This window comes from Sesamum indicum, linkage group LG8, assembly GCF_026168435.1.
Source record: "Sesamum indicum cultivar Baizhima isolate 11 linkage group LG8, ASM2616843v1, whole genome shotgun sequence".
NCBI classification, from domain to species: Eukaryota; Viridiplantae; Streptophyta; class Magnoliopsida; order Lamiales; family Pedaliaceae; genus Sesamum; species Sesamum indicum.
In genome coordinates this window covers 4030763-4102851 of record NC_142664.1, presented here as the reverse complement: position 1 = coordinate 4102851, position 72089 = coordinate 4030763, and the positions used below count along the sequence as shown (strand labels likewise).

Here is a 72089-nt window from a genome sequence, read left to right as displayed (position 1 = left end):
ATGGCCTGAAATACCAAGAGGTAACGTAATATTTTATTATTGACATACAACATGTTTGTTGGCTTGTGTGTTTGTAATTTAACTGTGTTGTTAGATCTTTCATGATGGTAGGCATTTACTATTTGGTTGACAGTGGTTATAGTAATGGAGAAGGATTCTTATCGCCATATCGGGGGTGTTGGATACAACTTGAAAGAATGGAAAATTAGATGGAATGCCCCACAAAATCATGAAGAGTTTTTTAATATGAAGCATGCATTTGGAAGAAATGTTACTGAGTGTACATTTGGAATACTAAAAGCTCATTGGGCAATTCTAGAAGTCATGCTTTCTATTCGATAAAAGTTTAGAATCGAATTATCATGGCTTGTTGTCTTTTGCATAACTCAATCAACAGAAAATGGCTGATGATCCTATTGAACCATCATTGACAGACGAGGGCTCAGGAGATGAGCTAAATTCGGGAGTATTTAAGGACAGTTGATTTTAATACTGTTTGGAATACTTGGATGGATGAAATTGCATAGTCGATGTACAATGAGTGGTTTGGCATTCCTTGAATTAATTTTGATGTATTTGCATTTTCTTAGACTTGGTCAACTAGTAAATTTGTTTGTTATTTCTTTCAATGGTGTGTTTTAATTGGAACAATGCTTGATCAAATTTGTGTTGTTTTTCAATATTGATGTGTTTTTACAGTTACAAATCATTTTCCATGTCTTTATTGTGAATATTGTTTTATTTTCTAATCTCGTTTGTTAGTAGAACATGTTACAATGGTGGGAGTGTTGAAGAGTGTCGACGAGGGGCGAAAAATCATGGTAAGGTTTCACACCATATTTGGTCAACTTAATAAGAGGGAGGCTTTGTTAGAGTGTTTACGAGAGATTGTGCGATCGAGGTGGAAATGTGATAATGGGTTCCGAACAAGTTATTTAGGTATGTAAATGTCTACAAGTAATGTACATAGCCTTCCCAATGAAAAAAATAGTGCACATATTAATACCAAAATAAATAGCATCCATACTAACGTATAGTTCCACAATATTCTTTTAAAAATCAAAGGTCGAGACTTAAATTGAAATGTTCAAGTAGCATAATAGGTAATAATCGGTAGAATTTAAATAAGCACATCAACATCTCAATCAGGCATGTTTCCATTCAAAGAAAGTTCTTCCTCCTCATCTGTGGACTCATTGTCTGTTGGATGCTTAAACACGACAGTCATTTTATCTCAAGATGGGTCAGCAAGATTGACATGAAGTCGTACGCCACGATTCTTCTATGTATTTATGAATGAGGCAAGAGTTTGAAATCGAGAACATAGTGAATTATACCTCAATAGCCATATCCCAGACATGTTGATCAACAATAAGTTCTCTTGTATTGCGGGGTTGTATAAAACACCTGAAAGATTTAAAACGTACCAAAAAGACAAGAATTTTTTGTAAAGATGCCTTACCCTGTCTTCATAAAAAAATTGTAATTAAGAGAAAGTCCATATTTTATGTTAACTTCCTGCATGCCTTTGCGAATTGAGAATGAATTTGGATATCTAGGTCCGTCCAAGCCAAAAAAAAAATCTGATCTACAAGCACATCCATGAACGTATTTTCCATTTCGATAGTCTGGTTTGAGTTGAAGAAAAATCTCGCTGCATAGTAGAAGCACTGATAGTCATTTTCAATTCTGACTGTCAAAGAACTGCATGCTCTAAATTCACAATCTTAACTAACATTTATATAGATGAAACCAACAATATTATAATATCACAATTGCAATTTTTAGTCCCCAAAATCTGCCAACAAGATACGAAATAATATAAATTATCAAGTCACAAACTCAAAAGTGAGGCTCAAGCATGCTTTCACATGAACTTTGTCCAAACACGGCATTTAGATGGAGGATATATTCCATTCATGAATAGTAATTGAGTTAGACAACACATAATGATGCCAAAATATCACATACTATTTCAAATCTAAATTTTCAGTACGGTAAGTGCAACATTGAAGTAGGTTGCTTTACATTAACATTGAACAAGGTAATTATTAAGATAACACTAATAAAAGCAAACAAGTATGCCACAGTTACAAATATGTTCTTAATTTTCTTCTCTATCAATTTCAGCTAACTTCTTCTCGTATCCATTGATGTTTTTTAATAGTCCGGGAATTATAATTATACTTCGATCACACATTGGTGGTTCAATCCATTCAAATATGTCACAATAACCACCCTATCCAAAGGGAATATGTTAATAACATATTTAATAAACATAAGAACTTTTTTAAAAAAATAGATGAGAGGGGAAAAAAAAAAGATTCAAACATTAGAACCGGTGCAACCTCAAAAACTTCAACCGAGATTTAAGTTTGTCCAAGATAGTTTAGTAACAACTGAAGTCCCACAATTGCAAATTTCAGATGAAATTTCACCATTAGATGCATTTGGACGTCATCTACCATAGCTCCATCACCCAATACAGTATTTGTACTACAACGATTACTACGATTGAATGACATATTCAATGACTTGTTGAATAATCAAACACGGAATTGTAAGGAAGGTATATCAAAAATTACCCAGTTTAAAACAGGAAAAAAATTATAATTAACAAACCCAAAAACCTTAGCCTCACAGACCCAACTAAATTCAAATATATGTCACTTCTACTATGAGAAACTACATGAAAATTTATTACAGCATCAAGAACGAGAAATATAGTGATTTATAATCGATTAATTACCTTTTTTCATTAATGGTGAACTCGTCGGCTGATTGGCGATTTAAGAAGAAAATTCTAAGCAGCTCTATAGAATCACGAATTTAGGGCTTCTAAGTGTGATTAGAGGACTTTCATGTGGGCTTAAAATAAGCTGAGGGGCATAATGGTCATTTAACATATTATATAAGTTTATCATATAAAATAAATAACTTACTAATTGTTCACCTCAAATTATAATACAACAAAGCAAACATCTACTAAATAATCCCAATTTTTTAATCATTCATTTAATTAAAGATAGTCCTATCACGAAGTTAATCGAATACTCGAAGTAAATGGGGCCTAAAATTATTAGCAGTTTTGGTCTTTATCCATTTTCTCATCTACAATTTAATGGTGGTGTAGGTCACATGCTCAACAATATAGTTGTTAAGTATATTTGGTTGGAAGGAAATTGGCTTTTTTTGGCCAAATAGTATAAAATCCCCCTGTATTTTAAGAATAGGCCAACCCCCCCCCCCCTACTTTCTCAAACGTAGTTCAATTGCCCCTCTATGTTAAATATAACTGATGACGTTAATCTTTTTTAATAATATGACCATGATATCCTTATATATTATATATTATTCTTTATTTTAATGAGTATCGTTGAATCCTTATTGATTATATGAGAGCCGTCAAATCTAACCAATTAATCTTAACCGTTAGATCTTAAATTTATAAAACAAAAATCAAAAGTTTATATTTATTAATTTAAATATACATTATAAAAATAAAATTTTTATTTTAAAAATAAATTAAATAAATTGAATTATTATCTTGATTTCACCTTACAAAAATATAGGAAGAGTGGGATTTAATCTTTGTGAGAGAAGAGAGCAATGGACCTTTCTTTGTCCTAATTTTCTTCAACATTTATTTTTCTCCTTCAAATATAGTTATATTTTCCCTCGAAAATGGTCTCAAAATGAATAATACATCAATTTCTCCTCCAGCCAAAAATACTTAACAATCACATGCCAAGTCATTAAAACAATAGATGAAAAACTAGATGAAGCCCAAAAATGCAAATTTTTGTAAGTTATGGAACTAAAAATATTAATCTCATAACAGATGGGACCAAATAAAACGAATCTAATTTATGAGACTAAAATTATTATTTTCCCAAATATAGCATGAAAAATACTTGTATGTGGGATCTAAGGGTAAGACCCGTACCGGATCCACGTGGGTCCATCAAATTATACCTTAAATAGTTTTTTAGCGTATTTTGTACCAAACCCATCCAATCTAGAGTGGTTCTATGGTGTGACTTCAATTTACCTTGATTTATTACTTAAACTAAAATATGCTTGGTTTTATTTTTGGATTGTTTTTTTAGTGTTCTGTGAAGATATATATATATAGAGAGAGAAACATAAATAAATAATTATGAGTTTGAATATTTTAATTTATTTTTGAATTTATTTTAATTAATAATAGTTCGTCGCTCTTACTTTAAAAATAGATGTTGTATGTTCGGTTTTGTATCTTGGGATACAAAATTTACTGTTCATTATCAAATCACGTCTCTTTATTTGTATTTGTAATTCTAAATATATTTTTTGTTGGTATATGGCTTGAATTATATGTATTATGGTATATATAGTTAGATAAAATATGTTTGGAAGACAAAATTCACTATTTATTGTCAAATCATATTTTTTTATATATATTTATAGTGTGCAAAAACATCTTAAAACCCACAAACATGGAACCAAACATACATATTTTGGGAGAACTCCCTCTTTTGAGGGATATTCTTAAATAGCCACATCTTTATTCAAAAATAACGATTGAACTGTACGACTTAAATTTAGTCATGAAACAAGGTAGTTTTTTGTCCAAAGTCCAATGTCTATCCAATATATGCACAATTGATGTAGATAAAATAAATGGGGTCCAACATATCAAATCGAGCCCAAAATATTTTGAGAACAATATGGGCCTACAAGACTAAAGGCTCAAGAAAACCCACTAAGTACATAGGTCAGCAGAAAGTAAGGGATGAAGGACATCCGACAGCATCACCTCGGTAGCCCAATGTTGTCCATAGAATTTGTCCAAAATATAAAACTCCCGGGCATTTAAGATGGTCAAGCTAATTAATCCCTAAATTCTAATTCACTCTGATAAAGTAATTTAACTTGAGCATCAAAGTGTTCAAGTTGAGTCAAGTTTGCACGTACTTCTTTGTACAGGACCCAAGCTCGTTCCCCAAATTTTGAGCCCAGACACCAAACAATAGTCTATCTGTGGAGATCGAACCCCATCAATATAACTACGAATTGGATTTATTGTAAATTATATTTCACCTATTCCATTTAACATACACATGCTACGTATATAAAAATGATACATGTATTTTATTTAAAAAAAATATTATAACGTCACATATCTATATGGAATGAAATGGGAAAATGAAATACTTCCAAGAAAAAATCAAATACGATTGTGCACACATTCAAAATACAAAAAAACGTAAAATAAGTACTTAGGTAGCATGGAATTTCGCAAGAATCGCAAATGAAAGAGTTGTAATAAATTAAGAAACAAATACGATAATCATATACTGGATCTTTTCGCCTTTAGTTTATTCACCAAAAGTTTACACAGAAAATTTCCACTGAGCTAACCAATTTTTTTTTGTTCTTTTTATACAAAGACCTCAAAACTTCCAACACTCTTCATCCGTCACCATTACCGGGTACTGTAGCAAAGGAGGTTCAATAACCGTCACATTGTCTCTGTTCAGGTCGCTATCATCTTGGTTAATCAGCACATCCAGACCACTCATGAAATCATCGTACCACATATTACCGCCCATGATCTCGCTGTAATAATCATCGAAACTAGGTGAAAACTGCAGTTCTTCCAGCACGTTCGACGAGTACGAGGACGATGAGGAGGAGGACGACGATGACGGGGTCGACGAATTTTCGTCACAAGAAATCAGGATTTCGTGGGGTTCGATCACGGGGATTTCATCGATGCAGAAATCATTGTTGATGTTGACTAATTCCATGATGTTGTCATCGTCAAGATTCTTCTTGGCTGACTCTGAATTATTAATGGTTGACTCCAACGGGGTGGGCTTGGGCTGATCAGCCTCATGATCAGACATCGCCGGAATATTGACCAACTCCTCCATTTTGTTCTGATCCGCCACCGCAGCCTCAGGTTGTTCTTGGGCTGCTGGTGGTTCTTGCGGCGGTTGATCGGGTGCGGCCGGTGGCGGCAGAGGCTTGTGGGTTAGAGGGTCGATTCCCATTTTCCTTAGCTTCTTCTTAATGTGGGTGTTCCAGTGGTTCTTGATCTCGTTGTCTGTTCTTCCAGGGAGATGAGATGCAATCTTTGACCACCTGCGATATATTTGTCCAAAATTTAGACAGTCTACTCGTGTTTAATGAACTAGGCCTGATTTAATATATACACGCAATGTGTACAAAAATACCGACCTGTTGCCGAGCTGAGCATGAAGATCAATGACCATCTTCTCTTCATACTCTGAGAGAAGTCCCCTCTTCACATCTGGCCTCAGATAGTTTGTCCATCTCAACCTGCAGCTCTTTCCACATCTCAACAGCCCTGCAACATTGTCATCAAACTCTACATCAGCAGAAAAACACACACACAACACACACTAAAAGAACAAAAAAAAATACATTCAGCTGAATCACACCCTCAATTTGAAAAGATGACATTAAGCCCTCCAATCATATTTTATATCACAAATTTCTTTTTAAAATCAAATTGACCAGTAAAACTGAAATATATATGTACAAGAATATGTAATTCTTTAAAATCATATACATATTTTGTAATATGTTTAAATTTTAAGGGTATTTATACTTAAATGAGATTGTGTTTTTTTTATTTTCGCTATTCGAAAACTATATTTCAAAATTTTTTTATTTAAATCAGGTTTGGATGAATCAAATCAATTACAAAGAAAGTATGATACACTTGTTACGTCAATCACACCACAAGCATATTGTACTTGCCATGTAATGAATTCAAGTATAACCAAAGTTGATTTGAATTAGAATTTTCCCCCTCCGAATCCAAGAGAAAGGAAGAAAGAAGTGATGATGAGTAGGAAAGGAGTGGATGACCTGCAAGTTTAGGGACAGCACGCCAGCAGCATTGGCCATTGGTGAGAATGAAATTGATGAGTTTCTTGTCTTCATCGGCAGTCCATGGCCCTTTCTTCAGTCCCACTTTGTCGCAGCAAGGTTGTCTTCCCATCTTCTTTCAATTGATCACCACTTCTTCTCAAATTTTCACAGAATCCCGATTGTAATAAACCTCTGCAGGAATCAAAAGTGGTGTAGCAGGCTGATTGTAATGAAATGAATGAAGAGAGAAGAAAAGTAAGATGGATGATGTGTATTGTGTAATGCTGCAAAGGTATATTGAAGAAGCTGGCAAGAGAAGTAGACAGAGACTCGCCACGCCCAGACTGCCTACTTGTGTATATATATAACAATATCAACTACAAACACCTCAGGCCCACTCTATCATCAAAGTGGGGAATTAACAAATTAAATTGAAAATAAAGAGACAATTTTCAGCCACTTCTTTCAAACTAGAGAGAGACATAGAGAGAGTGGGTTTTTTTTTTCCTTTTTTCCTTTTTGAAGGTTGTAATAGAGTGTAGATTGGAGAGGGGCGCAGGTGTTGTTGGTCAGAGAAATAGGGCATAGCCCCCCCGGGTTCATGTCAACCTCTGGAAAGCGCTACCTCAACAACGTCTCTTCCTTTCTTTATCTTATTTGCTTCTGTTTCAAGAATTACATTTCTCATATATATTCATATATATATATATATATTGCAATTATCACTATATTGCAATTTAATGCAATTTACTCTTATAATATTGTAAATAATCAAATTATCACTATATAATACAAAATAGCAGTTTGTAGTTTTTAAAATGAGTCAATTTATCTCCCTATCTAACAAAGTAAATTGCTTTATTTTAAAAAATACAGAAGGATAAATTGTTGTATTTTGAAAAATATAGGAAGATAAATTATTTTTTTTCATAAAAAAAAATTACTTATTTACAATATTACAGTGGTTATTTGAATTTTTTTCTACATATATATACTCAACAATTACCCTCTAATTTGCTCAAAATAAAATCAGCAAAAATTATTGAAAAGATGGGATTTTAATAAGTTTTGGAAATGTTGATAGATTTAAAAATATAATTAAATTTATTTTGGGCATTTTATTTCTTTTTTGATTTTTTAAATAATTTTCAAATATCGTATTGGTGCTCGTTGGTTATCGTTTAAGTTGGTTAAATAATAACACTCTATTTATTTGAGAAATATTTTTATTTACGACATTTCAAAATAAAATTTATTGTAAAAATCCTTCTTTGTTTCTATATATCCAAAACTTATAAATAAAGATTTAGTTTCTAAATACTTAATTAAAATAAGAAAAAAAGGAAATTGGACTTATTTTTATGAAACGGAGGAAGTATTATACTAGCAAAATAATAGTACCCATACATAATCAAGTTATAAAATAGAATAATCAAAAATTAATTCATTCTTAATTAGTAAAAAGTAAAATACTAGTTCTTCATAATTGATATGGAGACATATACAGGGGCAGCAGAATCATTGTCATTATATATATATATATATACATGTATTTTTCTGACATTATCATTCTTCTACACTCCAAAATGGGACCCACATTCTTTTGTACAAAGCAAAAAATGTCCAAAATTCACTAAAACCAAAGATTTAAGGGTAAGAAAAATACAGCTGCAGTGAAGTAATAAATAACCCTCGTGATGGATAAGCCCTTCACCCCAACTTTGCTTTCTGTATTTCTTAGACTGCATGCCAAAGCTACTTCCCTATACATACATACATTCATATACGTCTATAAATAAAAATATATATATACATATATATCTTCTAAATTAGGTGATCAAATCAAACCAATTACAAAACAGTTATGATACATTTATTATGTGATTGGTTATTTTCTCTAAACTGTATATCACATGACAAATATATTACATTTGTCATGTAATTAGTTTAAATCCGTTCAAATTCAATTTGAATTAGAATTTTTTTATAATTATCGTAAGTTATAAATAACGTAATAAAGATGTTACAACCTGAAGGTTTAACGCAGTGGTATAAGACCCCAATGCAAGGCCAACGACAAATTAGTCTGGAATTAGTTTCTAGTCCAGTAAATAAATGACAACAGACTATTACATTTTTGCAATGAGTATCTACATTTATAGTGACAATGCAGTTTGTAATAAAAATGATCACCATAATTATCAGAAAATCTATGTTGTGGTTATGTGTGGATGCCGCAATATTGATTATGAATAATGATAATTTATCATTACTAATTCTTGTGATTATTAAATTTGCAAACGTCGTTGTTGCAACAAAAGGAGAAATCTTTGTCACTTGATTTATGCAATAACAAACAATATTTTCATATTATTTGATAGATGAAAAAAATCAGACAAAAATAAGGTAAGATGGAGGAAACAAATCAAGATAAATAAGATAAGAATGACATTTTCAAAAAAAAGTTTCAAGTTCAAACTTGTTACATCAACGTACCACAACAAATTACTGAAGTTACATAGAGCAGTAAATTTTAGCCGTGTAATAAGGATAAGTGAGAGAGATAAAGTAATACTTTATTCTTACCTACTTTAAATAACGCAAAATTTATATTAGTATAAATACCCAACCCCCCCCCCCCACCCCATATTTTTCTTTTGTAAAGGGTCATGAGAAGGTTTGTATTAAAATCATATAAAGTGTGCGGAGTCTCACCCAATCAATAAAAAATTTAGTTTATCTCACTTTTTTTAGACATGCGCCATCTATGGGAATGAGGTTATGTGCTTGTCCCAAGCCCCTCGTTTGGGTGGCTGATGATGTAAAAGAGTCCCCATATTGATTGCAAATGAAAAGTTTGAGTGATTTATAAGCCCAAGGCCTTCTCTATATAGCGTGCTTTTTCAGGACAAAAGCGTGAGGCTTATACAAAGACAAAATGGGTAATACTTCATACAACAGGACACTGATCGAATTGCAAGCCACATTACTATTTCTTAATATTTTGTTGATAATATTATTTTCATTATAGTGAAAAGAAAATTGCTAAATAGCAAGTTGTACACATTATAGTAGAATTAATATGATAATAATCACATGTAATTAAAAATAATGTACATAATCAGCTCACAAAGTAACTCCATTGTATATAGACCACACGAATCATGGGTGATTGAAAAAGAAAAATGATGCCACTTATAATTTGATCAATGCTCCGTTATATGAGTTATTGTCCATTTTAATTTCATATGAGCTTTAATTTTATCTTAAAAATACGTCTTGTTCAGTGTTTTATGACTTATAAGTTGCTCAAACTCCATAATTACAGTCAATGTGGGATGATGTTGACATCATCAACCCCTAAACAAAAGGCTTGGGAGGGGTCATGGCCTCATTTTTACAAACAGTGCTAAAATAATACAACTTGTTACTCAATTGGTGTCTCATTGCATGAGACATTTTTTATTTTAATTTTATATGAATTTTATAATTTTGTCCGAAAAAGATCTTTAGAGTATATATAAGTAACTTCTCATTGCAATTACATCAAAAATATAAAATTAACGGGACCCATACATATGCAGCTCCAAAATAATTAAGAAAACACCTCACCAATAAGGGTGTCTGATTAAAGTATTTCTCCACAATATACAAGTTCAAATTATTAAACGAAATAAAATACAGAAAATATCGAGAAAATGAATTCACGTGCCACATGATTAATTGGTTCCTAAGATTTAATTTGATTCGGACAGATAATTAATTCTTTTTTTAGATAAAAATATTTTATGAATTTAATTAGAATCAGTGATGCACATCTCCCACGCTAAACACCTCCCCCGTTAATACCGATTTAATGTTCATGGACATACCTGTCGTAGAATCTGTATGCATGTTGCAATAAATACGGCATATGTTAATGTTTCGACTACACATAATTATATAGATGGAAATTAGTTCATAACCACATCGACATAATTTTCTATAAATAATATTATAATTTAATAGTTAAGATAAAGATTGAGATCCCATAAATAAATTTGAATCACACTAGACGTAAATATTTATCTTATTTTATATAAATTACTGTAATTTAATTATAATTATATTAATATATTAATTAAATCGATATAATACCTAAAATTATCTAACATAATTCTCAACTAGTTCAAACGAGTTCAATCGCAAACATTGATGTTCCATTCCCCACTAAACATGTGTACTGTAGAAATAAAGAATTAATTTCAATTTCGAAAATTATTTTTTTAACTTCTACTGCAGTCACAAGGTTGACTTAAATTAATTGGAAATTGTGTTTATTTGTAATTTTTGTAAGATGGGCAATTTAATTACTTTTGGTCTCAATTCAATTAAATAATTGGATAATTACACCACCTTTTCTTAAGGTATGGTATAATTATACATAGACCTATATTTAGTATCCTAATATTTGTTGCCGTCTAACAAACAGATTACTTGTTATTAAAAATTCCAAAATTTGCTGATAATAGTAAAAGAATTATATAAAAATTTATATTTACCCCAATTGACTTATTACTGACTTGTTGCAGGTTAAATAAATTATTTTCTAACTAAACTACCTTTGTAAAAGCGAAAATGTACTTTCTTATATGCATTAGAGCATGTAAAAATATAGAAAGGTAGTTTGATCAGGAAAAAAAATATTTGACCTGCAATAAGTTAGTAGTAAGTCAATTAAGGTTAAATGTGGATTTTCATTCAATTTTTTTTATTAATATCAATAAATTTTATGAATTTTGACAAATAATTAATTTATTTATGACACACAAAAAAAAAATCAATGTACTTAAATATAATTTTTTAAATTATTAAATATATATATATATATAATTATACCAAAACCTCAAAGAAGAAGAGTAGCATAATTAATTATCCCTAAATAAAACTAGTACTTACATAAATGGTGTATTACATTGTCTGGTGCATTAGGGACAGATCCAGGAACGAAATTTAGGAGAGGCAACCACTCGAAAACATTGTTATCTTTTTTAAATAATTTTTTTAAACAAGAAAAGTTTTATTTCATTTTAATTTAATTGGAGGTCAAAATTTATAATTATATATTATAATATATCTTCTATAAGTTTTTTAAAATATTAACTAATTGAAAAGGATAAGAATTATTTTACTTAAATTAAAATTAATTTATAATCAAACAGTTTGCCCTCTACCAACTTCTGCAGCTTATTAGTAAAACTGTAAGTTATTTTTCAAAACCGTCAAACTTTAAGTTTTTTCCGCTTTTAACTTTCAATTTTTACGATGAAGCTCGTAAGATTCTTGATGAAATTAAATAACGAGATGTCTCAATTGAACTCAGGAACGGCACTGTCGTTCATGGAACCATTACAGGAGCTGATGTCAGCATGAATACACACTTGAAAACTGTTAAACTCATACCAAAAGGAAAGAACCAAATTACAATTAATCCATTTGAGCGTTACGGGAAATACAATTCACTACTATATTCTTCCTGATAGCTTAAATCTTGAAACTTTGCTTGTTGAATAGACCCAAAGAGTTAAGCCGAAAAAGCCAACTGCATGGAAACCTTTGGATCATGGTCGGAACCATGGTTGTTAGGTGAATTTTTTTTTTTTTTTGTTATTTCCAAATTCCAATATTTGGAATATCTGGAATCTAGCTCCATATGCAAAAATAAAAAAAATTGTGTTCAGAGTTCGGGATATGTAAGAGATGAATACTAATGGCACTTTCAACTGATTTTTTCATTAACAGCATATATCCCAGATTGATTCAAGTTCTCTCACCAGGAATGTTAGGTTTTTATATGCTTCTGTGTAACGCAGCGAGTGTGATTGTACCTATCTTCTAAGATGCAAGTGTATGAACCATCAAGCTTAAGTTTTTGTCCTTATGAAATATGTCACTCTTTGTATGGGGAAAGAAAAAATACTCTTTGTATATTTTATTATTACTCAACTTACAACTTTCTCTACAACTTATTTTCGAAAGAATCCATCCTTGTATATTACATTTAATATTAAGTCTACTCTTGCAACCATTAGTGTGGAACTTTTTCATACATATTATCTTTACCTATATATAATTGAAAAGTAACCTTTCGATGTTTTAAATATTTTTGGTCGGACCATTTTTGTTTATTTTTATTTATTTTATTAGTGTTTATTTTTGTCGCTTCTCAACTTTCATACCTCTTCCTCCCTCACCCTTTTTTCCCCAATAATTTCATATAATTTTCTTCTATTTTTTTATGGGTTTTATTCATCCAATTAATGTATATAATTTTTAAAATTTAAAATTAGTTGTACACGTGTGTTTAAATATGTCATATATACTTAGTATATCATAGGTATATATACAGGAGTAGAATATTTATATATATATATATAATTACATAAATTTTTGCCCCCAATCCGTCAACGAGCATAAAAATATCAAATTTGAAGTAATCATTAATATATTTTGAACTAAACCGTATACCTAAGTAACAAACCAAAAAATTAAAAATTACCATGAAAGAAATATGATATTCATACTTATGAGATTTTAGCTTTACCATTGAAACAAAACCTCTTTAACCTTATATTTTAAAAATTATAATTAACAAGAATTGAAAAATATTGTGCGCATTAAGTCATTAAAAATTAATTAGTGACACATGTATAGTGACAACTTAGCGATAATAATTAAGTACTGTTAGTATAAATGTGTTACTAATTATATATAGCGACAACTTTATATACAATTTTTGTCACTAATCATTATAGAAATAAAAGGCAAGCAACCCCCTGTAATATTACAAATGAGCGAATTACCCCCTTTGAAAAAAAATAGCAAATTACCTCTATGTGTTTTTAAGATACAGTAATTTACCTCCTGTATTTTTTAAAATAAAGCATTTTACCTCCCTATATATGAAGGTAAATCACTTCATTTAAAAAAATACAAATAAGTAAATTGCTATTATTTTATTATAAGGGGTAACTTACTCATTTGTAATACTATTTGGAGGTAAATTGCATTAAGCCTCATAATTATATAGTGATAAAAAATCAAAATTGTTGTCACTCAATATTTTTTTTGTGATAATTTTAAATGTATTACTCGATATCATATCGATAATATTATATTTCTTGTGTAGTGAAAGTTAAGGTAAAAATACTTGGTCAGTATATTACTACTCTTTTTTATCTTTCTGTACAGATGTCCCCCCCCCCCCCCCCCTTCTATTTCCTTATTTGTCTTTGACTCTACCAATTAGAAACAAATCCATTTTGGTACATGCCCAAAATCAGAAAATGACTCTTGCAAGTGGGACATTGACTCATCCACACCAGCCCAAATGTACATATTTTATTAGAAAAAAGAAGATTATTACAATTCGACATTCTAAGGTTTCAGCTACTTTTGGTAATAAGCTCTATTTATTTAATCAAAATCGACTTAACTACGTGTTGAATATTATGCATTTGCACTAATAGATTATTACAAATTAAACGAATTTGGAGTACGGAAACTTCTGTACCTTCTTTGACTATTTATTGCAAAACGATGGAGTCAATTCTTGCACCCGCGTCTTGTCAGAGTAACGAGGTGGATCTAAAGTGACTGAAATGGTTTAGAGGTTTTCATAACTAAAATATTTTAATTTAAATACAGGCTGAGAAATGGAGTTCAGAACTTTGGGAAAATATTAAAGAAATTAACTCCAAAAACAATAAATAAATAAATAAATGATTCTAAAATTTCAATCTTGTAATTTGAATATGTCTAATTTATCATACAGAAGGTGCATGTCACTTAATATTTAAATTATTGAACAACGATATCTTAGTCTGGTTGTTATGTAAAAGTGAAATTGTATGAATAAATTCAAAATTATGAGTTTGAGTTTCACCAAACATATAGGTATTATCTCATTTTGTATGAATTTATTGTATTTTATTTCGTTGTTCTATAGGATTGCGGGGAATGATTCTTGTCCAATGTGGATAATATCTTCATTTATTTATTTTATTTAAATAAATAAGTCATTTACGATTAATTCAACCGTGCTTGTCAAATTGGGGCCTAAAGATTATATAAAAATAAAATTTTTAAATTTAAATATCACCAAACATATGCATGATGGGGCTTCAATTAAAACCTATTTAAATAGGAATTCTTATTTAATTCTAGTTCATTAAACAACAATCGAAGTTATTAACTAATAATTATTCCCAAACATTCTAAAAATTAAAATAGATTTTCTTAAAGGGTTAACTGAGGATTAGTGTTGATGACATAGATTTGGACCTAATCAATATTGACAGTTGTTGCCAACCTCGTTTTACGTAAACATTGAATTGAAACATCAATCGACAATGATGAATTGCTCGAATTTAATTTATCCTTAATTCCCCCAACATATAGAGTTGACCGTATATCTACGTTAAATAATAATAACCAGTATATGAAGGTCATACTTTCCAATATATTATTAAATGAGAAAAAAAAATTAGATTAAGAATAATGGTAGACGTTATCTCAATTTTTTAATGTTATATCTGAATTGATAAATTTGAATTTAAAAAAAATATATACTTTTCTTTTAAGAAAAGAAATTGAATAACTACATGTGAATAGATTTTAAAATCCATTGACATATATAATAATCAGAAAAAATAAATATTTTACTGTGATTAATTACTATAGTTAAAAGAATAAAATTATAATAAATACGAATCTACAATGACTTCACAATGGCCACTAGCATATAAATATAGGTATAGTTTCTTATTAGTTTAGTTCCTTTTCAATGTACCATTTTATTTGAAAATATTAATGTATAGCAAATGATTTGATAGATTGTATATATAAAATACATACATTGACAGATATAAGCGTTTCGCATCGATTGCGTACGAGAAGTTTGAGCGGCTTATAACCTCTAAGATTTTTTCTCTTAAGCAACATGTATTTTTGCCCATATAGAGCAAAATACGTCATTGTATTTTTAGAATAAAACTATGAGACTTATATAAAATTATAACACAATACCTCACTCAATGAGATACTGATCAAATAAAAAGGATAGAACCAAATGGCAAGATCATATACTATATATTTTAGTTGCTCTCATTTCATCATTCCTTACGTAAACTCAATACCAAATTCGGGCAAAGGAAGAAATAGTCTTGGACATGCAATGCATGTTGTTTTCTTACCGAACGTGTGTCTCCTCTCCTCTCTGTCCTCGTACTACTCATTTTATCCGTTGTAAAGACGAGAGAGAGAGAGAGAGAGATTGGTGTTTGAAAGAAAGCGCGTTTTCCCACAAAGGATTTCATCATGCACTATCAACCAGCTATAGTGTGAGTTGAACTTTCATAAATTTCAGAGAAACGCGCTTACTCTCTACTCTGTGTGTGTGAAAACGTGAAATTGCATGCCCTCTTTGGTGGACCAGGACCAGCAGCATTTGTTAATGCGACTCTCCTGAGCTAACACGATTCCTTTCACACCTCTTTTTCCTTGGTCCGAACCTTTCATATGATTGACAAACTTAACCCACTTCAGAACAATCGTGGGGTCAACTAAGGTAAATTAACCACTAAGTTCATAATAATTATATCATAAATAAAGGGTTAATTATATTTTCACCCCAATATATTTACACTTTTTTTAAGAATTCTCCATTTATAATTATACATTTTTATTAGAATTCGAATGAAAAATGCCGACCTCCACATAAACTTTACTCAAAATGTTAAGTTTATACCTCTTTAGGTATCCTGTAAAATTTATTGAGAAAATTTCCTAGTATTATTTTTATTCATGGGGGTAAATGCGATATTATAAAATCAAAATGGTGTACTTATAATAAAATATTATTCTCCATTCTCGAATTAGTCATTAGATAAAAGTAATCATTGATGAATGAAAAAATTAGTCATATTATTAATAATTTATACAGAATATTGAATGAGGTGTGTAAAATTGAAAATTTATGTTTTTTTCTTTTGATATCAGCATTTTTCGTCCAAAGCGGTATAATTGTAAACAAAGAATCCTCATGGGTACTGGTACAAGAATAATTTCAAAAGTTTTTTAAAAAAATGTATAGGGTTAATTTACTCTTAGACCATCTTTGTAAATGCCAAATTACACTTTTCCCACAAAAAATTACATATTTTTTTTTATTTTGTCCCTGATTTAATATTTGTATGTTATTTTTATACTTATAAAGAGATAAATGTTATATATATATATATATGGAGGAATGTTAACATCATTATATATTTTTTTTCTTATAAGTACAAAATTATTACATGAGAATGCTAAATGAATGGTAAAAGTAAAAATTTATGAATTCATGTTCTGCTAACATCAGCATTTCTCGTTTAAATTCTAACAAAATGGGGTTAGGTATAAACAATGAATTTTCTAAGGGGAGGGTATATATATGTAATTTTTAATACTTTTTAGGAGAAAATATAATTTTATATTTTACAAAGGAAATTTTAGTATAATTAACCAAAAAGTATAATTTTATATCATTAAAGGGGCCTAAATAAAATTATATCCTTATTAATATTAATAAATATATTAAAATAATATATATAAAATAAAATGCCATATACAAAAAAATCTCAAGTAAAGATACTCCATAGTTCAACAAATGAAATCCATAATTTATAGAGTGACTGTGAAAAAACTAACAAAATAAAATAAGATTAGGACTTTGTGGTGTCAATTCAAACATTATTGTAAACTCAAATGCTTCACATAATCTGGACGTGTGGTACGTTTTTACTCAAGAAAATTAATTCATAATTTTATTTTCTATCTCTAGGCCTATATTTATTTTCTCTTTTTATCATTAGGAATATTATTACATTATACTATTAAAAAAATAATTGGTCCATTTCTGACATTATTACACTAGAAGAAATGTAATTTTTCACCGCGGTTAAAAGAGAAAACACGACAGATACTAATTAACTACGACTGTGCAACGATTATTATCCGTTATTTCTGCAAGCGATGCCAAAATATTTTCCACAATTTTTATTTTGGTCATATATAAATATCATAGCAAATATTGATTAACTGTGGTCAAAATTTAAATTTTTACACCTATTTTAATTACGATAGGTAGTGTTGATTTATTATATATAAGGAATAATCAATCTTTTTATAGTGATATTTTTAGATTAATTGTAAAAATACTAATAAGTAAAAGAATCTCTCTCAAAAACGAGCACCACTCGATTTCTGAACTTTTATAAAAGAAGGGCATTGCTTTCCACATCAGGGAGTCGTATTGCTAATTTGAATCCACGGAATATTCTGTGAAGCGATAATTAAAGTACGACTGAACCCTAAAATTGAAATACACCATTAATGATTCATATCCTTATTTATGAGTAACAAATAAACGAAATATTTTGAAAAATTAAAAGGTTGAAATTTCATAATTAAGAAGCTCTGGATTCAAGTCCCGTAAATTTAAATAAATAAATATATATACACACTTTTATGCTAACTTTTTTATTTATTTGTTTCTTTTGAATGAATCGGATTTTTTCTTTCGTTTGGAAATATTAATGTATTTCTGATTAACTTTTAATATTTAAATAAATTAAATAATATAATAAGTTGGACGTATTTATATATAATAAAAAAAACAATTCAAAAAAAATTAAGCAAAAGCCATATAACTGTGGGCTGCCGTCTGCCGACACCAGGTAGCTTTCCAAGTTTAATCATTTAAATGATGATGTTTATATATAGTTAGAAACTATAAATGGTGGGGTACTTAATTAATATGCATAAGCTTAATTAGTTCCCTATTAATTAATTGGTTTAAATATTTTAATTAATTATGCCTTAAAATGCACTCAAGAGGCTCTTATTGCGATGTATATATATAAATTAAAGGAATACATCAATATCATAATCATGATTAATATATATTATATAATAGCCAAGGAGACCTAATTCAATTGGCGACTGATGCCTATGATCTTAGAGGTCATGAATTCGAACTCCGCGTATATGGATGTTATTGAGTAGGATATGATTATTGTAATAGTCTTTGTTAAATATTGATGTCAACATGAGTGATTGTATTTGTAATCGATTTATTTCTATTAATAAAAAGTTTATAGCTCTTACCTCAAAAAAATATATATTATATTATATTAAATTAATGGGATTATTTTTTATGCTAATTAATTCTACTCGAATGATTTTTGAGTTTAATGTTCCATACATATTCAGCAGTGTTCGAAAATGGCATTATCTTGTTGGAGGCACACCCTACAAACAATCCATAATTAATTCATAATATATAACAACATTTATGAAAAAGTAATGAACTCGAATTTCATCTAATTATGTGTTAATTAACATTTATCTACCTCATAATAAATAATTACATATATTTATCTATTGGTGTAGTAGTAATTAGTAATTAATAATTATTTAAATTCGTATTTTAATCTTAAATTGTGTTTACGTCACTCGGTGAAATATGCTTTCAAATGGTATGCATACGCCTAAATTCCTCCTACCAGAAGACCTACAAGGCAAAAAATCATAAAAGCTCGTCGGGAAGGCCCTGATTGTAGTCCTTTGATGCCTAAATTAAATAGGTCTTAAAGAATAAATGCTTAAGCTCATAAGAAATATTAGGGTAGTAAAAGTTGTACCTGCTGGAGCATAGAGAGGCGCTATTTATAGATCTTTTTAGTTGTACAATTTTATGTGAATAATAAATCTAGGAATGATGAGTTACGGAATATTTGTGAGCACTTTAAAAAATCACTTTTCATCTTCTAGCTCCCAAAAACTACTTTTGAAGCGTTTGTGATGTCAACTTCTATTTTTGAAATGGTTAAAAAAAGCATTTTTAGGCCAAAAAGTTGCTTTGACTTTTTTATAAATAAATCTAATTTTATTTTGGGCAAAAGACAATTTTCGTCCCACAACTATAGGTCATTTTCGTTTTAGTCCTGTAAGTTTCTAGGGTTTCAATTTGGTCCACTAAAACTGAAAAATTCGCAATTTCAGTCCAAATTTGGCCGGAAAAATTTGTGGGTCGCCGGAAAAAGTCACATGCGATGCATGTGACTTTTAAAATTGGGGGCTCGATCCTGATTGGCTGGAGAAGTTGATGTGGCGCATACGTGGAAATTAAAAAAAAAAACCGACGGGAAATCAAAGTCGTGAAATCCCCGCCATTCGCCGCCACCTTCTCTCTTCAATTCCGCCGCCGTTACTTGGAATTTCTAGCCACCACATATACCATTCGATTACCCATAGTAAGGAGAACAAAACCCCTCAACCAATTTTGCGATCCGACCACGACATCGACTGGGTTTTGAAATTGACCGCCGCGGACAATTCCTGTCGATTCGCTGGCGACAGGACGACCCAAGATCGCAGATTGGTACCATCAGATTCGTCTCCTCACTGCGGTTCTAATGGGACTAGTCTCATCCATTTTCATCAACTAGTTGCAAAGATCCATCGTTTTGAAGATCTCAATCGTCGTCCGCCGCGACTGCACCTTCCGCCGGCATTTTCTCCGTCGTCTGAACGAACCACATGCTCGGAAGACCATCGTTGAACGCCTCTTGTTCTGGCGAAGTTTTTTAGACCAGTCCCATCAATTTTGGTCACCTCTGTGCAAAGATCCGACAAAAGCCGTCCACTGCCTTTGCCATTCTTTTAAGATCAGTCGTTTTTTTTTTTTTTAATTTCCACGTATGCGCCACATCAGCTTTTTCCGACCAAATTTGGACTGAAATTGCGAATTTTTCAGTTTTACGGGACCAAATTGAAACCCTAGAAACTTACGGGACTAAAACGAAAATGGCCTATAGCTGTGGGACGAAAATTGTCTTTTGCCCTTTTATTTTTTACTACTATACACTTATTATAATTATCTTAATTCAACTTTATTATTTTTAATTTATTTTTAAAATTATATATTTAAAATTGATATTGGAGTTTTTAAATAATTAAATAGTAGTCAAACTTACACTTTCACAATTTTAAAAAAATTATATTTTTTGTTTTGGTATATCATCTAATTATATTATTTCGTTTACATGTTATTTTTTTGATTAATTATTAATTGATTTTTTTTTTACAGTCATGCAAGTTTAATTATATTGTGTATGAATCAACAATAATATTACTTAGTTGGAGCTTTATTAAATTCACATATACTTTTCGATATTTTTAAAAACTAATCGATATAGAATTTATTATTTTTTATGAAAAAATAATTATTATTGACAGATAACAAGTGAAATAATAAGTAAAAACTAGCATTTTTTTTACACATAGGGACAAAATAATTTTTAAGCAATTAAGTTTATTTTAGAAATGATTGTTTTTCAAACACTATTCAACTAACTTTTACCTAAATTTCACTTCTTTTACAAACAATACCTACTTTTAATTTTGTTACAACTTTCAACTTTCTCTACAAAAATCACTTTTTTAAAAAGTAGAATTTTTTTTGCAAACACTTCCTTAGTCACCAAGTGTGCATACATACTCGAATTTGGAATGGATCACCGCAAGATCGGTACGACCCAAAAGCAACATCCGCAGGCACCTCATGAGAAATCAAAGTCTTTGGGTTCCGGGGGAATTACGATCACAAGGCTGAAACTTAGAGGAATTGACGGAAGGGCTACCACCAGGAGTGGAGCCTGCGGCTTAATTTGACTCAACAGGGAAAAATTTACTAGGTCCAGCCATAGTAAGAATTGACACTGAGAGTTTTTTCTTGATTCTATGGGTGGTGGTGCATGGCCATTCTTAGTTGGATAAAAAGATACGAATCTTGTTATGTCCATAATTTAAAATAAAAAGTTTAGGGTATTAAGTCTATATATGACCTTTAGAAAATTATTCCACGTCGTGTTTTTTCTTTATGCATGAGATAACTTTATAATTTGCCTTGCCCATATATATTTCATTAAAACAAAAAATTATTTAATTTTAAAATTCGATGAAAATATTAACAAGAAAATTAAATATTTCTATATATTACTACTATTTTTTAAAATGAAATAAGAAGGCACAAGTAAAGATAAAATATTGCTCTTGTAAGCATGGCATAAGCATATCATCTACAACCATTTCAATCAGACAGTGTTGTCTGTGCGAGAAAGGGCCCACAAACAAAACCTACACTGAAATTGACACAACTCACAATGTTTTGTGATCTTTTCTCCAAACATTTCCGACCACGTCAATTGAATTTTGAGTAAAAGATGTGTATGATTAACGTTTGATTTCTAATTTTGGGTGGTATTTAGATATTAATGAAATTGAAAAAAAAAATATTATAAATAAGAGTAAAATACATAAAAAAAAAAATACATTCATTGCAAAAAAAGAATGAGAGAAATAAAAGAAAATTAAGTTATCAGTTAATGTAAAATTTAAAAAGTTGAATAAATTAATTATTTGTTAATTAAAGGGTACTTTTTTTTACACAAAATTGGTGTGACGGTGTCATTAATCGTCATTTATGAATGTATAGGACTTTTTTTTTTATATTAGTATATATAACGTAATAAGTCGAATACTATAAAAGAGAGAGAAAGAGACATAGGTCTTTTTCTCATTATTATATATTAATATCATCACTAAAAAAAATTATTTTTCACATATTATAAATAGCTTTTATCTTAAACAAATATTTTAACCTCATTTATAAAAATAATGACTAATAATTGTTGTACAACCATAATTAATTAGTGACCGTCAAATTTTATACATTTAATCATAATAAAATATCATATTCCTTCTGATACGTAATCTATCCATTTCTACTTGATTAGTACAACAATTTTTCAAAAAAATAAATAATAAATATTATATATTGCTTATATAATTATTATTATTATTATTATCTACAAGTGCCACGTCATTATCAGATGTGAGGGCCGCTAACCTTATCGTAAATTTTTTGAAGGAAAAAGAGTTAATATGTATGTTATTACAAAGGGAAGAGGTGTTATAAAATACAAAGTAGCAATTTCGACATTACTGTATTAATTTTTTGTAATTTAAAAAATATCCATAAGTTGATAAAATAACTCATTTATTTAAATTTTTAAATTTTATATTAATTTAATTATTTAATTAATATATTTTATTTTTATTTATAATATATTTTAAAATTAAAAAAATATTTATTATATATATACGGAGTCATCCCAATAGCTAATATTTGTAAAAAGAAAGAGAGAGAGAGAGAGAACAGAGCTAGAGGCAAGCAGCAGCCACAAAAAACAAAGTGTAAAGAAGCGTGGAGACAAATGGGTGTAGTAGAAAGTAAGACGCGTTTTGTAATAGGCTAAAAGGGAAGGGAAAGTCAAAAGCGTACTTAGGGACCAATGATATTCGAGCATATCATTGTTGTCCGTGTGAATACCAACTTCCACCGCAGATTCCTTAACTCGGAATTGACGAGAGAATGATGTGATCATCCTACTGGTTTCAATTTCGGAATTTCATTTGAAATAAAAGAAAAAGAAAAATAAAGATAATATAACTTATTTTTATTTATTTATTTATTTTCTTTTTTCTCAATGATAGAAAATATTTAAAAAATTACAAATATTCCCTTTCTTGTAACGTTCGTCATTTAACAACAAGTCCGTTCCGTTAGCTTTTGTTATATTTTCATTCAATTTTTGTTGCAAATTGGTCAAAATGCTCTTTTTGGATTATAAATTATAATTATATATAATATTTAAAAAATTGAAAATATTTTTATGAGATACTTAGATTTTTTTAATATTTATTTTTTAAAAAATCAATAATCGTAAAGTAATAATTTGCACTTCACCAGCCAGGGGCTATATAATTAATTTTTATTTGGGTGGGATATTTGTAAATTTTCAAACTACGATGGGGTATTTGTAATTATGCTAAACTCAAATTTACCCTAAAAAAAATGAAAAAACACATATGGTTTTACTCTGATAATAAAGTTGTTGAGGTTTAATGAACAAATACAAGACTCTAAGTTCGAGTCTCAGTAAATACGTGGATATTATATCACTTTTCATATAGTTATTATGATTTATTATTTACTTATAGCTTAATTATTATGGAGGAATATGGTTTCATGCTGCAGTCTCTAAGTAAAGATAAAATGAGAGAAATATTTAGTGAAAAATACATTTTGCCCCCTGCAATATTGATAATGTGCAAAATTTTCCTGTAATAAAATAAAAAAAAACAGTAATGTATCGCAATATATTTTTAAAAGTAGAGCAACTCCCTCTCCCCCTCCAAGAGAGGGAGTACAATGCAAATTTTTGTAATTTTTAAGAGAAATTTTTTATACATATAAATATATACATAATATATTAATATTTATGTAATTAATATTAAAAATTTTATAATTTCCTGCCACTGCCAGCTCTCTCCCCCTCCCTCTCCCTGCCACCTATATATTTTTACAGGGCTTTTTTATTAATACAAGGGGTTAAATTGCATTTAATTCGAACTTATTATATTCTCGAATATGAAACTATCAAATATGTATGGATAAATTACAACGACCTCCCTTAAGGTTTGGCATATCTTTCTCATTATTTGAAAAATTATCAATACCCCTCTGATATTAATGGTAGTCTAATAATTAGTCAAATACATTAGGTTTCTATCCATTTTTTATAATAAACTAACCAAAATGCCCTTGAAGATTAAAAAGTATAATTTTATTTATTTTTCAAAAAAAATATTTTTTTTTATGGATTAAGTGGATAATTTTTTATTATTTTTAAAATTTTTCATCTATCTCATTCAATTTTTTTTTTTTAAAATACAATAAGAGCAAAATTGTCAATTTTATACATTAGTCCAAGGACTACATAATTTCATCAAACATCATATATTATATTTGTAATTTTTAAAACAAAGAAGCTATATTCGTGATTGTAAATTAGGTGCATCAACAAATCGAATATGTCCAAATAGGTTAGGGCATGAACAACACACCAAATATATATATATATATATATATTCACTGTATTTGATATGATTTTTAGCTATGACCAACATTTGGCATGATTTTAACTATGAGTAATGTTTTGGCCTCGTCTTAAGAAGCAACGGCTAATGACCCATCGCAGCCGTGAGTAATTTGTATTCTCTATAAATTTTTTTTGTTTTTATACTATAATAATTAGTTATAACAAAAAATTAAATTTCTTGTAACTTGAGTTATTGCTTCAGTGCGTCTATGTCCTATAATGGTCTCCTAGTGCAAAATCTTTTTAAATTAAATCACGTGACTTCGTGAATATTCGAAGAATAGATACAATCGTATAATAAAAATACATGTAATTTTAATATTAATCTTTATTCTATTTCTCTTAATTGTATTTATTTATATTATATATTAAGAGATAATACATTTTTTTGTCTCTATTTAGTTGATCTGTTTTTTAAATATTTAATTTAATTTTTTTACTTATTCATCTAACTTTCTACTCCTCCACTGTCTGTTGATAGTTTTTTTTTTTCTTTTTCATGCATCTTTTATTATAATAAATATTTTATTTTAAATAATATTATAAAATTTGCACACATATAGAGTCTGCCACAAATTACTAATATTGTAACTAAGCGTCGTCACAGTTTATAAGTAGCGATAATTTGCTTAATTTTACTATTAGTAAGTTCTTAAAAGTTATATTATCAGAAAATAGAAAATAATAATGGTTATCGTATTAATATATCTTTAATAATAATTTTAATATTATTTGTTTGATATAATCTGTATAATAATTAAATTATGAAATATATCATCACTCATATAATATTGATTCACTTTTCCATAGTCTCACGTAATGATGAAATTATGTTTCACTTAAGAGAAGCGTAAAATCAAGTTGGATAAGATGTCAGTGTCATTGTTGGTTGGGGGGGGGGGGGGGGAGATTTTACGTGACCAACTCATTACATCAAATTGTAAAACTTTAAGGATAAAATGAAATAGTAATAATAATATTTGCCATTTAAACAATATTAAAATACAATCACATTAATATATAAACATACATATATATATATATATATTAGTGAAAATTATTGTTACTTTATTATATTTTAGTTAAGGGATAATTACACCTCCTTCCCTTGATGTTTGATGTAAATTATACGTAGACCCATGTGGTTCGAAAAATCGCATTTAACACCATTGAGATTTGCTTATATCTAATAAATAAATCCATTCGTTAGTCAAAATCCATCAAATTTACCGATACTAAAAAAAAAACTAAATAAAAATAATATTTATCCTTGATTGACTCGTTACTGACTTATTGAAGGTCAAATGATTTTTTTCGATTAAATTACCCTTATAACGGTGAAGATATACCTCATCTCGTTCATTAACGCGTGAATACGTATGAAAATAATTGATAATAAAATATTTACCTGCAATAAATTAATAATACGTCAATCAGAGGTAAATATATTTCTTTTTTTTTAATTTTTTTATTAATATCAACAAATTTATTGAATTTTGACTAACGGAGGAACTTATTTATTAGACAAAAGCAAAGCTCAGGAATTTTAAATGTAATTTTTTAAATCACAGGAGATCTATATGTAATTAGACAAAACTTTAAGAAAGGAGAGTGTAATTATTTCTTTACTAATTAGTATATCAAAATAGTAGCTAAAATTCACCAGTGAGATTCATTAATTAATATTAATTAAATTGAAAACTAGTTATTGAAATAAAAAAACAACAATGCTACCTAGCTTATTTATTATATCAATAGTTTCATATCATAATATTAAAAATAATTTAAAATATTTATTTTACATAAAAATAATGATAATAATAACTCAAAAAATAATTCAAAATTACTTAATTTTGACATCTTTAAAACCGTAATTTGTATAGACAAATCAGAATTATCCAATCAACTTTTGTATTTCTAATTCACGTGAAATCATACAATTTAAAAAAAAATATCCATTATGCTCCAAATTGAACTTTTAATGTACTAACATTTCTTACGATTTTTATCCTTACGACCTATTTGCTTTATGCATTAAAAGGCTATAACTTGGGCCTTTTCGGTGCAGTTCTCATAATTTCTTGCTTTGTAGGTATTTTGATTGTTCGTTCGAAAAGCACAATTCACATTCATCACTTAAATATTTACCTCACTAAAAGATAGTAACAACAGATTCAATATAACTCGACTAATTATACGTAGAAGCAGCTATGCATATTAAAACAAATATTCAGAACGAGAAAAGTCATAAAGAAGAATCAATTTCGAGAATACAAAAATTGAAACAATAATAATAAATAAAATGAAAAAAAAAAGGATATTCCATATATATAACAATGATTACCCTAAACAAAGTAGTAATAAAGAAATGTAGAGGAATTGAAAAGCAAAAAATTAGTGGAATAATGAGATGGAGGTTTGATGAGGAAGCTTTTAAATTAAAATCGCATTTTGACAATGATGGCTCTGTCAAAAGAGAGGACCGCAAAGTCGGGGTTGGCAAATATACTATTATCCAATAAAAAGAAAAAAAGTATTTTATTTATCCCCAAAAAAAAAAAAAAGAAAAGAAAAAGAGAGACATAAAGATTACATTTCAGCCACATTTCTATGTTTCTTTTCTTTTTCTTAATCTACCAAAAATGTCAGCACATAGTTTAAACTCGTTGCCTCTATCCCATTAAAAGCAATATAACTTTTTGTCATAATTAATTATTCTAACTTTAAAAAAAAAAGACATCAATAAATATAAATTAATTACAGTTGCACACGATCCTTAGTCGTTGTTTTTGCGAATGAGAATTAGACGTTCACTGAAAGAAAATAATTCAATATCAACGAAATAAAATTGGCGTGGATTTAATTAGCAAATAAAATTTTTCGATATTAATATACATTATTTAATACAAAAAATTTACTAGTTAATGAATTTTTTCAGCACCAAAACTTTACTTGACAAATTGCTTAAAATATATATATATAATTAAATAATATAGACTAGTGACGAAAGTTTTTACTTACTAATTAGTTCGATATTTATTTTTAGCATCAAGTTTTTTTCTTAATTATTGTGTCGTTTTCTTGTACTGATTAAAAATAATTAAAAATTATGATAAATATTTTAATTATATCTAAAATTATGACAATTTGTTTTGGTGTGTGTCAAAATTTGTTGCCACGTTGCTCGATATGGTTCTTATCAATAGAGCAAACTTTATAAACGCAATTTTATTGTAAATTAAATATTATAAATTAATTATAACTATTTAATAAACTATTTTCATAAAGTGATAGAATATATATATATATAGAGAGAGAGAGAGAGAGAGAGAGAGAGAGAGAGAGAGAGAGAATTATTTTTGTTTTTTAGGGAATGTAGAAAATAAGCACGCTTGGGTAGGGAGTTGGGGCGGTGGCGGAATAAGAGTCCATGCGCAGATATACGAAGTGGAAGGTGGGGCCCACGTACTTCCCACTCCCCCAAACATGCATCACTTCATCTTCTTCATCATCATCATCAATCAAATCAATCTGTTTTCCCTTTTTTTTTTTTTAAAAAAAAAAAGAACTATTTTTAAATTAATATGTTTTAATTATTTTCATTTATTTTTATATAAATGGCGGTGAAATAATTAATACATAAAAATATTTTATATAGTCTTATTCCATTAAATACATAAATAACATTTGTGCAGAATTATCTTTTCTTAAATAAAATATATAGTCAATTTGATACACGTAACCCTAAACGAAATAAAAAATACAGTAGGATTTGAAATAAAAAAATTCAAATCTATTGTATTTTGTACTCAAACATAAGTTAGTTAATTGAACGAGTTATTGAATTTTATTTTTTTCAAATGTTAAAGTAAGTAATCAATTAAAAAGACAACCATAATTATACTTATTACATCATCACTTGAATTTTGGCATAACCTTTTCCTTGCTTGTGTTAAGGTTATGTCACTTTTTGTGTCATTAAGTTACCTTCTCCTATATATATATTGATGAATTTCTTTGATTTTATTTGGATAAATTACAACGTGTTTTCTTTTTTTAAATTTGTTATAATTATAAATACCTTCATAAAATTAATGGGTGTCTAACAAATACTTTTTCAAATAGACTGTTACGAGGGGTACTTATTATACGATTGTTAATTCCAAAAGGTATTGATAATTTTTTAAACAATGAGGCGGTAATGTAATTATGATAAATTCCGGAACGACCTTTATAATTTTATTTTAATTTTTTATTTACTGTTGTTTTCGTTTTAATTGCTCAAGTTCGATCAGTTTAAACTAAAAGTCATAAGCAGCTCTCTGGGTGATTGAACCTACAAATTTACAATCGTGTAACTATAAGTGATTTGTTCTTACTAACTGAGGGAGTGTTCGTAACCACTTAAAATAAGCGCTTATTAGCTTACCATTGGAAATAAACTGAAAAGTGTTTTCGATTTACAATTTCTTATTTTGAACTATTTAAATAAAATCAATTTAAATTAAAAATTATAAGCAACTCCGGACTAACTTCTACAACTTAACACATTATTCCAAACAATCCAACTCTTGTTTTCTCCAATATATTAATTTTATTTTCAAATACTATTAATTTTTTATTATTGTTTAAATTATTATTTTTTTATAAATTTCTTTTTATAGGAAAAAATAAAAAACTATAACAAACATTCCCCTTTCCAACACAAAGAGATGTTATAAATTGGAGAGTGTGTTGGCAGTGGCACTTTTTGTTTTTATATATAAATTAAAATAATGCGCACACACATACAATAATAAAATGAATCCCATGCATGTGTCTGCAAGTTTGTGGCTGAGTTTAACCAATCAGAGGGCTACGTGTCAGCGACAGAAGAAACTTTTTATTTAATTAATTAAAAATTGGGACAAAGGTGCAATCAAATATTTCACCCCAAACCTTCTTGTTTGTATGACTTAAGCAAACAAGTTTATGATGTATTGCTGACGTACACAACCTAATCAAATAATTTTCTTAAATATATATTATGATTAATTTTTTTATTATATATATATTTCTTCAATGCATTTAAAAAAAAAAACAGTTGCGTCAATATTAAGCATTTGTGTGGTACTTAGTCCACATATCTTCGTCACTTTGATTTATTTTTTGGTCATCTCCATATATTAAGTACGCGGTTTATGTAATTATAAATATTATATATATATTATTACGCAGTTGATATGCATTTTGATAGAGAATTTTGAAATAAGAAATAAAATAGACTCGATTTGAAATTTAATTCTTAGTGAGTCCACTACGTTGCCGTAATACCAGCAAATAAAACTACAATAAAAGATAATATTAGAAATAAATACAAAGTGAAGTTATCACTACAAACATATAGTAAATGAATATATTTTTTTTAAAAAAAATTAGTGACATAAATTTTATATTAAGTTGTCATCATAAACAATTAATGAGATGTTTATAATGAAAGTTCGGTGACAACACAGATTAAGACAATAATATTATATTTTCTTTAATTACTAATTATTGTTGGTGACAACTTTTAACACGATTATTATCATTATTAAAATCATTACAATGATTTTAGAAGAATTCTTATCAATTAATACATAAGATATCACCCATAATTTTAAATTCATTGCTTAATTTCTTGTCACTAATATTCCCATTTCAACCTACCCACCCTCCAAAAAAAAATTAAAATACCACCATTTGTAGTAGCATTCTCTCAATCTCCACACATCATATGTACATCACTTTCATTAATGATTGTAATTTATAACATATGATAATGGGCTCAAAACTTTTACACACATATTGATACCTAGTGCAATGTCCCTCCAATCTATATATACATATAGATATATATATATATAAATAACCTTATCCTATGCTACCACACTACAAGTTTCTACAATGTTCTTGATTCTTGCCAAGGTGTCAAATGGGTGGGGGGGGGGGTAGTGAACATTTGGTTTTGGGGAGCACTTAGCACTCATGAGGGGTTACATGTTTCAACCATTTTCTAACACATCTTCACTCACTTTATGAACTTGTTTGGAGTTTGTTAGGATTGGACAACTTTTTTCATTCTTGCAATCTCTTTGGTGCACGAAATTGGGATTTATTACAACTTTAGAGCACTTTATGAATTGGGATTTCAATCTTGAAATTCTATTGGTTGAGGGGTGTTAGTCAAAACACAATGTTATTATGTTTGAGGAATGAAGGCCACGTTTGGTAGGTGTATCATTGTCAACACAAAAAGGAAAGGGATACCTAATATGGATTTACCTTATCAATTTTTATTTTTTAATTTTTAACTTTTTTTTGGAAAATTTTGGATTTGTATTGTCAAGGGATTATTTACTATTTTGGGTATATATACTGATGTATTTAAAGTCTTTCATTATCAATTATTTCAATATTTGACACCTCGATAAACTTACGTGTTCACTTAAATTTAAACTCAAAATCTCTTGTAAAAAATTTTGAATTCAGACTGTTGGGTTGTCCCGTAAAAACCATTTATCTCTACACTACTTTCACTATTTTTTTTAAATAAAAAAATACTTTTATGATATGGTACTTAATTGTTTTCCCCTCCTTTTATTTGTTAGATAATTTTATCAATATTTGTGAAACATATTTCAATGACATCAATACCATCATCATCATCATCATGCCACAGATCCCACATGTGAACCTGACAATGAAATCATAATGAGTTCAAGCCCACTTTTTCTATATTCGGTTCAGCCCAACCAACAAGCCCAGAACTGAGGCCTATACATATATATATACTTGTATCCACCCAAAAGTTATTGGGCTTTGGATTAAATTTTTGGCCATTTCTTACTTAGCTTAGCTTTTATTTCTCTCTCATTTTTTTATTTATCCATTTTTCACATAATAGTAGGGTTAATTATACTTACAATCCCTCTGAAAATGTTAAATTAATTTTTTTCTAAAATTTTGAAATTATAATTACATCCTTTTCGAAAATTCTTGATTTACAACCGACCCTCATTCGTTAGGGTTTTTGTAGCACCCCCTACTAGACTACATTTAATTATCATGATTTCACCCTTTTCTTAATTACAACTCATACTATAAGCAATTTCATTTCAACTCGTAAAATAAATTCTATTTTGTTAATATAATATATAAATATTACAAGAGATGATAGATATTGCCAAAAGTTTATATTTATTCTCTCCAAATGTCCTCATATATATAACCTCAAAGGAAGATAATGCAACAACCAACAATATAAAATTTTAAATAAAAAACAAATAAAAGACTAGTATATTTAATAACCATACAACAAAAAATTTCGGCTTCAGATGTCACGGCTGACAAACCTAATAGAAATAACGTCACAGCTTAAAGTCCAATTTGGCTAGTCAATGAGACCTATCTCCTAAAAAGTATGTGGCAAAAAATGAGCTGCCTACTTAATAAGTATAAGTAACCAATCTATATATATACACAAGCAGCAAGTCACATACAATGCAATCACATCAACCAATAAATTAATATTTGTCATATAGCAATAGCAAATGTAAGGAATCATACATGCTGAAAACTGTAAATCCGTCCGCAATATAGTATTTGACGTTATCGTTTATTTTCTAAGGGCCCTACTTACTCTAATTGGAGTAGATCAGTCAATGATTTTGCCGGCCATCATCATCTCAGTCAATGTCATATTACAGACAGCACAGGATACCCATTGTATGCGATATCCCCACACTATCTATCATTATGTGTAGCAATATCAGCACAGGACATCACAACAAACATAGCATCCCCACACCACCCCAGTGTATAGCTAACAACACAGGATATTCTCCACTATTCGAAATACCCCGGTACTCTACGCGCCATGGGACCTAGTTTAACTCATTTGTTTTTCATATCACATCATCAATCACTTTACCATCAATCACATTATCGTAAACCATTGACTATGTTCGCAACTAGGTCACCATCTTTTATTTCAATTCACCACAACAATATCACTAACTTTATCATTCAATTCTCTATAATAATTATTTTCTCATTAATAACTTTTTCATCCGATTTCATTCAACAATCAATCATACGACCACATAACCATTTATCTCACGTCCGTGCGATACAAATATATATAACACGTAATAATAATTACATCGATATTAAGGTAACCCAGCAGATAGTCCACAATCACATATATAAACAATCAATAGACTATATCTACATATATAGATATAAAAATCCAAGTTCACGGTCAAATATAAAAACAACCTATAAATATAATACTACACACACACATATAGATATAAATTAATTAGCAATAATTATCTCAAATCTTAAAATGCTTCAATTAACACAAGGAACTGCTCAAGACTCTATTTTGCCGCACATCCTATAATAAAGTATTATACGTATAATCAATATATTGAGAATATCATAAACTCTAAATAAAATATTATATAATATTCGTATGTTTTCTACCAATATTTGAATATTTTGTTTATATTGAAGTTCAAACCTCTATTCCATTTTCTTTTAAATAACTACACTTTCTAAACTTCTCAAGGATATATTTAATTTATCAACTAACTCATAGAATTCATGTAATCAAACCCCTCTTATATTTATAACTATCATTTTTAATAACATCTCTAAGTTAAATTATCATTAAAACCCTCATTATAACATAATATTTCTTGGATATAATTTTCGGAACAATTTTCTGTCAACTCCTCATTACTATATAATTTAATTAAATACCAATACATAGAATTACATATTTGTGTAATAAGTCCGATGAACTGTGTAAATTAATTATATCAATGAATAAATCTAACAAATCTAATAATTCAACTAACTAACTATAGCATTTTTTATATAAATTGTGATATTTAATCCGATACTAATTTAAATAGTCAAACTCATAAAATATTCGGATTAAGCAGTACATCAGATAATATAAGCAATATTTAATAAATAGAATAATTAAATAATATATATATAAATTAATAAAAATTAAAATGAAAATTTTATCCCTCAATTTTTCTTGTGCTGTGTGTGTGAAATTGAAATTGTAGGGGGTGGAGCGGTTGGGCTGCGAGTGGCAGCACCTTCTTTTCTTTATTATTATTTTTATTTAATTTTTTTAATAATTATCATTACGTTCTACCTAATATATTAATAAATATAATTTGCTCCAAATAATATAATGGGCTCCAATCTACTTCCTTTAAGTTTTATTATATTTCAATTGTAATCTATAATTTATTTATAATTAAATTTAAATTTTTGTAATAGTTACCAATTAGTCTCTCGATTATGTGTAAAACACCACAATTCTCCCCTCCTAATAAAAATTTCGTCCCCAAAATATAACTAACTTAACCGTTCAATTGAATATATAGAGATACTTCTCTCGCATATGCTCCTCAACCTCTCAAGTCGCCTCTCGCGGAGAATGGTAACTCTATCTCACTTTTACTATTGGTATCTCCTTATTTCTCAATTTTCATACGATTTTGTCCAAAAACTATACTGGCTCTTCCATGTATGTCAACTTAAAAATTTCTACCTCTGGTTGATGGATAATGTGGCTAGGATCAAATCGATATCGTCATAGTATCTAAACATGGAAAACATCATGTATCTGAGACAACTCTGATGGTAATGCTAGTTGATATGCCAGTGGTCTGATTCTTTCAATAATTTCATATGGCCTAATATATCTCAAACTCAACTTCTCTTGCTTGCCAAATCTTAAAATTCTCCTCCATGGAGATACCTTCAGGAAAATCAATCACCTGTTTCATACTCCATCTCTCTTTGGTGTTTATAAACGTAACTTTTCTTTTGATCTTGTGCTGCTTTCAGATACTTCTTAACTACTTGTATCTTCCCCACTATTTCTTACACCATTTCAGGATCTTCTAGTTGTCTTAATCCCTCTATATCCCAACATATTGGACTGCGGCACCTTCTTCTGTATAAAGTTTTGTATGGGGTCATCCCGATACTAGAATGAAAACTGTTATTATATGCAAACTCCGTTAGAGGTAGATGATCATCCCAATTGCCCTTAAACTCCATTGTACAAACCCTCATCATAGCTTCTAGGGTTTGAATCGTTCTTTCTGACTGTCCGTCTGTCTAAGGATGAAATGCAGTACTGAAATGTAATTTTGTTCCTAATACTTTTTGTAAACTTCCCCAAAAATAGGAGGTGAATCGAGGATCTCTATCTGACACAATAGATACAGGCACACTAGGTAATCTCACTATTTTGGAAACGTACAACTCAGCTAACTTATCCAGTGAATTACCTATTCATACCGACAAGAAATGAGCAGCTTTCGTCAGCCTATCTACAATTACCCAAATAACGCCATGCTTCTTGAGTGTACGTGACAACTCTACGACAAAATCCATAGTGATCTTTTCCCACTTCTATTCTGGTATAGATAAAGGTTGAAGTTTGTCAACTGACGCCTGATGTTATGCTTTTACCTGCTGATAGGTTATACATTTAGCCACGAAATCTGCTACATCCTTCTTCATTGTCTACCACCAGTAATAAGGTTTTAAGTTCCGATACATCTTTGTAGTACTAGGGTGCATCGCGTACGGTGCATTATGAGCTTCCTTCAAAATCTTCTCTTGATTTATCCATCTACGTCAGGCACAGAAACTCGCTCCCCATTCACTATCACTCCATCAGGTTTTATCAAAAAATTTGATTTCTTACCCTATTTCATCCTCTCCAGCATCTATAATAAGAAAGGATCTCGAGTCTGTGCTTCTTTGATTTGATCCACAAAGTCTAACTTAAGTTACAAGGCTGCCATCAAAACCGCTACTTGATGAAGCTCTAATTTTGTATTCATAGATCTCATCTCCAATAGCAATATATGATTATGACTCCCCAGGTTCGCTAGTGTACTTGAACTCTTTCTACTCAAGGTATCTGCTACCACATTTGACTTCCTTTAATGGAAGTCAATAGTGCAATCATAATCCTTCAACACTTCTATCCATCTTCTTTGTCTCAAATCCAATTCTTCTGCGTCAAGATATATTTTAAACTTTTATAGTCAGTGAAGATTTGAAATTTTTCTCCATACAAATAGTGTCTCCAAATTTTTAATGTATGCACAATTGTGGCTAACTCCAAATCATGTAGGATAATTTAACTTGTGAGTCCTCAACTAGCAAGATGCATAAGCAATTACCTTTCTGTCATGTACTAATGCACATCACAAACCCTGTTTAGAAGCATTCATATACACTACATATCCACCACTACTAGATGGCAAAACGAAAATCAGAGTGGAGGTCAATCTTTTCTTCAACTCATCAAAGCTTAGTTGGTATTGTTCTGTCCATTGAAATGCTAACCCCTTTTTCAGCAACATAGTCAGAAGACCATCAATTATAGAGAAGCTCTCAACAAATCTCCTATAATATCCAACCAAGTCTAAGAAACTTCGGACTTCAATTACATTCTTTGGTACTCTCTATTCCATAATAGTTTTCACTTTTAAAAGGTCAGGCATAACCTCATGACTAGATATCACATGCCCAATGGAAACCATTTGATTTATCCAAAATTCACATTTGCTTAACTTAGCATACAACTCTTTCTCTTTTAAAATCTGTAACACTATTTTCAGATGTTACTCATGCTCTTCTCTATTCTTCGAGTACACCAAGATGTCATCTATAAAAATAATAACAAACTAATCCAAATATTCCTGAAATGTATGGTTCATTAATGCCATGAACGCCGCTGGTGCATCTGCTAACCCAAATGGCATCACCAAAAACTCATAATGACCATAACGAGTATGAAAAGTTGTTTTTGATATGTCTTTCTCTGCTATCCTCAACTATCAATACACAAACCTCAAATCGATCTTTGAAAATATTGTAGCCCCCTTCAACTAGTCTAATAAGTCATCAATCCTCGGCAACTGATATTTATTCTTCACTATTACCCTTGGCGGTAATGGATGCACAACCTCATACTCCTATTTTTTATCTTCACAAATAGCACTAATCCTTCCTAAGGTAGAGTACTCAACCTGATAAACCCTGTCCCCAAAATTCTTCTATTTACTTTTTAAGCTCTTGTAATTCCACTAGAGCCATTTTGTATGGCTCAATAAAAATTAGGGCAACTCTTAGGAGAGTTCCTATGGCAAAAATCTACTTCTTTATGCAGCGACAAACTTGGTAAGTCGTTAAGGAATATTTCAGGGAAGTCTCTCACTATCGGAATTTCCTCCAATGTGGGAGTAACCCTCTCGGTATCTATCACATGGGCTAGATACACCTCACATCCTTCTAGCACCAATTGTCTTGCCTCTATAGCTGATATTACACAAACTAGCACTACCTGACGATCCCCCACAAATACTACTCTTGAGCCGCCGGAATATCGATCATCACTTTCTTTTTATAATAGTCAACTAGTGCTTTATGTTGTGCTAGTGAATCCATCCCCAAAATCACATCAAACTCCTTCAAATCCATCACTACAAGATCCACATGTAAATTTATATCTTTGATTTCACTAGGCTCCCCTTTCTAACATTATTCACTACCACACCCCTTCCGACGAGCAAATAAATTATCAAATTATATCCCAAATGGCTATTCTCACAAAGCATTTTAGTTGCAAGTTCTGATGAAATGTATGAATACATGAAACCAAGATCAATCAAAACATAAGCCTTAACGTCAAATAACAAAATTGTACCTGATATCACATCATTTGATGCTGGAGCTTCCTCTTTAGTCATATTATATATTCTTGCTCGAGTCTGCCCTTGAGTAACTTGTGCTCCTGAACCCCTCATACTCCTACCAATAGGGTGGTCACTATCTCTGTTATCGGTGCCTCTACTCCTGCCTCTGGCTCTACCTCTCTCAGCTCTTCTGCCACTACTCCCAACATTGCTTTGGCTTTGAGTCCCACTAGTTACACTTCCACCTACACCTATAATCTAACTATAATTCCTGGCTATATGTCCCTTACCTCCACAATGATAATGGGTTCTGGCTATATAATTTCGTCTCCAATATGGTCCCAGATGTTGTCTTCCACAGGTAGAATAACTAGAGTGAAAATTGATCCCGACCATAACTCTGTCCAGCTCCCCTACCCAATTCAATAGAAGGCATAGTAAATGAGTTGCGTTCGAATGAACCTCTATTAAAGTTCGTGGATCTACCAATCCTCGGCCCACTACTTCCTCAAAAAACAGGACCACCACGTGAAAAGTTTCTACTTTCCACAGAAATTGAACGACCGATTTCCCTCTTGGTCAACCTACTCGATTCCCCTATTGTATATGTTCATTTTCTCTTCTCTTTCTCCTTCTTCTTATCTTCAATGACTGCTTCTTCCATTCGGACCGCTGATTCAACAGGAGTTTTAAAAGTCGTAGTTCTAATTGTGATGCATTTTTTAATCTCTGGTCATAGCCCCTACTCAAAACGTTAACAACAATCCTCCTGTGTCACTACTGCTTTTGGTGCATACTTGGCTAGTGCAGCAAAACAAAGTTCATATTCTGCCACTATTTGACCATCTCGTTATACTGAATATAGAAACTCCATCCTTTTCTTATCTCGTACATCTTGGGTCTGTATTTATCATCGAACTCTTTTTGAAACTCAGCCCAAGTTATCTCTCTTGGCTCATATCCTCTCTTCACTGACCCACCTAATCAGAATAATGGCACGGCTCAAAGTTCGATGTGGCTAGTTAGTGTGACCTATCTCTTGAAAAGTAGTGGCAAGAAATGAGTTGCTTACTCAATAAGTATAGCTAACCAATCTATATATATATATACACACACACACACAAGCAGCAAGTCACGTACAATCCAATCACATCAACTAACAAATATTCATCATATAGCAACAACAGATGTAAGGAATACTATATAACCACAACTGTAAATCAGTTCGCGACATAGTATTTGACGTTATTGTTTATTTTTTAAGGGCCCTACTTACTCTAATTGGAGTATTTTAGTCAATGATTTTGCCGACCAGCATCATCTCAGTCAATGTCATATCTTATATAACATAGGATGCCCCGTTGTATGTGATATCCCCACACTATCTATCACAGTGTGTAGCAATATCAACAGAGGACATCACAATAAATATAGCATCCCCACACCATCACATTGTGTAGCTAACAGCATAGAATATTCTCCGCTACCGGAATCCCCCAGTACCCTACGCGTCATAACAGTTAGCTTAACTCAGTTTTTTTTCATATACCTCATCGATCACTTCACCATCAATCACATTTTCGTAAACCATTGACTATGTTCGTAACTAGATAATCTTTTATTTCAATTCATAACAACAATATCACTAATTTTGTCATTCAATTTTCTATAATAATTATTTTCTCATTAATAACTTTTTCATTCGATTGCATTCAATAATCAATTATATGATTATATAACCATTTATCTCACGTCCGTACAATACAACCATATATAACATGTAATAACAATTTCATCGATATTAAGATAACTCAAAGTTAGTCCACGATCATATATATAAACAATCGATATACTATATCCACATGTATAGATATAAATCCAAGTTTACGGTCAAATTTATAAACAACTTAAAAATATAATACTACACGTATAAATATATATAAATCAATTAGTTATACTTACCTCAAATCTTAAAATGCTTCAATTAACACAAGGAATTGCTCAATCCTCTATTTTGTAGTCATGTTCTATAATAAAGTATTATACGCATAATCAATATATTTAGAATACCATAAACTCTAAATAAAACACTATATAATATTTGTATGTTTTCCACCAATCTTTTAACATTTTGTTCATATTGAAGTTCAAACCTCTATTCTATTTTCTTTTAAATAACTACACTTTCTAAATTTCTCAATGATATATTCAATTTATCAACCAACTCATAAGAATTCATGTAATCAAACCCCTTATAAATTTATAATTATCATTTTTAATAATATCCCTAAATTAAATTAACATTAAAACCCTCATTTTTCTTTTAATAACGTAATTCTTCTTGAATATAATTTTTGAAAATATTTCTATGAATTTTCTATCAATTCCTCCTTACTATATAATTTAATTAAACACCAAACATAGAATTACATATTTGTTTAATAAGTCCAATGGAATTGTGTAAATTTACTATAATAATGATTAAATCAAACAAATCTAATAATTTAACTAACTATAACATTTTTTTATATAAATTGTGATATTTAATTCTACACTAATTTAAATAGTCAAATTCGTAAAATATTTCGATTAAGCAGTACATCGATTAATATAAGCAATATAATAAACGAATTAAATAAATTATATATATAATTAATAAAATAAAATGAAAATTTCATACCTTAGTTTTTCTTCCGCTGTGTGCGTAACTGAGCGTGTGTTGTGTGTTAGAATTGAAATTGTGATCGTGTGTGTGAATGAAATTGGGGGGGGGGGGGGGGTTTGAGTGGCAGCACGTGCTGCCGCCCTTCTCTTTTTTTAATTATTTTTTATTTAATCTTTTTAACAATTATCATTACATTCTATTTAATTTTCTAATTAATATAATTTATTCTCAAATATTATAATGAGCTCTAATTTATTTATTTCAAATTTTATTACATTTCAATCGTGATCTATAATTTATTTATAATTAAATTTAATTATTTTTAATAATTATTAATTAGTCTCTCAATTATGTATAAAATTCTATGTACGTCACAATTTGGATGAAAAATACTAGCATAAGCAAAAAAGTTACATATTTTAATTTTGTTCCTTATTAAATATTCTCATATATATTTTTATATTTATAAAAAAATAAATATAATATATATATATATAGAATGAGGTTAACGTCCTTATATTTTACAATATTATTATATGAAAACATTGAGGGATCAAATTGAAATTTGTACAATTTTGTCTAACATCAATATTTTTTGTTCAAATTCTAATAAAAAAAAATTAGTGTAAACAGTAAATTTTCGAGAGGTCGAATGGGGGTATGACGTGGTCACGTCGCCACCTTAGTCCTCGTTGCCCAGATTCGGAACAACAACTAAATAGGTCCCGAGTGGGGATGGGGGCCATGTTGGCATGAGGGGTTTGATTTTATTTAATTTATTTTTCAAAATAATAAATTTATTTTTTATTAATATATACTTATAATTGGTAAATCTAAATTCTTAATTTTTTTAAAAAATTTAAAAATTCAATAATTAAAATTAATTGAATAAATCTAACAAGTCTCCTATAGTCAATACAGATCCAACAGTTACTAAAAAAAATAATATATAATAAATAAGGATATAACAACATTTATAAAAAAGTTATCACTGTTACTTATATTTAACGAATATCAACAATTGAGCTATATTTAAAACAAAAAATAGATTTTTACCTATTTTTAAAATAGAATGAGGTCTTAACAGACTTTTTGAAATCCATACTAAGACTTTTTGAAATCCATACTTTTTACCTATGTAGGGATTTTATGCATCTAAGAACGTTTCAAGGATGAGTACAGGCATGTGACTGGTGAGAATTTTACCCTACCCATTGAATGAATAGAAAATCCTCCCCTGATTCAAACCCAATAAAATTAAATGAATGGAATATCATAGTAGACTATGGATACGGGTATTTGTTGAGCATGAACAGAATAAAACCTAAATTAAACTGAGTACTAAAGATGGACATTATTCAGTTTTCACAACTCAACAGAATCATTATCATCAGATGGACCACATCAAATGTGAAAAACCAAAATGGACAGGACTATCTGTCATGCAAAGCAATTTCTGTGGTTGGTTGTATCAAACAGATAACCCATTGTAATAACAAAAGCTTGTAGAGCCAAAGGAACACAAGTGAACATCCGGACAACCCCAGTTATGCAAGTTAGAGAAACAAAAGTGAACTTGTTTCCATCTCATCGAATCTAGTAAGAATCAATCTCTCAGTCAGCTGAACCACCAAATGAAGACAGATGGTGTAATGCACTTACAAGAATTACAGGAAATGTGACCTATTAGATGTATAAAGCACGACGGCCATTAAGTTTTTAATCCATTTGCCCCTGGAGAAATAAGTACCTACTAACATTCTAACAAGGAAAGGGTGTAAATGCAGAAATTAGTTGAACTATTCATCTGTATAGATTAGTGCAGGAAAAGATACAAGCTGTGCTACACGCTGATTTCTATTGACAAAAATTTACAAGTTTTTTAGAATTAGACTAACCTCAACTAAGCTCTAGCTTAATCTCCTGGGGTTGAGCGACATTATATTCAGCAACCTTTCCTGGAATACCAGCTGAGATTATAGTACCTCCATTATAACCATCCATAAGCAGCTTCCCAATTTTTGATCTCCACTCAGAGCTCCTCTCAGTCTTCCTGTCATGGACAACTCGGTCATAGTAGTTGAGCATCGTTCCAAGACCAGTGTTTGGTACCCAACCATATTCCATTAACACCCGTGCTTCTCCATCGGACAAATCATCACCAACCTGTAGGTTTGGGAAGTGGGCAGTCAGAAAATAATTTAAAGATCATCATAGATAGAATTACTAATAGCAACATCATCTAGCTGACAGCGCAGGCCAGATTTTCAGCAAAAAATCGTCCGGACAGACAATTCTTAACAAAAACATGAAACATGGAGACAGGAAAAAGTTCAAAACAAGGGGAACCTAAACAAAGGTTGCAATAACACAGGAATAAGAGGAAACTCAGAAAAATGTTAACCCCAGGCTTTTGTGGGAGTTCCAGTCTGAACAACAAGCAAAATCATAAAGGTTCAATCAACAGCCATCACAGCTGCTAAAGGGAAGAGACTTAAGTAGTTTGCTCATTTAATAATAATGGCAAAGCAAGTACTTTTAACAAATATAAATAATACACATGCCATTATGACTATAGGCATTAATTTGGTGACTTGTCAGATATATTAAGAAATTACTCAGCAATCAAGAGGCTGATAATACAGTTTAAAAAGAGCTCATGCCAAACCTAATTAGTTTACTAAATACCTGATCACCTAAGTTACCAGAGAGAAAGAGAGAGAACGAGAGAGAGAGAGAGAACAAAGTAAATGTTACTAAAAGATCCAGTGAACATAGAAGCATTTCCACCATGTATATTCATATCCATTGAAGAACAAAGTAAAACAGGGGAAAACAGAGAACAAAGCAAGACTGTATCCACCTAAGCAATAAATTAAACCAAACAAGATGGAAAAATAAATCCAGTTAATCAACACAATGATATTAAAGAAGATTAAAATGCTCTTATGTGGCTGCTAGAACAGAAACTGTAGCCACCTGAGTAATGAATCAGACAAAAACAAAGTCCAAAGAGAAATGCAGTTTAGTAAAGCAATAACTTCTCCAACTTGAGATATAGGACCACCAATAAGTGCATCTTAGTCATGAATTTATTCGCATTATTTCTTGCACATCAGAAACTAAATGCAGGAAGCAAGAGAATAATACAATACAGAGAGGGGGAAAAAAGCACACAGGCATTTCCAATTTTGTAAAAAGACTTTTAATGTAATAATCACCATCAATGCTTTGTTCTCAATTAAGGTAACCCTACTACAACTGGTTAGCTTCATGGCAATTACTAGTCGTTTGATCTGCCAATCTATGGGCAAGGAATCTGCCAATTCAAAGAAGTATGTCGCATAGCCATATTCAGGACGTTCAAGCACTATCCTGCAAACACGAAAATATAAATATTTTCTTCATCCTGTTCGGAAATATTATAATTTATAGGATCTTGCAATCTTGGAATGATCCTAGCAATTTAACCTGTTATGTCTTTCAAAGACAAAGATAAATGACTGGAGGTCCCGACACCATCCCCATTCAACTGGCCAATTACGAAATTGTAGATATCGTGCCTGTCACCAAATTAGGAAACAAGCAATAATCAAAATCAGAAAAGGCAATTTTTCATGGACAGACAAGGATGAAAGTGTAAGTTACTGCTCTAATGTTGATTGTGAGTATAGGAAAAATTCAAAGGATAGTCAATACCTGCTCCACAAGTGAAAATAGACATTCCAAACAGTAACTAGCCTTCTCCCCCCTAGCGCATCGCAGTGGACTGAACTTTAATAATGAGGCTCGCTGAGAGAAAAGCTGTCACAACATAAACAAGGACAGATTGTCAAAAGATATAAAAAAAAACACAGTAAAATTAATTCAAAACTGGCATTGTATTAATATACAGCTAAAAATGTGCAGACACATGAATCATGGGCGAATAATGGCAATTGGAGTGTCAAAAGAATAATTAAAAACTGTAGCAGCAATACCAGGATGACAGAAAGGATTTCACAATTCCAGGGCTTGACAAGGATAAAAAGTGAATAATTGGGTTTGCTCACAATCTAATAATCCTTAAATTTAGTCTCATTTACGACAGCAAGGTACCATTACAAATGTAAGCGGGGACATACAACCACAGAGTCAATATATACAGGCAACAAACATGATGTTGTTATCTATATACTTAAACCAGAATAACAACAGTGAATTAGGGGCAGGGAAGGCTACAAATAATCAACATATCTACTAAATGTTTTGGTTTTAGTTCCATAACCTAGCAGAGGTAGATCAGTTACAAAGCATAGTTGTTGAAAATTTGGTGAGAAGCCCTTCAGGGAAGAATGAAGAAGCCCAATAGCTCAATGCTGACAGCGTCAAGCACATAAAGGATGGTTACCAAGTTTGTACTCTTAATGTGTCCTTTCCATATAATCATATTTCATTTGGTTTATCATGTTGTCTTGGTTTCCAGCTCTTGGAAGGGGACAATAAAGAAATCATGTGATGCAATTTATTGTGGCATTAATTAACACCAACCAGTGGTAAACACTCAAGCACTTGCCCGAAATTGAAGAAAATTGGTATGGTGTCTGGTTTTACATATGTACATAAATCTATCATTCCGTCCACTTCCCTTTGCAAAATAAAGAATTATTTTGTTCTTAAGCCCCAGTAGATTAGGCATCTTAGTGTATTCTGCAGATTTTGTCACCATCTAGGTCTGAACCTTCTAGTCTAGCAGTCATAATTTGAGGGCGAAAAGAGTTGCCAACAAGCATCATATGGCCTCCATCCATTCAGTAAAGCTACCAAATCAATCATTATATCCATGCTACTCCCATTTCTTTTCTTTGCTTAACAAGTACAGCCTCCACGATTCAGCAATGCTACTAAAACACCATATCCATGTGATTTCCTTTCCTGAAAAGTGTGTTTCGTCTTTTCTACCAATAACTATTCCATGATCAAAAGTTTAATCTTATCTGCTCAATTTCATCATTGTTGCAAGGCAGCATTGCTGCATACAATAAGTCATTTTAAAATCCACTCATATTCTACGAGATCCTAAAATACCCTCAATGCTGCATGCAACAAAAACAGAATAGATAAAATATTCTGAAGACATGAGAGTAGCAAAAAGGATCTTCAACCAACCAAACCCTCTTTAACTAAGAGACTGAAATAGAATTAGAACATAAGATTCAGCAGTTATGCATGACCAGCTACATTAATAAACAATATATCAACAGAAAGGAAATTTTATAAATCCGGGTCACAACCTTCGAAATAACTACTTCAAGCTCAGCAAAGTTATCATTGGTGGACGAATCATCCAAAGCATCATTGCTTTCTGGTTCACCATAAAGCTTAATCTCATTAACTGAAACACCTTTATCAATCAAGACCTGTTCAAGATAAATATATCAGCATGTAAACCAACTCTAAAGGAGACAAGACCTAGCCACCTACAGTACCTGCAAGAGCCCAGGAGCATCTTCCTCCATGGCAGTCTCAATTGAATCCCTGCAATAACACCCAAAGAGAAACAAAACAAGTCTTGAGCACTATTTTGGATTAGGAAGTACATATTCGATGATGGCGAAGACCAAAGAGCTCACGTCACAGTTTTCCGCCTTTTTCTTGGGCAGTTGACTTTCAGTGACAGAGAAGGTTTTGATGCAACTGGTCTACAGCCCAAGGCAGAAGGAATCATTTTGCTAAAGCACTCCGAACCCTGGTGAATATCCAAACTAGGACCATCACTTGATGACAGCAATTTCATCCGTTCTCGCAGCAACATATGATCCAATTCATCTTCATCTGCATTACCAGCAACTTGAACTTCAGTTTTCACAGGAACCAAGTTCCTAAAGGACATTTGACCTGGTGTAGTCACATTGGAGCTCTGGAATTCATCGTAATTTGGTGGTTCAATTTTGATCATTGCTAAGTTTGATATGGCTGAACCTTGCACAGTCCTAACAGCACCAGACAGAAGAGTCTTTCCTCCTGATTTATGTTTGAAGAATTCCTTTTCAGAAGAACACCCCATATCATTTCTCCAAATACCCAATGAATCTGGACAAGTGGATCTGTTTCCTCCAGAGAATTGACCCAATGCTTCACTGGGTTTACAGGACAAATTCACAGTATCTTTTGAAGAAGATATCGAAGTCCTATCAATATCATGAATTTGATTCCCAGGCACATGCCTTTGATCACCAAATAGCAGTTCTCCTTTTACAACTGCAGCAGAATTCTCCTGAGAAAAAGAAGCAATTATTAAACATAATAGTGGAGAACAGAAACAAGACCATTCAAACAAAAAACCAATATAAAGTCCTTAAGAACCGTATTATGCTAAGACCAGATCGAATCTAACTTATTGTTAACTATAGGGTAGTTATTGAAAAGGTTAGGAAGATCAGGTGGCTTTTTGGCAATAGATAATCGTGAAACTTCCAGAAAGAATAACTTTCAAACAGGAAATGCAAGCTATGACAGATATCTCGAGACTCACAAGAAAGGTGCACCATTTAACACCTCTTGCATTTGAGACAACTAGTCAAGTGATGGATTAACAAGGGAAGCTGAAATAATCTTGCGTATGCATTGACGCCACCTATGATCAGAAAAATTTGAGTAGCATCCTGCATGATTTACTCTAACAGTGTAATCTGCTTTGTCTACGAACAAGGAAGTTATAAGTAATGTAACTATGAATCTCATGGAGAGTTCAATCTTGGCTCAGGGTGAACGCTAGCGGCATGCTTAACACATGCAGGTCGGACATGAAGTGGTGTTTCAGTGGCGGACGGGTAAGTAATGGGGAAGAACCTGCCCTTGGAAGGAACTAATTACATATCATCATTGTGGAATTACTTCTTTTGGAAATCTAAGCATAATCCAATTAGTACTGGTCACCAATTGTTTCATTTTGTCCACAACGTAATTTCTGTATTGTAGGGGTTGTTTTGTGTGAGAAGGCATCCCCCAGGGTAGACTTCAGCTACCACTTATAGCCTCAATAAGTTCTCATGATAGTAAAGATTAAGTTGAATAAAGAAGAGTTTGACCATCATGTACTTTTTTCAACACAAGATGCCTGTGAGGCTGAAGGTGGATAAATTACTAAAAGCTTGCATAAAGATAAACCATTCTAAGTCCTGCAAGCTCCAAATGGCAGAAATCTAGGAGTTCATTTTAAAGTGTAATTTTGATTTTATTATGATAAATCTCTATATTATAATGTAACAACAGCTTAAAACCCAAAGCTAAAGGATATCAAGTTATACCAGAATTAAATCTAAAGGATGCTGGCTGAATCAGAGTCACAAAACCATGATTAACATGCTACTGAATGTTAATGAACATGTGAAATATTCATCTGGTACAATTAAATGTTTCCATTTCAATATATCAAATAATGGAGACTACCTCCGCCTTAGTTGATGCAGAACCCAAGCATTTACTGCAAAAGAATAGAAGAAAGAAATAATATTCAATAATAGTATCAAACTGTTGAAATGACGGATGAAAACATAAAGTTAACACAATGTTGGAACCAGATATTCTAATGATGAAAGTAGCGACCAAAACCTTTTCATTCATATGCTTTTAAGGAGAAAAAATGAAGGAAATGCTTGCAGCAATGCCAATGCCAATGTCATAGGTGTTTATTTATTCATACATGTTCATATAAATTCTTTCACAACACTCAACGACATCCCTAATTGATGTTATTTCCTTTTCCTGTATATGAACATGACGAAGTTCGGTTTTAATGATTTTTCTTCACCTTCTCACTTTCATCCATTAAATCCTAAATACAACCAGAGCATAAATATCTTGACCACCAGATAAGGACTCAATCAAAGTGAGCATTTAACTAAACATGCAGTACATGTAATTAAATGAAAGGACCTGATCCTAACTGGGCTATGATAAGATTATAAACAAACGAGAAACCTTGTTAGAAGTCTCTTCAACCGTTCCTTTAATACTACATGATCAAGTTCATCAAGAGATTCATCACCCATCTCATGTTCAGATATAACTGTTTGGCTCCCAGCCAGGATGGATCCATTCAGATAGGTGGCTGAAGGACTCTCGACACAGTTGCCAGCACACTCAACCTTCACTGTGATAGGATTTTCCCAAAACATCATCTCATGAGCGAATCAACTGAAACAACTTTCTCAGGGGTAGCAATAGCAGCGATAGTAAGACTTGAATTCATACACTTACACGATAAATTTTCATGATGGTTAGAATCTCCCAGCTCTCCTGCACGTGCGATGATCAATAACTTGAAAAATAAAGTATACTTGAGGAGACTAAAGTAAACTTTTTTATGACTGGGCAGTAAATTGATAACCCTATCTTTAGCAATCTCAAGGAATCCGGCCTCGCCTTATTTGCTAATTTTCTTCTTCTAGGCTGATGGAGTTGATTTCAAATTTATAGTCATTTCTAAGGAAATTGTGGATATCAGAATGACTATTTCCAGATTCCATAATCAATTTTCAAAACCCAACATGGCAAACATTACAAAATCTCTTACCTGCATGCCTTTCTACCGTCTCAATCACTTGTTCCTCAGCAGAGCAACCGGACTGTAAATGCTTCAAATTAGAGAAAAAGAAAACGAAATGAAATAAGCTTACGGTAACAGATGGAAGAGCTGTTAACTTTCAGATACCGAATATAAAACAGAATAGCAGGTGGTACAAAGTAAAAGTTGCTGATACCAAGATGGAAGAAAGATGCTGACAGGGAAGAAGTGCAAATGAATTCATAAAACAAAGACACTCCCCATGTTTGGGGCGAAGTAGAGGATTGGTAGCCTAGTCATAGACCTACAAGGAACCCACATCTGATAATATTTCACATAGAACTAACGTATGAAAAGAGGTTCAACTGCAAATATGTATGACAAATTATAGCAACTTGCGGAAAACATAAATGTTCCCTGAAACCCAAATCGAATATATATATATATGTATATATAGTGAATGCTTGCTTCTGATTTTTTGCACTCTTAAGGACGACTCTAGTCATGGACAGAAATAAACTTCACCAGTATGAACCTAACGCAATATCCAAATAATATTAGTCAACCAGAATTGAGTCGCCATGGAACATTTCTAGTTGCTCAGCCCAACATAAAATGGGTTTTAAACCAAAAATCATATGCACAACATTTATTCTTACCGCCAACACAATTCTCAGATGGGATAGAGTGAAAGGTAGCATTGAATCAAATACAAAAGGGGCATATATCATAACTCAATTCCACTTACCTGTATGTCACAGTGACCATTCTCCCTTTTCTCTGCCGCGGCAACACCCACATTTCTGCAAACAGTCAGACCAGCTTTCAAGAGCATACCACTTGAAACGAAAAACACCAATCCCTCACAAAAAATAAAAAGATAAAGGCTAAAAAGAAAAAGAACGCAGCACAATCACTAAAACCTACGGTGGTAAAACCGGGATTTGACGCTCCGATTTCAACTCCGAATCAACGGATACACGATGACTCGCCAGTAGCAACTTCAGCCTTTGTTTCAGAGGCACCCGCTCGTACTCTTCCGACCACACCGTTTTCTCAGCACCATTTTCGAGATTGATTTCCGATTGAGCCATCCTTGTGAATAATTGAAGCTATTTTGCCAAAGGGCAATGCTGCTACAATCTTCTCTGTGGAGCCATTGCAATGGGTTGTAGAATTTACGTCAGGAAAATGAAAACTAGGGGTTCTTTTTTCCTGACACGGAGAGCACCTTGCGCTCAGAGAGAGAGTGAGTGCAGAGAGATTCCGAAGTGATTTTCCTTCCAGTTTTGATGTGTTCCGGGAGAAGATTGGTTCACTGCATCGTTAGATATAACAATTGGGCTTAAAATTGGGCCTTCTGATGGGCTTTAATGGGCTTAAAGAAAGCCCAAGTTAAGTGGTTAAGCCCAATGTTTAAATCCCAATTTGGCCATTCAATTTAATAATTAATTCTAGTAAGTGATAAATTCAATTAAGAATTTTCATATATTATGCGATTTATTAAATATCAAATATTGATTGAAATACATCAATAATTAAAATTAAAAAAAATAAAAAATAAACTATTATAAAAGTAGAGGTACACATAAATTTAGAAGAGTCAAAATCATAACTTGTGAGGTCTCAACCCAACATTCCCAATAAAATAATTTTTACATCATAATGTAAATAATAACAAAAATTAGACCAATATATAATTTAATAATAATATTATTTAAATAATAATGTAAACAATCAAAAGTATTAGACTAATATTCCCAATAATAATATTTTTACATAAAAATATAAATAATCAAAAAAATATACCAATATTCCCAATAAAATATTTTTACATAACAATGTCAATAATCACAAAAAATATGCTAATATTCCCAATAATAACATTATTTACATAACAATGTCAATAATCACAAAATTAGAAAATATTCCCAACAATAATATTTTTACATAATAATGTCAATAATTACAAAATTAGACCAATAATAATATTATCTACAAAATAATGTCAACAATAACAATATTAAGATAATATTTTAAATTAAAATACAATTACATAATCATTAGAAATAGAGAAGAAATTGAGGATAATTTTAATAATTAATAATTATTTAAAAATGTATAGTTCCTTTCTAACCACGTACAAACAGATCACGCGTGCCTTTAATCTTGTTTAGCCCATCAAGTAAATTTTGCCAGTAGAACTAGTTAGGTTTATCCATCTTCATATGTTAATAAAAGACAACGTTGTGAGAAAAAAATGGATAAACTTAACTAGTACTACAACAAAGAGTTCATGTGATAGGCTAAACAAGCTTAAAGCAAGGTTTGGCTCATTTATATATGTGCACAAGAGAATTATATATTTTTAAATAATTAATAAGTACAATAATCATAACTTCATGATAATATTTTTAATGTGTAAGAATTAGTATAATTTTTTTATTTACATATTAATGTCAATAATCGCAAAATATAGACTAATATTTCTCAATAATTTGTTTAGATCAGGTTTAGTGGTACGCCTCCTATACCACGTGGTCATGGTCGTGGCAGCAGTCGTGGCCCGCCACTTCAAGCAGCGCCGTCGAATGCTTCTTAGGATGGGGAAGCAGTCCTTCGACCACCCACACCACCTGACACGACCGCACAGTCCTTTCCCCTACAAACTCCAAATGATGCTGGAACATCTGGAGCTGCACCTGCAGCTGATGAGACGATACAACAGTCTGCTACACTAGCGGTTGCTTCACCACCACCATCAACACGTCAGTGCATCAGCCTCGATGACGCGAGGTAAATTTGTTTATCAAATTTTTTTAGTATTATTTTATCTTGAAAATGTCTAATATAACATGTCCTTTCAGGTATGACCGCCGCTTCTACGAGCGCATCAATGCGGTTGTGTAGGGACACTTTCCCCACCCATGGTCGTGTCTGAGGCAGATGCCGTCAGAGCATTAGCATTTTTTGTCCGAGAGCATGAAGATAATTAATTTTAAATTAATTTGATTTTATCTAATATTCTAATTCTTTCTAATCAATTTTACTAATTTTTGTTTAATGTTATTATTGTAGAATGACATACTGGTGGGACTGTGACGATGAACCCATGTTGTGGGTCTTCCACATGTGGTCAGCAAGTACATCCGGAAGGCATTTTTCGTCGCTCGATCCAGTCTGGTCAAGACACTCTGGCTGGCCAATGAGGCCTAGCTCCAACTCTAGACAAATTGAGCCAGCAAGGATTTCCATCAGGAATCCTTGAAGAATAAGGCGAACTCCACGACGTCCTTGACTGTGTACCGATAGGGGGTCTTCCTCTACCGGCATACATAAGAAGAAGTTGGTAAGTAAATAATAGTATTTATATATTTTATCATTATTTTATAAATAAGATACTAACTGTTTTTTTCTTCTACATGAGGTAGAGCTCGATCGGCTGCCCAAGCAGACGGAATAATTTAAAAGGTGGTACAAAAAAAAAGAAGACGGTGGCTGGAGTGGGCTGAAGGCAGTGGGAGTGGCGGTAAGTAGTTACATTTTAATATTATTTTTTTAAAAAATTAATTCTTGGTTAAAAGTATTAATAATTTTGTTTGTTTTGCAGGAGACGTTCCAAAAGCTGCTGAAGGATCGTCAACCTCTACCCACAGTCGAGGACCATGATGCCCCCGCCGAAAAGGAGGCTTCAGTGGCAATGACGGAATAGCAGATGTGGTTGGCTACAGTCAGGGGCAAGAATAAGGGCCGAGTTTCGGCTGTAGTTCTGAGGTTCACGTCTCCAGTCGGACCTTCACATCACCATTGCCACCGACATTGCCAAATCTGGTCATGGAGGACCCCATCGATCGCCTCGAGATCATGATGGCCATGATGAGGGAGATGTGGGCCTCCTCCTCGACTGCAGCACCCCCTCCGACAGATCCCCCAGTCTTGAATCAGAACGATATGGACGTCGCTGACAAGGAGGGGATTAGATTTTAATTTTTTTTATTTTATTAATTAGATAATTTTTCATATTAATATAAATATTTTTTTCTTAATTATTCATGTTTCATAATATTAATTACATTTCATTATTTCATATTAATTTCATTAATTTTTTCATAGTTGTTGTAAAATGCGCAACCCAACTTCATTGGTTGATTAAATGTATGAAAATTACATGAGTAAGAACAATAAAGTAAGGCCAAATGAATGCTTACTTTTATTCATTTAATTCAAGATTACAAAACAAAAAGAAATTGTTTAAATAGACTACAAAATAACCAATCTAATTGGTTTTCTTTCTAATCACCTATTCTAACAAATATTAGTTCCTGAAAATATTTTAGAAAATTATAAAATATATATAATTATAATTTATATTAATTCAAAAGGACATTTTGATCAATTCACCACAAAAATTGAATGAAAATCTAACGAAATGAGCTCGTTGTTAGACTAACGTCAAAACAGAGCGGTATTTGTAATTTCTCGAACAATAAGAAAGTATTTGTAATTATGTCAAATTTCAGGGAAGGTAGGTGTAATTTTTCCATTTTTTAATTGAGAATTGTTATGAAAATATGATAATTTTTTACTCAAATCAAGTATAACTAAATCAATTAAACTACTAGTTTTATTACACTTGTATATGTGTTTTAACACTTTTTAAATTGTACATCAATTATATAATAGTAATGCATTCATTACATTGTTTGGTTCGGTTTAATTGAATCTAATTCGAGATAATCTTTTTTCAAATATATATAAATTAAAACAAAAATAGGAGATATACAAAAGCTAAAAAAATATTTAATTAATGTATGTACAACCAACAAGAATAACTAGGAATTAAATTTTAATTTGAATCAGTTTGATTGAAAATGAATTAATTATATAATAATGCAGAACTAATTAATCGATAGAATTAATTGTACTCAATTTATTTCAATTAATAATATTTTATTACTTTTACTTAAAACAATAAATGCATAACTAGTCAATTAGAAATGTATGATACTTATTTTGTGATTAATATGATTTGACTCCATCTAGGTAAGAATTTTCCCTAGGAATGACGAAGGGGGTGGGGGGGGGGGGATTCCTTCAAATTTTCTTTACTAATGAATAGCTCCATACATCTTTCATCAATCCAACTTCCCAAATAAAAAGGGTAAAATGGACATTGAACACGCAACCCCTTGATGCCAAGAAAGCCAAAAAGAATGGAAAATGTTGTGCAGAGGAGGAAGTGTGAAAGGGAAGAAGGGAATTCCCTCAACTGCCCTTGTCTTGAAAAGGAATTCCAGTGAAAGAAACCCTACCAAAACCCAAATGGCCAACCTCATACAACTCTAACCAAACCTCCTCCGCCTTAAACTCAGCACTAAAATGGTCATTTACCTCTTCTTCTTCTTCGCCAATCACAGCCCCACGGCATGACAGTACAATTTCCGACATCCCCTCTTCTACCCTTCCCTTCTCCGAAATTCCATCTCTATCCCCTTCCCCTCGTTTCCTCCTCTCCTCCAACATCCTCTTCTTTCTCCGGCGTCCCAGGCATTTACGCGCAACCGCCCACGGCAGCTTCACGAACGCCAGCGCTAGAATGCTCACCACCGCGCACGGACAGCAACAAACCGCCACGCAGTCCGCGATCACCCCCGCCGTGCACGACTGACACGACTTCCCCGTGCACGCAACCGGATCTCCCACGTCTTCATCCACCGAGTGCCGCCGGAGGCGGCGACAATCCTTCCCCGCGGTGGCGCTGGACGAGGTAGAAGCCGGAGACGGGTTCTGATCATCCATCGCTGATTTTTCTCTAAAATGGGACACAAATACTGCCTGCGACAAACAATCCACACATTTGAACTACAGCTTCGTTTTCTCTATAAACAGAAACGAAGGTAAAATTCTTCAACAGTCAAAAAAAAAGAAAAAAGAAAAAATTGACCGGCGAAGTATATAGATGCCAGAAAACTTGACACTGATCAGGTACAAATCATATGATGAGAATTTCTCAATTCCTGAACACGAATTGTATGTATATATACATGAAATGTATGTAGAGATCTGTAAATAGAAAAAAAAATAAAAAATAATGAGAGGGTAAAAGTGTTGGGTAATAAAATAATATTAGTTACCTTTTTAACGTACAAAGAAATGGTGGTTTTTTCATGCAATTATTCTTGAAATTCCAAAGATGCGCAGAGGTCCATGTATTTAGTGCTGCCAAGGTTGAATTTTTTGCTGAAAAGAGAGTTCATCTCTCACACGCGCTCTAATCCATGTGGGAACCACGCACTGCCTACTACCCTACTAGACCCCTGCCATAACCTACTAACTAGGCTTACCTGAGAAACTACTTTTACTCCCAGTAAATACAGTACCACATATTTTGCTTGTCCGAAGATTTTAATAATTATTTATATTATATTTCAGGTATAATTGTAATAAATATATGTAAATTTATATTTAATCTCATTTTTAAAAAGACAAAATGTTGATGATAAGAATATTAATTAAAATAAACAAACATAATTATTTAAAGAACTCCTTAAAGATTTGTCTATGCCAAGAACAAATCATTTGATCTAAACAAAGTTCCACTACTATTCACATTTTAAAATTAAAATAGATTATATTGACACCTTTTGAAATTAAATTTAAATACACAAATATTCCATATTTTTCGTATAATTAAAGGTACACCTCTTTGTAGGCCGTTAGTGTAATGTATCTTATGGAGTCTTTGCGTAATTTTTTATCAATGTATTTATAATTACAATCGCAAGATGTATCGGTATAATTTACTTTTTAAAATACAACTTAATTATTCTCTAATTATCCAAATATATGGACTTATAATGCAATTTTCTTTTTTGTACGAATGTGAAAATTTGAGGGGGTGGGGTTGAGTGATTGAGGTATATTAAGGAAGTAAAAAGATGAAGAAAGATGAGAATTAAGGATGAAAATGAAAGGCAGAAAAAGACAGGGACCAAATTTGTGAAATATTTGCATCCAATTAGAATGTCTTCCTCTCATCTCATCTAATGTCTTCTGCCAATCCAAAGCTGTAGAGTTTCTACTTTGTCTGTCTGTCTTCACCCTAAAAGGACTCTTTCTTTCTACCATCTTTTGCATTTACCAATTCCACTCCTCATTATCATTCCATACTATCTATTTATTATCAATTATACTTGTTTTTTTTTTTTTTTTGGGAGAACATAATTATTATACTTGAATGGTAATTAATTAGACCTATCTATCAAAATCTTTATTTATTTATTTTATCGGTCTAGATTTTTTTAATTTTTATCTGTTCTTACTGCTGGGTATTTGTCTTTTAGAACCCACGTCTGTATCTGGCTGCAAAGAAAAATTTTATTTGTATAACAGTAAAAATATATAAAATAATGAATTTTAATACCCCAAATAGAAGATTTTATTAGTTTTTCACCAATCTCTATATATCCTCTATGCTATTTAATATCATATTAATTCAAGATTAATTTGGCACTATAAAATAAATTATTATTATTTTTTAATAATATTACATATTTTTAAGGAGAGTTATCAGTATGTTATTATTAAAAAAATCACACAGAAATCTATAAGATGCTGATTTAATCAATTAAATATGTAGTGGTAGTACATTTTTGCCATCAAGGAATCACATGTTGACTTCTAGATATCATTGCATGTTGCCTCTTTACAATCACTTTCAAATTCATATATATACTATATTTGAATTTGGAGGTGAGATTTAAAAAAAAAAAAGAAATAAAATTTCAAATAACTTTATATAAAAAAATTCGATATCGTTTGATATTTAACAGAACATAACCTTAAATAGAATGAATGATTCAAAATACTTTAAATTTAAAATTAGTCAAACAAGTCCCAAAAACTTATTTTTTAAAAATTTAAAATGCATAATTTTAAATGTATTAATCCAAATGCAACCCATAAGTATGTATATAAGTAATCAAATAATGTCGAAACCATTCAGAATTTTATTTACCTAAAAAGAGAAAAGTAATACTGACTTCATGTCCATAAAATTGACCTATTTTATAGGGAACTGTGGAGATCAAACATTAATTAAAATTTCACATCATACAAAATAATATATTAATTAGTTCATACACATAATCAAACTAGCACGCACACACATACACACACTGAAGAAAGAAGGAGAGAGAAGTAATAAATAATTAAGCAGCTTCAAATTCCCATAAATACCCACTGATCTATCACTTTTTTTTTTCTTTAATTCATGGTTAGTTTAATTTTTATGGGAAGAACACCCGGATTAAAATAAGATAAAATTTAAAAAAAAAAAAAAAAACCAAGTTCCAAAGAAATGATGGAGATTCCACATGGGGTGTTTACCTAGAGTTAATCTTGGCCATTGGTCCATGCTGGGCTGGCCGGTTCTTCATCCTCCAATTTAATCATTCTTAATTAATTTCACTAATTGACCATCCAACCTGACATCACTTCAGACCCCACTCTTTGTTAATTAATGATTAATTAATAAAGTTATCATGATGCAATTAATTTGAAAAGGCAATTTTATTTTTTGATTTTAGATTTAATTAAGATGTGAGTTTTTTTTATTTTTTTAATTTATGTGCCGAAAGGTAGACAGAGTGATGACTCTGATCCATGTAATCATATTGTTCTTGTTCGATAATGTTAATTTTTTATTTTTATGTTCTGTTTGGAGTGGCTAATTTGAGATTAGGATTAAATTAAAATCCGAATTTTAAATTTTGCAGTTTCTTTCATCTGTATAATATTTAATTTGAATTATAATTACTTAATATATCACCACAGCCCACAAAGATGTAAAATGGAGTTAATAACGCAATTTAAGAAAGTTAGAGGGTCAGCATTATATTTCTTTTTATCTAAGCAATTTTTTACATATTAATATTTGTTTTTCAAGTGAGAGGATGAACTGTTATTTATTAAATAAATTGATCGTAATTATTAATATCAAATATTTGTATCTAACAACAACTGACAATTCTAATAATTATGTATTAATCATTAATATCATATAACTATATCTAATCAACAACTATTATTAAAATACAATAACACATACTATTAAAATAGAATAACATCTCCATATAAACCACTCCCGACGCTCAATAAACCACTTCAGAAATTAAGTAATAATCATCTATTAGTTTTTTAATAGCTTCATGTTTTCAGGTTTTGATGAGTTGCCTGGAGGTGCAACCCAATTAGGGATGGGCATCTAGATCGAGATATTCGGGTTTCAATCCGATTTGAATGGGTTTAGATATATTGGGTTAGAAAAGTTTAATTGGGTTATCTGAACTCGATTTCGAATAAATTAAGTCGATTATGAAGCGGAAGAAAACACTCTATCAAATTAGTTAAATACCCAATATTTATTTAAAAAATAATAATATTCAAAATAAAGAAGAAAAATTTCAGGTATTCGATCCGAATTTGGATATCTGAATAGTTGAATACCCAATGTTATTAAATTTGTGTCGAATATCAAAATATACTACCTAATAAAATCGTAGGTTTGAACTGAAACTGAAAAAGTACTGATTGCATGACTGTTCAAACTTCAAAACTATGACAGTTCTATTAGTTGAAAGAGATGGCATCCCCCACCCCCACGACCACCAAACCAATTACAACATTCCATACAGCTGCCTCCACAAGCCCTATAAATGCACAATCAATTACTCCTTTTTGCTCACAATATTGACTGTCTAATTATTATTATTTTTTGAACTATGGTGTATCAATATTTTACATATGTCGTTTGAATTAACATTTATTGAAAAAATATAATCCCTATTAAATGTTTTACTTATTAAAAAGAAGAAAATCGAAATCAAATATTCTTATCGAATTCGGATTTGACCAAACTTAAGCCAACTACATAAAAATGCACATAATTAGTGTACTATTGAAGAAAAGTGTTCGAATATATCACATTTGTTGTGTGTTCAGTTTGATCAACCCTAATTTGAATAAAAAGATTTCATAAACTAAAGATACACATTTTAAAGTTTAGATATATTAAAGAATTAGACTAATATTTCTTGAAATTATGTTCACATTGTAATCAATTCGTTCTTGATTATTCGAAATTCAGAAGAAATTTATAGTATGAATTTCAGTATAATTATTTATTTATTTTGTGTTAATTATGGATAATTGTAAATCTTGAGACCTCATCTTGAAATCCAAAAACAGTTTGTGTGAACTCCAGACTTGACTAATTATTAAAAAGCAGAGAAACCAAACAACAAACACCTGATAAACGTATTTAAACTTCAAATCAACAAAGCTTCAACCCGAAAAACTCTTTCTACACCGTATATACGTAGAGTTACACACACATTACATATTTATACGCGTAGAAAAAGGATCACTGCGACGTACGTACCTGATGATCATATATATATAGAGAGAGAGGGAGGGAGGGAGAAAGAGAGAGAATCAGCAGATTTTGATCCGATGTTTTTGGCTCTGGGTGAATGCCGGTAAAAGCTCTTGGGGATGAATATTATCGAGATCTTCAAATATGAATGAGAAGTGATTATAGTATATATTTCTCGCGGACAGAGATAGCTTTGATCTCTCGATCGTACAAGCCTGCTTATAAATTGATCAGTAACACTACTCCTCTCTTTATCTCTCTCTCTCTCTCTCTATATATATATATATATAAACATATGAATGAATATGTATGTATATGTAGAGATACAGAGACACACAGTTGGCATGGCTTTGTGTGTAGTAGGGAGCTGAGTCATGAGGTTTGGGGCAATGTTAAAAATGATTTGTTAAATCTTGACTACAGCGAAGCGTTTGTTTTGATAATTTATTTTAATGTGTTTATCCAGAAAGTCTTAGAGAGATATGTCATTGTAGGCCATAACTCTGGCTATACAATGCGTGCTTTCCTTCATACTATCAAATTCATTGGTTGCACGTTTTCTGTGTCAGCCAAACAAGGAATTATATGCCTCTGCTTCCTCTCTCTCTCTCTCGTGAACGGTGAGACCCAGCAGAAGGGTGTCCACAAAATGCCGAAATAAGCATTTTCCAGTTTATTACTGAAAATAATATTTTTTTAAAATATTCAAATTAAATTGATTTAATCCAAGAGCTATAAATAGCTTACTGTTAATTTCTATAATTTATTGATAAAAATTGTTAAGTCTAAACTATTTCTCCAAACATCCAACTTCAACTATTTTTTATTTTTAATTCTCATTTTCAAATAATCTTAATTTTTACTATTACCTAATTTACAATTTATTTACCATCATAGAAGAATGGCTATTGTAAACACCCTTTAAGAATGGTAGGCTAGTTATTTATTTATTTATAATTGCAACATAATTTGAACCGTGCAAGTGGCAATGTAGGCATATGATCATTTGCAATAGATTTTGGTATTATTGATTTAGGTGAAAATAGCATGCTGAAAAATTCTTGCCCAAATTCAATTTAGTCAAAATTCGAACTAATTACATAATAAGTACAATACACCTACTATGATATGAATGATGATGTGGACCATCAGCTTCAGACAGTGGCCCATATAAGTCAGCCTCTTGTACGTAAATACTTTAGTTGTTCGAGCGATTGAAACTTTCAAAATTGTTAGTAAGATTCAATTATGATCATTTTAATATTCGACAACTTAAGCTCAAAACCACTTTAAAAAAATCATAAATATATAATCACTTTCTGAATTTTCAAAGCCAACAAACTATATTTCTTGTAAAAATTAAAATTTAAAACCTTTTGGCCATCTTGAATTAATTATTTCCAAAATTGATTAGTATAAAAATTAATTAAACAAAAATATATATTTTTCCTATTAGTTATTCCCAATATCGAACCAAATTCAATACAATCTTAACACCCTGTCCCTTTGTCCTTTATGTTTCTTTCTTCCTTTGCAAAAGTATTCATAATGTTTGAATTCATTTTCTGAGTGTTTTGTGAAAATAGAGAGAGAAAAATAAAGATAAACAAGTGTGTGTAAATAGAGAGAGAAAAATAAAGATAAACAAGTGTGTGTTAGAGATAGTATGTATGTTTGGATTTATTTTTGGAGATAATTTAAAATAAGTATTATATATTTAATGTTGTGTTTTGGGTGACAAAAATTACTATTCATTATCAAATCATGTCTTTGGAGATAATTTAAAAGAAGTATTATAATTTAATGTTGTATTTTGGGAGACAAAAATTACTATTCATTGTCAAATCATGCATTTTTTATATATATTTATGTATATATGTGTGTATATATATATATATGTTTTTATGCTAAAACAGTTAAAAACACCTAAATAAGGTATTTTTGAATGATGACAAACATTGGGTATATTTTGACTTATCTCGGAAATAAGTTGGAAATGAAAACAAACATAGTGATTGGGTTTACGCAAGCTTATACAGAAGGCATAGCGCGTTTAACAGCGTGCAACCTAGAGACAAGTTTTTATCCTGGAATGTGGTGAAGGTTTGCAAGTCTCGCAATAGTACACCGAAAAGCCTGGGGCAAGAATTCTCCTGAAGCATATACTCTCCCCAATTTCCTGATATATAAACAGTTTTGACTCACTTGATTTACACCTTGTATGGGATTCTTGAAATGATTTACATACTGTGCACTGTGCAGCAGTAAGCCAAAAGAAACATCCAGCATTTGGTTCAAGGATTGCGATTTGGAGGTCGGGTACGAAATAAGTTAATTACAATAGCAGAGGAATAATAATAGCAACTAGAAAGTCTGCGCCTTTATACACCCGTGTATCCCCCCAGTAATATATATATATATATACCTGGAATATGCTGAAAACTCGTTGCTATATAGGAGCTGTGCATGAAAAACTGACTCAAGAAAGATGAGACGTGAAAGGAATGGTGAGGGGGGAGAAACACACTTATCATTCTCGTGTCCTGTCGTCTTGCCTGGGCATTGAATTTAATCTTCTTTCCAACTGAAAACAAAACCAGACGCATATCTCATGTTATTTTCATGTGTAACTAAACATGTCACTTGGGAAGTAATCCACATTGAAAGCAATCTGAAATCCTTCATGCTGTCTGTTGTGTTACGGGGAAATAATGAAAATGATAAATGATAGTCATTCGAGAAAAGAACTAGCCATTTCTATATAGCAATAGCTCAAAGTCAAACCTGAACATTTTTAGTCTTCACTCTCTGTACTTCTTCAACCAGACTTCCAACCCTGACATTTTGAAACTGATTCAGCGTTGCAGAATGTAAAATTAGTGAGATCCGAACCTACAAAAAAAGGCTTTTCTCTATCATACCGTTGTTGCATTTGAATAAGCTGAGCTTGCAACTCTTGCTCCTTGACAGAAGCAGGAGGGACAATCTGCAATTAAGTAACAAGCATAATATAGTACACATTGTTTCTTCCTTAACTTAGGCCAAAAAGGAAGAGATCGTGATTTTTCCTGACTAGAACAGAGACCCTACCCATACCCAACAAATACCCACAACAATTTTACATGCAAGGGGTAGGTAATACCTATCCATACCCAAAAAATAACTTTGAGAACCATACTCATACCCTACCCTACACCGGTGAAATTAAATGAGTGGATATGATTATAGTCTAATACCCTAAAATACCCATGGGTATGGGTATTGGTTTGATACCCTAAAATACCCATGAATATTGATATAGTCTAAGTCCAAAGATGTTCATTTATTCATTAATTTAAAATTTTATTGATATCGGTGCGCCATTTGGATAAAATCAAGTCATTATTTAAATTTCTCAATTTGCACCTATTGAATTTAAGTAATTAGTTTTAGTTATCGACAGGCACGTCATGAAAATCCACTTATAAATTAATTTAGTAACATACATTGTTTGATTTGAATGTAAATTTAAAATTTAAGAACTTTTATTCTTTTAAACATATTCTAAAAGGAAAAAAAAATAGGTCTCAAATTGGTAAGACCCAAGCTCTACCTAATTCTTTTAGGTATAATTTGGGTAACACCTATGGGTATTTTATAGCGTAGGGTACGGGTAAGGTATAAAAAATTATTATGGGTATTTGTTGGGTTCTGGGTTCGAGTAGGGCAATACCCATCCATTGATAAGCCTAAAGACACTCATGGATTTTTCCAAGAAAAGGAAGTATACCTGCGAAAGGTCGAACATTGAAGCCTCTGTTAACTCAGCAGAATTGCCTGCATGCAGGAAAAAACAAACTTTTTTAGATAAACACTTTAAATGTCTTCAGCTTGTTACCCCCTCCACTCAAAGCCTCAAAATGACCTTTTTTCTCAATCAGGAATAACAAGGTCTAAGAAAGGATGCAACAATAACACATGTAGCAAAAGAAATAGCAAGATGCAAAAACACATTTAAATAAAAAATTAAAAGTAGATAGTCCACTAGAGATCAAGTATATATGGCATTACCGGAGGTTTCTTCGACAAACTTGATCATTTTAAGTAACTCTTCCTGACAAGATGAGTAGCCATAGATCAACAACAACCAATCAAGGAAGATGTGATTGAGTTAAGCAGTGCATACTCTTTGTTTGGTGTTCTGCTGCAGGATGAATCTCAATGACTGGAGAAACGAAGAAGCTGCAGAGCTAGCCATCCTTGAGTTTGTGGAACCACCAGAAATTGGGCTAAAGAAGTTTATAGGACCCTGAACGAGAGATAGCTGAGTTTCACACAAATTTTTGTTCTGAGACAAGGATACATTCAAGAATTCATAAAACAAATGGACTTTTTCAAGATAAAAAGCAAACAATTAAGAGTCAAATTTTATACTGCAAGCAAAATTGAGAAACCAAAATTCCATAAGGTTTGCACCCATTTCAAACCTATTACTGCTGTCCATAACATAATCAATGTAATGTGAATATATATGGAAACTAATAGTTAATACTTGGATATCAAACCCTTTAAGTTGCCTATTTGTATAGGGAAGATTATTAAACAATGTAGTCCAGTCAATTTTTTAAGATCTGAGACGAGGAAAAATTTTCTTTACTCCTCTTTTATGAGCAGAATGTCTGGAAGCACGAAACAAAATTTCATGCTGTAATGACCAAAACGTCACAGATAGTAAACACAAAGCAGAGTCAAATACACAGGACATCAGAAACATACCCCAGAACTGACATTTATCACAGGATAGGTCGATCTTACTGATTTGACCACGAGGAGGTTAACCCATATTCATATGATGTTGCCAAAACAAACACCCAAACAGGTACCACAGCTGACACCACTAAAGAGTACAATTTATACCTTAGCACTCATATCTGCCGAAGTAACTTTGAAACGTCCTTTCCGTTCAACAACAGCCCCTTGTGATGCATCCTCCCCTAAAATGCAAGTTTCAACATATTTAAAGCATACAAATATAATAAAATAAAGAACTTCACAAAATCTGAGGTACATTTAGAGGAGAAATTAACGTGGCAGCTTTTACTCCAAATGAATTACCAGCAATAGAACTACTAAAGTCTTTCTTTGGACGATACTGCAGTGGACCACTATAATTCCTTTCTCTCAGATGTCTTGGTTGTAGATATTCCCTTCATTTAACTCAAAATCATATAATTATTATAATTTGCTAAAAATGCATGCAAGGAAAGCAAGAACTAATATAGGTGATGTATTACAACCAAAAGAATGCAGAGTAGATGATAACATCTTTGCAACTAATAAAACACAGTGCAGAATTACTTTAGAAAGTGTTAAAGAAACATATAGCTACATTAGATATTGAGACTTTACCGGATCAATTTTCTCCATTTCTCGGGTCAACAAATTAAAAAAGGAAAGAAAAAAAGATATCTATGGTATACAAGACTCGTGTAAAAGAATAAATAATTGACCAATATGGGCCTTGATACTTGGTACTTGCAAAATTAATTATCATGTTTCAACCCGTACAATAGCATCTCTGCGTCAGTACATTTAGGAGTAAATCATGGATGACTGTCTGATTCCTCCATAAAACCTTACAGCTATAGAACAATTCACTTTTTTTACAAGTAACAGAATTATTCAGATTGTACCTCACACAAATTATTTGCTCTCTAAAGATTTGAGGAAACAAAAAGGGAAGGGCCATTGGAGAAGAAGAAAGGCCAGTGAAAAAGAAAACATTGTGTGCTCAAAATAAATAGTCTTTCAACACCACAAACTGTTGGAAGTAGGGGCATACTTCACAGAAGATCTTGACAGAAGCTAAAACTTCACCATAAATCAGAAGTTGGAATTCCATGGAGGCAACCACAGCATTTAACTACCAAAGAATACCTTCTCAAAATAAAACTACTTCGCAAATCTTAAAGAAGCAGCATACCTATCTCCATCACCCATAAACCTTTTAGGAGAGAGTACATTATCCGGTATCAATTGGCCACTGGAAAAATTTCTATGCCCTGCAATTCCAGAATGTGATATGGAGCCAACTCGACCAGAATCCCCACCAGCATACATTGCTGCTTCTTGATCCACACAACTTGTGAATGACTGTTGTTGACTTTGCTGTTCAGAATCTGCACCACCACCAATATCATCCTCCGAAAAATCGAAACAAGTCCTGCATCAGATAGGAGTTAGGAGTTACGTAAAGGTATAAAGCGTCAACATTTGCAGCAAGTAAATGAGAACTGTCAGCTTGATCATAATTATGGCTGTCAGGATAGAAGTTGATGAAATGACAAGAACTTAACAAAGTGCATGAGGATGAGTGTACAATTAACAATTCATCCAAGAGTTCTTTTCTTCAATATGTCGTTCGAGCATGTTGATGTCACATAGAAGAATAGTTCAAATTCAAAAACACATTACAAAGAACAAGAGAAATCAAGGTACTATTTAAGTTTTCTCTAGAAGAGAATCAAGAGTCATTTCAGTATCCTTCCACTTTGTAAGTAGGTATCAAGAGAGGTTTGAATCAAGATGATTAAGATTCAAGATTATCTCTCCACTTTCTCTGTGTTGAATCATTTTGAGAGAATGCTCTCGCTGTCTGAAAACACAATGGTCCTTAAAATATTGATAAATTCGAGACTCTGGCAAATTGGCACCAAGTATTACTGAGCAATCTCATAGCTAAGTAACAAGAGCAGAAACCAACAGGTCAAATAGATCATGATTTCATACTTGAGAGCCTCAAGAGGTTTCATAGGGAATGCAGCAAGAGAACTCTCCAGATTATGTATATCACTGAGCTCATCCTAAGAAAAAGAAACAAACTTCACAGATCAGCGGAAAAGAGAAGAGAGGTAATAAGGAAACAAGGAGGAGCTAGTACAGTAGAAAAAGAAAATACAGGAGAAAAGAATGGAGAGCGATACAATAGCTATGGCTGTAACACTTACCTCTGATTGAGATGCAGCTTTAGAATGATTAGTCCTCTCCAAGTACATCCCCACCACAGGAGATCCATCATCTTGTCCATCTGCATGCCTCCCACTAACACTTGTTTCTTCTGAATTCAGTATAAGATCATCTGGAATCTGCAAGCAACCAAAGACTTTATACAAATTGTCTTTTGTAAGAAATCCAACCAATTTTACCAACTGATTAGAGGACTATGGCATACAAGAGCAGCTTGATTCTTCAGATCCTCCAAATTGAAATTCCATGCACTGATTCCACGAATGTACTCTTGCTGCATATAGCAATAGCTAATGATCAGGGCTGGCTAGAATCTTCAGATATGTAGATAATGGAAATCCATGATTTTATTTACAACTAGCTTATCATATCCATCCTTATTCAACTAAGGTGTAAAACTGATATTACAGAGCCATGGGAAAACCCGATGTATAAGAAAGCGTGAAGACAACCTATAAACCATAAATGAAACTGCATTTAAATATATGTGTAAACAAGGAGCTGTCCATTCTTCAATGATACTCTCTCCAGACCACTATCACATTTATCTGTTTCATCTCCCAATTATTTCTTTTCCTCATACAACTTCATTGATGTGTTCTCCATATTAATGTCTTTTAGGTTTCAGAAATACAACTTCATATCCTAGGCAGTTGTACTGGATATTAGAAATACATCCTGGTCATTCATCCTGGGAAACTAAGCATTTTTCATCCCACGCATTCTATGAACTACATTTTAAAGTAGCATACATTTCCGAGGTCTTATTGCCAGTTTAGGGACCTATAATTAGGATTCCAACGTCTTATGAATGTCAAATGAATTAAGACATGCAAATCAATTCAAAATAAAACTCAAAAGCCAGGCAGAACAAAACACCAAACTTACATAACCAGAAAGTAATATTATTTTTCCACATGAAATGATGTCTATTGTGTATTTCTTTTTCCCAAACACAAATTTGAAACAACTTATCGGCCGCTTCTCACCTGTGATAACTGCTCCTTGTCCTCATACATTGCTTTATTTTGTACAAGAATGTCAGCTTCTTTTACCTTAAATAACAATTTGGTTTCAGAGAAATTCACACAATCTAAATAATAACACAGGATACTGATATTTTTGTACAAAACAAGAGAACAGGAAGGGCGCGAGACCTTAAGCATCTTAAAACGTTCACCTAGAGGGGACAGGCCACCAAGCATAGTGCGGGCCAAATATTCTTTCGAGCGTGCATGTTTAAAGAATGAGTTCTTCAAAAGCTTTTCTGAGGTAGGACGTTTTTTAGGGTCCTTCACCAAGCAAGCAGCAACAATTTCTCTAAAAGACTGCAAAAGATTTTGTTTTAACAAGGACAGACAAGATTATTAGTATAAAAAAATTTCTAGAGAAATACGAACCCTAGAGAATTTTTTGTCTCTTTCATAGTCCAGCCCTGGTGGTGCATTTTGTAGAGTCATTAGTAGAACCTGCATTTAAGAGGATGAATGTCAAGACCAGTTATACATGCACGTTTATACAAGTTTTATATAAATGAATATTTATCAACCTTCATTGGTGGGTACTTGGAGAACGGTGCATGACCATGAGCAAGTTCAAGAGCTGTGATCCCGAATGACCAAATATCTGCTCTGTTAGTGCAAGATGGATTTCAAATCAATTGAAATAGATAAATAACATTTAAGAAATATATGGTACAAAAAAATTATTCAGCAGATACTCACTTAAAATCATATCCATGTACTTGCTGCATGACTTCAGGAGCCATCCTGTTATAATATACATGTACATTTAAGCAATAAAAAGATTCCAAATTTAAAAAAAAAAAAAAATTAGTCCATCTTGAAAATAATAATTACCTAAAATGATAACATTGTCACTCATGCAAGATAATTTACCAGCATGGGGTTCCAACAAACGTATTTCTTGAACGCTGACGATCACCAGTATCATACATGCATGCAGCGACTCCAAAGTCTGCTAATTTAACGGCGCCATTAGAATCAACCAAAATGTTCCCAGCCTGTGACATCATACCCAGAGACAGAAGTAAATGAAAAGTCATAGGATGGTAAAACTAAAGCAGGAAGAAAGACTATTGCTGCCTGGGAGGATTGCTCATAAATGATAAACCATATAGCATATGAGAATTATTTACTTCCTAAATTGGGTGAAGAGAACTAAAACAACCAAGAGAACATGTATGCATAATATATTATTAGTGATGTCATGTCAAAGCATATGAAAAAAATATATTATTAGTTCATAAAATTAATGAATGAAATTTTTTAAATGCATGTAAAAAATATATGAAAAGTATTGATATGAGAATGACAATAAAACATTTTCAATGATAATACACATACACAAACATGTTTTCACTTTATTATTATTTCAAAAATTGAAAACTGGAAATGAAAATAAAACCAAACTAGGCATAAACATCCAGGAGTCCTGCCACAGTACCACGGTACATGATAATAACATGCTGGAAAGCAAAACATGGTTCTAACTCAAAAATAATAAATCAAAATATATAGCACGCAAGAAAAGGAACAAATGCTAAAGAAACCAAGTGAGACAGTCATACCTTTACATCTCTATGTATATGTCCATGGGCGTGAAGATAAACAAGTGCTTTGAGGACCTCACGTAATAATGTAGCAATAACAGGCTCCTCAAAACCTTCTGGATAAGCTGATTTGATAATGTGTAGGCAAGATCCCCCAGCCACGTAAGGCATTACAACCCATAGATTATGCCCAGTGGCGAAGGAGCAGTGTGCCCGCAAGAGATTTGGATGGTCAATCAAAATCATTGTTTGTACCTCACGCCGAATACCATCCTATTCATGTGACAACCCAACATAAAAAATAAAAGGCGTGGAGAAGGAGGCGGAGGAAACCAAACAGCATTAGGAAGTATCATATGCTAACAAATTAGGACAAGAACCTAAACCTTGCAGATATTGAGACCATAGCCACAGGCGCATATAGGAGTAATACAAATTCACCAAATCATCAAGTGGGAGTCATGCCTCCCAATTGTTATCATTCAGAAAAGTTCTAAAATTTCTCTTTTGTTGCACATCTGTTAATGGTAAATCCTTACTTCTCAGATACCCTTCAATACAAAACATTCCACAAACTCCCCTCCATCTGCTACTTAAGTCTTTTACTCCCAATTTCTTCTAACTGGACATAGTCAATATCAGGAAACTGAACAGTCTCCAGATAATGTTGTTCTGTATGAAGTATATTACTCTTGAATATAAGCTTCCCTACGGTGCCTATTTATGGTAGAACAAGCTTCTTCATAATTTTAGAAACATTCTTTCCTTTCCAGAGATTAATAGAAAAACCAAATAACAGCCTACTTGAAAATGACAAACCTAATATCTCTGACTGGCAGCAAATGCAAGGAAGGAAGGAAAAGATTCACTCTTAGAAAATTATCAAGGCAGCTAAGCAGAAATGTGTATGATCAAAAGGTGTCAGCCAGTAAATTCACTAAAGATGCCCCTTTAATAGTACATCAAAAGAAGATGACGTACCAAGTCATTATTGCACTTCTCAAGGTCAAGAACTTTGATGGCAACAATCTCATTTAGTGGAACACAAAGAGCTCTATATACAGTAGCACTAACACCTTCTCCAACTTCCTCATACAACTCATAATCTTCAGCATTATGGGGAAATTTTTTCTCTGATGCTTGTTCCATGATTTCCTTATACTACAATGTCAACTATTACAAATCGATGTCCCAAAAAACATCAGCTGTATATAGACAAAGCAGGATGGTTTCAAAATATATTATGTCTTATTCCAATAATTTAACATGTAGCCATGACAACGTCACAGCCAGATTTTTTACCCAATGTACTTCTAGAAATCAATCTTCAATCGTGACCTTAAGAGAAGAAAAAGGAAGGATAAATCAGCTGCTGAAGTTCTCCATGTCACAAATCGAGGCTTCCTAGACATTTGACATCAGTATTCAACACTTGCAGAACTGATTAATTTTATTCAGTCCTATAAATGACATGTGAGGTTAATCGGAACCCTGCCACACACTTCTGAGAAAACTTCTCCTAATTATAAATTCCAGTGCTTCTATGAACACAAATATCCAAATCTGGTTAAAGCTGATGCATCAATATACCTGCATGAGTGAAATAGTGATTGTTAAATGCAGATCATGTTCTGCAGATACGACATGAAGGGTAAAGATAAGTGTCAGTTTTCAGGATTGCATAGGTGCAGGAATATGGTTACAATCCAGATCAGGTGTTCACAATAAGTTAAAAGATTAACTTTAGTTGGAAGGAAAACTAAGCATAAAATTTTAATTTGTTTTATAGGTTTCATGATATTAATTTCTTTTAGTACAATTGTGTTCTTTCCCACCTGAAACTGCCAAAAAAATTGCCTAATGCAGCAGAACAAAACATTTATACATTGATAGTCTGTACCAGGAGACATTCAAAACTACAGGTAAATTTTCTTCCTTGAAAACAGATATGACACCAACTATGTCAGCTATACGTCAAAAGCAGCACTTCATATTCTGCTGCTGATGGCAACATGACTAAACACATTGCGGTCGTAAAAAGCCAAAAAGTTTGTTGAATGCACAAATTATAACCGCATGAATAAACAATGAGCAACAAACAAACACTTTTGTTAGGCCGTAGAAGAGCTTCTAACACCAGAACTAAGTGAACGCTACGAAACCGCCATTCAAACTAGAAAACCAAACAAAACAATCTCTAATGTCCACGAAGCATCAATTTCGAAATGCAGAAACTAACACATATCAGACCATCACGACCAAGTGAAGAACTCAAAGAAAAAAGGTCAAAGAAAACAATGCAGCTCTCCTTCACCACCAGATAAAATTTTCAATTTCAGCAGCTAAACAAAACGAAGCACAGCAAAAATAACAAATCCACAACACAAAATTACCTACAAAATCAATCAACAATAGAAAAAATTCATCGACAATTTTGATTTTACAGGAATAATTGCCAGCAGACCACAGGACAAGCTAGATATGGTCCGATTAATAAGAGACATAGAAGAGAGGAAGTACGGACGACATCGTCTCCCTCGTTCCGATTAACTCCGCCGTAGCCGATGACAATGACGAATCATCATCCCACAGCTCCTCCGTCTGCGCAGTCGTGCCGCGAAATCTTCACCGTTTAATTTTCGGTTGAAGTGAAACGGATTTTTTAATAAAAACTTATTATCCATATATCATTTCTTCTGTTTTTTTGTATCTTTTTTCTTTCTCTTTTTCTTGGTATATCAGTTTAACACTGAGATACGAATTGAAGCTTCACTCCTTTTAGCTACGCGCTATTCTTTTTTATAACCAACCAAAAAAAAAAAAAAAAACAGTTGATTACTTCTTTTTCCCCTCGTTTTTTTAGATATGAATAATTGATGGAATACAAATTTCCTATATTATTTTAGGCTTAAATTAAAATTTTAGCTTCAAAATTTCCTTCCTCCCCCCTTAAAATAGGAGGATTCATTTATTTGTGATGTGGAAAAAGGAGGTGAGAGTTCACATACAATATTTACACCATATCTCATAATTTATTATAATTGCACGTAAATTTTATATATTTAATATTTATAACGTTTGTCTCCGTCAACCAATAGATTCATCCCAATGTAAAAAATTTAT

The 72089-nt window shown here is 31.5% G+C and overlaps 4 protein-coding genes across 9 annotated transcripts; all 4 read right to left on the bottom strand.

Moving 5' to 3' along the window:
- Window positions 1–5337: 5337 nt before the first annotated feature.
- LOC105167747 (transcription factor MYB20) lies at window positions 5338–7238 on the bottom strand. The gene is made up of 3 exons (XM_011087566.3): window positions 6883–7238; window positions 6226–6355; window positions 5338–6129 (listed from the first exon to the last, which is right to left on the bottom strand). Exons 1-3 carry the CDS (start codon window positions 7013–7015, stop codon window positions 5436–5438), a joined length of 957 nt encoding a protein of 318 aa, XP_011085868.1. The 5' UTR covers window positions 7016–7238; the 3' UTR covers window positions 5338–5435.
- A 34958-nt stretch (window positions 7239–42196) lies between these two features.
- Window positions 42197–50253, bottom strand: LOC105167716 (uncharacterized). 2 transcript variants are annotated; one of them, XM_011087536.3, is made up of 13 exons: window positions 49882–50253; window positions 49703–49757; window positions 48964–49024; window positions 48648–48686; window positions 48369–48540; window positions 47838–47871; window positions 46019–46662; window positions 45875–45923; window positions 45680–45805; window positions 44106–44210; window positions 43878–43969; window positions 43628–43781; window positions 42197–42572 (listed from the first exon to the last, which is right to left on the bottom strand). In XM_011087536.3, exons 1-13 carry the CDS (start codon window positions 50046–50048, stop codon window positions 42306–42308), a joined length of 1965 nt encoding a protein of 654 aa, XP_011085838.2. In that variant the 5' UTR covers window positions 50049–50253; the 3' UTR covers window positions 42197–42305. The 2 variants fall into 2 exon arrangements, with proteins under 2 accessions (XP_011085838.2, XP_011085839.2); XM_011087537.3 differs by having other exon boundaries at window positions 48964–49015.
- A 3789-nt stretch (window positions 50254–54042) lies between these two features.
- On the bottom strand, window positions 54043–59768 carry LOC148787121 (uncharacterized). Of its 4 annotated transcripts, XM_088883149.1 has the most exons (3): window positions 59396–59768; window positions 57343–57449; window positions 54043–54789 (listed from the first exon to the last, which is right to left on the bottom strand). In XM_088883149.1, the coding sequence occupies exon 3, from the start codon at window positions 54751–54753 to the stop codon at window positions 54220–54222; it is 534 nt and encodes a 177-aa protein (XP_088739275.1). In that variant the 5' UTR covers window positions 54754–54789; window positions 57343–57449; window positions 59396–59768; the 3' UTR covers window positions 54043–54219. The 4 variants fall into 4 exon arrangements, with proteins under 4 accessions (XP_088739275.1, XP_088739274.1, XP_088739276.1 ...); XM_088883148.1 differs by lacking the exon at window positions 57343–57449 and having other exon boundaries at window positions 59396–59767; XM_088883150.1 differs by lacking the exons at window positions 57343–57449; window positions 59396–59768 and adding an exon at window positions 55089–56423.
- Window positions 59769–61552: 1784 nt separating this feature from the next.
- LOC105167714 (serine/threonine-protein kinase BLUS1) lies at window positions 61553–71747 on the bottom strand. Of its 2 annotated transcripts, XM_011087531.3 has the most exons (21): window positions 71491–71747; window positions 69948–70556; window positions 68985–69239; window positions 68293–68417; window positions 68119–68163; window positions 67944–68025; window positions 67795–67863; window positions 67552–67722; window positions 67384–67449; window positions 66600–66668; window positions 66376–66513; window positions 66158–66231; window positions 65352–65591; window positions 64484–64575; window positions 64286–64362; window positions 63555–63677; window positions 63440–63482; window positions 63159–63205; window positions 62311–62375; window positions 62174–62225; window positions 61553–61973 (listed from the first exon to the last, which is right to left on the bottom strand). In XM_011087531.3, exons 2-21 carry the CDS (start codon window positions 70113–70115, stop codon window positions 61920–61922), a joined length of 2055 nt encoding a protein of 684 aa, XP_011085833.1. In that variant the 5' UTR covers window positions 70116–70556; window positions 71491–71747; the 3' UTR covers window positions 61553–61919. The 2 variants fall into 2 exon arrangements, with proteins under 2 accessions (XP_011085833.1, XP_088740017.1); XM_088883891.1 differs by lacking the exon at window positions 69948–70556.
- Between the last annotated feature and the right edge of the window lie 342 nt (window positions 71748–72089).

What these genes read in the sequence shown, in the direction of transcription:
- LOC105167747 (XM_011087566.3), bottom strand. Translation starts at nt 7,015, where the DNA reads ATGGGAAGACAACCTTGCTGCGACAAAGTGGGACTGAAGAAAGGGCCA. An exon ending in TGCTGTCCCTAAACTTGCAG is followed by an intron (nt 6,356 to 6,882) that starts GTCATCCACTCC and finishes ACAATGTTGCAG; the next exon opens with GGCTGTTGAGATGTGGAAAG. An exon ending in CATGCTCAGCTCGGCAACAG is followed by an intron (nt 6,130 to 6,225) that starts GTCGGTATTTTT and finishes AATATATCGCAG; the next exon opens with GTGGTCAAAGATTGCATCTC.
- LOC105167716 (XM_011087536.3), bottom strand. Translation starts at nt 50,048, where the DNA reads ATGGCTCAATCGGAAATCAATCTCGAAAATGGTGCTGAGAAAACGGTG. An exon ending in CCATCATGAAAATTTATCGT is followed by an intron (nt 48,541 to 48,647) that starts GTAAGTGTATGA and finishes ATCCTATCACAG; the next exon opens with TGAAGGTTGAGTGTGCTGGC. An exon ending in CTGCATCAACTAAGGCGGAG is followed by an intron (nt 46,663 to 47,837) that starts GTAGTCTCCATT and finishes TCTTTTTCTCAG; the next exon opens with GAGAATTCTGCTGCAGTTGT.
- LOC148787121 (XM_088883149.1), bottom strand. Translation starts at nt 54,753, where the DNA reads ATGGATGATCAGAACCCGTCTCCGGCTTCTACCTCGTCCAGCGCCACC.
- LOC105167714 (XM_011087531.3), bottom strand. Translation starts at nt 70,115, where the DNA reads ATGGAACAAGCATCAGAGAAAAAATTTCCCCATAATGCTGAAGATTAT. An exon ending in CCAAGTACCCACCAATGAAG is followed by an intron (nt 67,864 to 67,943) that starts GTTGATAAATAT and finishes TCTTAAATGCAG; the next exon opens with GTTCTACTAATGACTCTACA. An exon ending in AGCAGAACACCAAACAAAGA is followed by an intron (nt 63,483 to 63,554) that starts GTATGCACTGCT and finishes TCATCTTGTCAG; the next exon opens with GAAGAGTTACTTAAAATGAT.